The 57,978-nt window shown below is 33.3% G+C and overlaps 4 protein-coding genes across 4 annotated transcripts; all 4 read left to right on the top strand.

Moving 5' to 3' along the window:
* Nucleotides 1–10,014: 10,014 nt before the first annotated feature.
* LOTGIDRAFT_129717 (hypothetical protein) lies at nt 10,015–10,536 on the top strand (the record flags this gene model as incomplete). The annotated part of the gene is made up of 3 exons (XM_009064899.1): nt 10,015–10,083; nt 10,142–10,213; nt 10,438–10,536. Coding segments are annotated over 3 exons (240 nt in total), but the record flags the coding sequence as incomplete, so codon positions are not given.
* A 22,746-nt stretch (nt 10,537–33,282) lies between these two features.
* On the top strand, nt 33,283–44,722 carry LOTGIDRAFT_235545 (hypothetical protein; the record flags this gene model as incomplete). Its single annotated transcript, XM_009064900.1, has 16 exons — nt 33,283–33,346; nt 37,710–37,866; nt 38,121–38,704; nt 38,898–39,021; nt 39,431–39,507; nt 39,763–39,962; nt 40,356–40,472; nt 40,961–41,080; nt 41,298–41,423; nt 41,810–41,972; nt 42,368–42,455; nt 42,774–42,904; nt 43,245–43,403; nt 43,743–43,852; nt 44,168–44,272; nt 44,630–44,722. 16 exons carry the CDS (start codon nt 33,283–33,285, stop codon nt 44,720–44,722), a joined length of 2,418 nt encoding a protein of 805 aa, XP_009063148.1.
* Nucleotides 44,723–47,883: 3,161 nt separating this feature from the next.
* LOTGIDRAFT_235546 (hypothetical protein) lies at nt 47,884–49,296 on the top strand (the record flags this gene model as incomplete). Its single annotated transcript, XM_009064901.1, has 4 exons — nt 47,884–47,971; nt 48,205–48,312; nt 48,472–48,792; nt 49,124–49,296. The coding sequence occupies 4 exons, from the start codon at nt 47,884–47,886 to the stop codon at nt 49,219–49,221; spliced, it is 615 nt and encodes a 204-aa protein (XP_009063149.1). The 3' UTR covers nt 49,222–49,296.
* A 2,957-nt stretch (nt 49,297–52,253) lies between these two features.
* Nucleotides 52,254–52,778, top strand: LOTGIDRAFT_129683 (hypothetical protein; the record flags this gene model as incomplete). The annotated part of the gene is made up of 1 exon (XM_009064902.1): nt 52,254–52,778. The coding sequence occupies one exon, from the start codon at nt 52,254–52,256 to the stop codon at nt 52,776–52,778; it is 525 nt and encodes a 174-aa protein (XP_009063150.1).
* Between the last annotated feature and the right edge of the window lie 5,200 nt (nt 52,779–57,978).

A 57,978-nucleotide genomic window follows, 5' to 3' on the forward strand; every position in this document is an offset into this window, starting at 1 on the left:
TGGAACTATGAAAGGAATTCAAAGGAGGTTTTCAGTATGAACTTATGTGAATGTAAAGTTTGGACATGGAACTATAGATTGGATTCTAAAGAAGTTTTTTCATGAGAACTTTTGTGAATGCAAACGTGTGGTTTCGAACTATGGAAGGGATTCAAAAGGGTTTCCAAGCATTGTATGTGGGCTAATGAAGACACGCCATGCAGGTACAATGAGGGAAATTTTGCCAGGACAGCGTATGTGGATCGGAGACACATATTACTTCTATTTACATCACATTATGACCTTTTATTATCTGTGATTGAGAGCAATATTATAAAAGCCCTAGTCACTTTTTAAAATAATCTGGTATCAGGTTTGTCTGTAATCAATAAATATATATACTTTTTACATAAATGACATATTTACACTAAACAAAACAATTTTGTGATAGCTATCATTCAGAAATTGTTTCCATTTTTAAGTTTTTGCAAGTATAAATTCAACAAAGTGCTGTGTGGACTCCCTGAAGACAACAGGACTTGAGATTCCTATCATCCATTAAAATAATGAAAAGTTGAAATGATAAAAATTATTCGATAAAAACAATCTAATACAATCTAAACATTCATCCTGACCACAGAGATTTTAACATGGTTAGAATAAAGGCTTAGTAGGTTTGTCAAAGTGTTTTAGAATCTTTAGATGCTGTACTTGTTAAAACCCCTCTTGACAATACAAAATATTTCATCAGAACTGGGGTTTTTTTTGCTCATCTTTTTATAAACTAGTGTCCAAAAGAAACGATACCACCTGTTTGCAACGACATAAAAGAAAAACTAAACAATGCAGAAGTTTAGGATTGGTGTTATGCTTTTGAGAAATCCTTTCACAACATCTGTACAAAAATTTCATTTCAATAAAATCTGTACAACCAATATGACAAGCCTTTAAAGATGGGTGGGGTCGAAAAAAGAACATTTCGTTAGAGCACTGATCGCAGAAACAACGGGAAATGTCACACCACACGTCACAAAGTCAAGTCAGTAGCGGGTATGTCCACCGTGAGCATCAATACATGCCAGAACACGCCTACGGACTGATGCCGTCAAACGTCTGATGTCGTTGGGAGTGATGCGTTGCCATTCCTCGAGGAGACATCGTTCCAAGTCCTGGACGTTGACTGGAGGCACATGGCGATGTCGGATTTGCCGATCGAGGTGGTCCCATAAGTGCTCGATGGGATTCATGTCCGCGAACATGTACACAAAACCGCAAAACCTGTACGTTGGCGTTGGCAAGGAAGTTCTGTGTCAATCTTGCTGTGTGTGGCCTTGCATTGTCATGTTGGAAAAGGAGTCCACGAGGCTGTTGCTGAATAAAGGGCACCACAACAGGCCGTAGGATGTCATCAATATAACGCTGTGCATTCAGGTTTCCACGAATTACGACAAGCCTCGTTTTGACGTCACCACATTTGCCACCCCAAACCATTAACCCTCCACCTCCAAACGGCCGGACCTATTGGATACAGTTAGGCGCCAAACGTTCACCAAATCGTCGGTATACAAGCTGCCGTCCATCGTTTTTGAAGATGAGGAATCTGCTCTCATTAGAGAACATAACACGTGCCCAGACCCGCCGTTGCCAACGTCGAACTCGCCTAGCCCAGATCAGTCTGTTGTCCCGGTGTCGAGGCGTCAGGAGCGGTCCGCGGTAGGGATGACGTGGCTGGATACCATACTGCCGTAGTCTCCTGTAGACGGTCTGTCGACAGATCCTGTGTCCCAGTGCTGTAGCCGCCGTGGACGTCGCTGTTACGGCGCGGTTCCTCAGGTGCAATACCCGGATATAACGATCTTCAAGGGGCGTGGTTACTCATGGTCTTCCACTCCTGGGCCTGTCTGACGTCTGACCTGTCTGACGTAACCGCTGCATCAACCTGGTGATAGTGATGCGTGCGCAGCCCAACCTTCTGGCGACGTCGACGTATGTCGCTCCTTGTTGGACCATTCCAACGGCTCTCTCTCTCTCGATGTGTTCTTTTTGTTGCTGTGATATCAACTTGTCTGATCAGCCGTTTTATACAGTTTTTATGCACGTGCAGAACATGCTAGAGAGGGAAATGTAACTTTCACGAAATTTACGTTTTTTCCCGGAAGTGATCACGTGTTCCTGGTATTTTTATCGACTATGCTGTGTTTGGGATGTACAATACGAATTGGCATGTTTTCATATTAGACAATTCACTTAGTAAAAAACAATTTTGAAAATAAGTTGATATCGTTTCTTTTGGACACTAGTTTATATTTTGGATGTTCAGCTAGGTTGGGACAATAGAATGAAATTTAAAATTTTCGGCTAAGATTTAGCAATGTCATTGACGCTTCTTATTTTGCTGTGAGCATGTTTTGGATATAGCATCCAGCATCAAGACATCAGTCAATGAGAATAATTCATCATTGGCATATGAGTTATGAGAAGCATCATATTTGGTTCCATACTAAATCATAAGACCCTGACATGACATGCCATACCAACAACCCCTAGCCAACGACTGTGTAATAATATGTAATGCCAACAGCCCCTATCATAAAATGTCATGCAAACCACCCCTAATCAACAGCTCTGCAATAGCATGTCATCCAAAGCCTCTGGCATAATATGCCAAGCCATCAGTCATGTCTTTACATGTCATCCCAACAGCTGTCATAACATGTCATGAACACCTGTCAATGCATGCCATGCCAACAGCTCCGGTCATAACATGCCATTCCAATAGCTCCTGTCATAACATGCCATGCCAACAGCTCCTGTCATAACATGCCATGCCAACAGCTCCTGTCATAACATGCCATGCCAATAGCCAACGACCCCTGGCTATATAATATAAACAAAAAGTCTCTGTTCCATACAAAAGATAAAAATGTATTTATATAGCATTGCTTGGAGCTACCATTAACAATATCTGTGACGTTTATTTCATTTCCATTACATTAATCTGATGGAATACCATGGAGAAAACACTTCAAATAACACTGAAAGCGTTTAGTTCCTCAGAAATTACTACACTTGGCTACCTCTCAAACTTGATTGACTGAAGGCAAGTTGCCAAGGCAGCTGCCACCATAGATACATATTACACCAAATTAAATAGTACTGCTTAGAAGTGAAACTTTAGTGTTAAGAATGAATTTCAGTTTGGCAATAGTTCATATTGAATTAACCGAGCAATGTTGTGATAACACCTACTCTTACTATATATAGAAATTTATTGGATTTTAATTTTAAAAAAATGCGTATAACATTGAGTGGTGGTATACAACAGTTTACTGCATATATTTTGAAATATTGAAATCATCATCTTAATGAAGAGTTTGATGAGTGTAATCGTGATAATTATGAAAAACCGTTATAGAGACAGATTTAAAAGGATTACTTCCCCTATTGAGATGAATGGAAAAGCCAAAAATTGACCTTACAATATTTCCTATGGAAACAAAAGCTGTAAAAACTAATGCATATTTTCTACAAGGATGCTTTAAAATTTATTTGATAGTATCTCAGAAACACTTAACTCAGCATTGTTTAATAATACCTTAATCGATATATAATGCTTAGCTAAGGTATTAACTGTATTATTTGTAGTAAGCCTGCCCCTTTTGCCTTTTTTGATAACAAATAAAATACTGGAAGAGCAATATGCAAATTTAAAAATAAAACTTAAAATAAGAGCTAGTTCGCTTTTTCGTATAATTGTCAAAAGTGGAACAGATATCTTTTATGTCCCTTGGAAATTCAAAAATTAAGGATACAATTCTCTTCATTGTTCTTCATAAACTCGAAATTGATCGGACAGAAAATATAATTAAGTTCTCAATAACCAAAAGTTCAATTACACTACTAGACTACCATAACTTAAACAATTTTAACTTCACTTCTGAATAGTTTGATCAATAAACCTGATCATAAATAAAACAATTGACAAGCTGCTTTTAGTGAGGTCAGGTTTATTTTATCACATATTAATAGTCTGTCTATCTTGGCAGGATCATTCTAGTTGTGATAAGGGGTCATAGGTTATCATTTAAGGGTCATGAAGGTCAGGGATACAGGTGTAACCAGACGTCATGTTATCTTCAGATTTATTTTCAATGTGTGACACTAAACAACATATTTGGTGTCATGTGCAAGGTAATTTAGGTCTGCTCGTTCTTTTCAGAATATAGGGTATCGCCTAAAAAATTATGAGATATGCCATGATATAATTGAAAGGCTATATTTTTAATGTTCTGATTGGGCGATTGAAGACGCTATAAGCGCTATGAGATCAATACTCCTGAAACATTGTCTGCTATGATGACAGATTGATCAATTATATCATGATGTCTGCCATAAAAATTTGTAGTTGAGATTTTCAATTTCTAGGATATATATAAAACACTGTTAAAGAACTTTAGAAGTTAATAATTTATATCTGGCAGAAAAATGATCGATGAAAATCATGTAGATAAGAAATCTAATATGATAAATGAAAAAAAAAATCACCCTTGTTCTTGGAATTTATTATTACAATTTGGTATCTGATCTACTTCAAGAAAAGAATTTCATTTGAAAGGTTAACAAATGTTAAGAAAAACAATTTGGCAACACTGTGCATGTGCAGAAGAATAATTTGGCAACACTACATACTCTGTTAAATGGAAACTGCAACAGATGTATGCAAGGTTGGGAATGTTTGGAGTTTGAAATATCAACGTCATGCATTCATGAAAATGAGTTAAAGTTACCAAAATAAACTAAAAAATTTATAAAAATACCTATGTTTATACAATTAACAATGTTACTCAACCTATGTTTGTTTTGATTTTGTGTTTGGATAAATCTATCAAAAGTTCATTGTAGGCTATCTAAGAGAAATTGATGTATTGATATATGATATGCTACCTCCTTCACTGCTTCATTTCTATCTGCACAGTTATGAGAAAGTATCTGACATTTGTAAAAAAAAGTTGCAGAACAATATTGGACTCAATTGAAGAATTGCACCTTAAAGCTATATAATTGAATTATATAGTTTGCACGACTAGAATCTTGTCAGACCAACGATGATAGAAAATCTCCAGCCAGTAGTTTTGGGCTTATTTTCGTGTATGTACCTCAGAGATATCATACAACTGTTAAAGTTGGATTTGAGCACTATTGTCTTCTGCCAGTTGCTGCAAATGGCCAGATTGGAAGGTGTGACGTTTAAATACAAAAAGCCCTCCTGTAGTACTTTTCACATCAATCTTTTAACACTTCCATTGCTTTGCTTGGGACAAATCTCATTTGGTATTTTTAAGGTTAGGTATACTTCTATGCTATTGCACACCTGCTGAAAAAATAAACTGTTGGAACACTTTGTAAAATAAAACCAAGAAGTATAGTTCAAGATTGTCTTCCATTAGTTCAAATTACGTCTCCAAGGGCTAGTCTGACATTCCATTCATCAGTAAATGAAGGAAGAATTTACTTCATTATTATTTTCATTGGAAGTTATTCATCTTGAAAATACATCATCATCAGAAAGACCATAATAAAAGATTGGCCACGACCATAGCCTACCCTTCGACCTCCATTATAATGAAACCAAAGCCAGTGTAGTTATTGATCTCGAGCTCTTGCCTGACCAGAATGCTTCAGATTGACAGTTCTACGTGAGAATAAGGAGATTACACTACCATGTCACACAATTTAGAGAGCAAAGTTCTTCTATCATTGACATTCTAGCCTATCAATTCCTGATTATCCAGTTGTTAAAAGAACAAGTGCAGACGTGAATATTTATGATGTTGTCTGTTGTTTTTAATGAGCTTATCTGTTATCTTTTCATTACTTTGTTACAGAAGGTATTTGGGATCAGATAATATAACAAATCTACAAGAACACAGAGAAAACAGAACATGTCTTGTTTAAGGGATTGAAAAGAGATTTTCTTAACTTTTTAAACTTAGTGTATTCCCGACAGTGATAACATTGATTTGCATGATTCCAAAAACGACTGAAAATCGGAATGGTACAAATAGCTCTGTGTGTTCTTCATACTCATAAAATATTCATAGTTATCATCTTTCCAGTTCTTTCTCTGCCTAATTTTCAATTGATAAAACCTGCTGAAGAATTCCAAGATAATAAACGAATTTTGAATGGCCTATTGATTATTATCAAACACCATAATTATGTTTCTGTACAAAATGGATACTATTACTTCCATGATTACCTGTCTTCAAATGAGAAAATGATTACCTTGTTATTTTTCAATGATTATTATTTTCACGCAGTCGAGAAGCTAATAACAAGGGAATAAAAACAAGATATATGACAATAATCTAACTTTCTAATCTGGTATTTAAAGAGACCATGTCATCAACCAAAAAAATTACCATGATCAAGTTTTGGAAAAATAAGGTCAAGTACTGCCACTGTCAGAAAAGATCTGAAGATATCCAACTACCAAACAATTCAATTGATCTAGATCCAACAACCAACGACTACAACAACAACCATGACTACCACCAACTACTAAAACCAACTACTACGACTACAACCAACTACTACAACCAACTACCATGACCACCAACATTACCTAGTCTTTGAAGGGACAGATGTGCTATTTGGGTGTTCATTTGAGTCTTGAATATATGTAAATAGTCTTTAGAAGTACTAGAAAGTACAAAATTCACATAATATCTCGAACTAGGAATTTCTTTTCCTATTTCTGTAGATGTCTTTTCTATATATGGCAGTGTATCAAGAAAAGAGGACTGGTTTTTGTAACTGTCAAACACAGACAATTCTGGACAAACACAGATTTGAAGGCTCAAATTTCCATGGGTGAGCTGTGAACACTTTTACTGATTGGCTAAGCCAAAAAATTAGTTTCTGGGACTGAGGTATGATTGGTCAAAAAATTGGCGCATCTGTCCCTTTCAATATCAACATTTGCTGGAAGTGGACTTAAAGCAATTTCATGAACGAACCCAATATTGGTGGACCACCTTTCCATTTAATTAGATGATGCTATATTGACGTATCTTCCAGAAATTTGAATATGCCAATATTTTCCTGAAAATATGTATCAGGTATTCATACCTTAATCTTGCTTGGGAATGTCGCGTGAAATTTTTCGTGCTAACTCCCTATCGAACCAAAACTAAACTGAAAAGCTTTACATGGCAAGTCTGAAGGATAATGGTTTAAAATGAAGCAAATGCCTCACTTTAGAACTGACACCCGAACTTTAGATTGCCTTTTTTCAATTAGATACATCCAGACTCCCTTTTGCCTCATTTAAACTGGGATTGTACTACTGCCTTAACATCCTGCTTCAGTTCTTTAGTTGACAATCTTTCAATCTTATGTCTAGATCAACAGGTCCCTTTCTCTCAATCAATTTAATGATTTTCAACTGCAACATACATGCGTCATTTCATTTTTTTAAAAAGTTGTCTTAATCATAAACATAAACAACAGCTGTTGATAGAAATAAAAAAATTCAGAGATACAGCTGTGTTGTCAACAAATCAATAAGTATTAAGAGACTTATAGTGTGTTCAAATTGTTGTTACTGGCTTTAACAAGGTCACTACATAATATCTGGAGATTAGGTTAACAAAATTTCATGGATTCATGGAAGATCTTTCAGATTCCACAATCATATTAGAAATCCGATTTCAATTTAAAATCAAATTTATTTATATATTTTGTGGTTTGTTCAGATAAAAGTTCAAATACAAGGGACATGTCATTGATGTTTTGTTGTAAAGTGAGTTCATATCGGATATTCTGGAAAAAATACTACCATGCTGCATTGCCACCAGAATAGTTTTCTTGGGTATAAGAGTTGTTATTATTTGGTAGTAAAGAGTCCACCCCAAACTCTAATTTCAATTAACAAATGAGTAGAGGCAGCAACCACTAAAAAAGGGCAGGTTACGCCTTAAATGTTAGGTGTATTCAACTTTTATTAACCCTTTCGAAGTTTTTGCCAAGTTGGTTTTAGGGAAGCTCTTACATCATTTAAAATTTAAGAGATCTTTTCATTACCAGCATATATGTATAATTGATTTCCCTCAATTGAACAAAAAAAAGATATTTTATAAAGTTCAATTTCAACATTTTAGGTGCATTTTAGATTGAAAGCATTTCAGAGTGAGCACTTTTACACTTCTCCTCAATATTTCACATTATGAAAGTGCATTATTTAAGTTTTAGACATATAAGAGCAATATCAACATTCAAAGTACATTTTCAGATCAGATTTATCAGTGTGAGCACTTTTACTGACTTCCTGTATCCTCTTTAGAGTACAATATTAAATATTCTAGTTACTATTAGACTGAGTTAACTAAGCTTCTATTTTTGGTAATGGTTTAGTAATGAATTCTAGAGGGATATAAATTTATCTTTATTGTAACAAGTTATCCCCTGTATTGTAATATGATAGAACAGCTGACCATCAGTCTACTTCCTATATTAACATCAACCTAGAGCCCTGGCCATATATTTATGAAACGATCTTAGCAATAGGATGTCCTAGAATCAATGTTAGAAGATAAGAACCAGGACATTCTAGCGCTAAGATCCTTTTGAGAATACGTGGCCTGGTTCCCAGTCTGGGGTGTTTTCATCCCCTGTCAGTGTGGGACTAAGGTGTCAGGGTGTGGCCACATGCTGCAAATGTGGATGAATCAAATTTTTGGGTGTGAAAGGTCCATGTGATTGCTCCAGGGGTGTGAAGGCTGAAAAAGGTTGGGAACAATTGACCTAGAACATATTGCCCTGTACTTCTTGGTATCCTTAATCCAGGGAAAATTTCATATTACTGGTCTTCCTTAATAGATCTGAACAGGATCTTTATTTTCAATAGATGATAATAATGAGATCATTACATGTAAGAGATTATGACAAATAGGAGGCCTTTGCACAATACAAGGGAAGCTCTGTATATATAAGGGAGATCTTTGCATACTAGAAACCTGTTTGGGATTGTAAAGATGTTTTCTAAATTCAGTATGCGTATCAGGGACTATTCCAAATTTCAATCAGATGTCAGTGGTTCTAGCAATTGTACTAAAACTAAATGTTTTATGACGTCACCCCTGCAAATGTGATACTAGCAAATAGCATCATAAAACACTAAGTTTTAGTGGAATTTCGCAGATGTCTGATTGAAAATTGAAATGGTGCAAATTGGTGCTATCAGTGTCCCCTGATATGCATAAAAATTTATAAACCTCTTAACAGTTTCAATCAACAACAGGTCTTTCAAATAAGGATGTCCATATTGTATATTGTCATAATCAAAAAAAATGGTGTTGCTTTGAATCAATTTGTGGAAGGGGGCAAGTAGGGGCTACATTATTGTTAAGGGAGCATCACTGCAAAGCCAAGTCCCTCTATAGAAAAATGACACTGATCATTCTGTAGCTAGACTTACAATAAAAAAAACTTTCAAAACACGAAGTAGACCTAATAATCTGTAAATCATGTTTTCCACTGCAATTGATCTCTTCTACATATATATCTGTCTATAACATTCATTCAACAAATTTAATTTAGAATGAACACAACACTTATATTTGTACTAAAAAGACTCAATTATCTTACAATTGAATGGCGGACTGTATTCAGGACAATACATACAGAACATAGACTCCTAGCTCTGTTGTTTGCAGCATGTTTTGTCAACAATTAAAGCTCATTTCATGTTTATGTGTGAAGCGAGTAAGAGACCATCACAAATTTTCTTAAGTCTACAGCAAATTGATCATTCAAATAATCAAAATCTTTTAATTTGAATTTTCATTGTGTGGAATTTAAGTGCATGCAAACCAGACCATTTCATGTAATGAGACCAATGTTCATGATGATTCTATCTAAGACCATTTACAGCCTAATCAGTAGAATGAGAGTTGCAATTCACAACTCAGTAGAATGAGAGTTGCAATTCACAACTCAGTAGAATGAGAGTTGCAATTCACAACTCAGTAGAATAAGAGTTGCAATTCACAACTCAGTAGAATAAGAGTTGCCAGTTGCAATTCACAACTCAGTAGAATGAGAGTTGCAATCCACAACTCAGTAGAATGAGAGTTGCCAGTTGCAATTCACAACTCAGTAGAATGAGAGTTGCAATCCACAACTCAGTAGAATAAGAGTTGCCAGTTGCAATTCACAACTCAGTAGAATGAGAGTTGCAATTCACAACTCAGTAGAATGTGAGTTGCCAGTTGCAATTCACAACTCAGTAGAATGAGAGTTGCAATTCACAACTCAGTAGAATGTGAGTTGCCAGTTGCAATTCACAACTCAGTAGAATGAGAGTTGCAATTCACAACTCAGTAGAATGAGAGTTGCCAGTTGCAATTCACAATTCAGTAGAATGTGAGTTGCCAGTTGCAATTCACAACTCAGTAGAATGAGAGTTGCAATTCACAACTCAGTAGAATGAGAGTTGCCAGTTGCAATTCACAACTCAGTAGAATGAGAGTTGCAATTCACAACTCCGTAGAATGATAGTTGCGTTTGACACTAAAAAATGCTTTTCTTCTTTGCAACCAACTGTTGATGGTGTGAGGGCCACATCATACACATTAAAATACCTGAAATTCCATTACGTTAGGTTGCTAGGTAGGGGTTTGCCTACTACTGTGCTATATGGAATGCATCAATGGATTAGTCTCTTTGATTGATGAGAATTGTCAGAAATATTAAATTGAGTATGGTGGACCTAAATAGCATCTGTATCCATTTGAACCTTTCCTAAAAACTTGACCAATATTACTTTAAAACCTGTTTGGAAAAAGCTAAATGTCAACATCTGCTGAATACTTTATACCTTGCCTAAAGGCTTGTTCAATATCATAAAATTCTATTTGAAAAAATTTGCTCAAATACTTAATTGTGAATCATAATGTCTTTCTAACCTTGACTAAGAGCTTGGCTAACATTATTACTCAATAGAATATTACATATTTTATAAAAATGCATCTTGTATCAAATTCTCAAAATATATTTCTAACCTTGCCTTAAGATTTTAGAATAGACCTCATTAGTAGAGTGATATTTTGCTAACTTGACAGCAAGTTGTGAAAATGTCTAATATTATTATTATTAACATTAAACTTACATCCTATAAAACATCATAACACTAATATCAAGTGTTTACATTTGTTACAGTGGATAAAACCCTGTCAAAACCAATGAAATATAACCTTTCAGAAAAAACACATAAGCTATATGAAATGAAACACTTTTTTCAGTTAATACAACAAGGTACAAAAGTCACTGAATTTAAATTAACTTTATATCCATTAGATACTTAAATTTTTGTCACACTTAATCTTAAAGGGACAGGTTTGCCATCCGTTTGACCAATTGTACCTTAGTCTCGGAAACATGCATGTTTTAGCTAAGCAAATCAGTGATTGTCTTCACAGTTCATCATCAAAATTTGAAAATAACTAAATTAAATTGAGTTTTACATCCTTATTTTCTGCACCATGTGGGCTAATGAAAACGGGCAACGCCATGCAGGTGCAATAAGGGAAATTTTGCCAGGGCAGCGGCATTAGCCTGCTCTTTTTCGATTTCCAACTGTTGAGGGATCTTTAAGCCTTCAAATCTGTGTGTACAGAATTATTTGCATTTGAAAGTTTAAGGTTCTTGCAGTTGGTAAGAGCATTGGTTTTTAACATCATTTGCTTAGTCATATAGAACAAATAATGGTTGCGGGTGCTAATCTTGGTCAGTGTGTTAATTTCAGATGACCCTGAATAAGACATCACTCATAATTCCAGTAGAGTCAGCTGTAAAAGGATACGAATAACCTAGGAAAAATCAGTGCCGAGGTTTAGCCATGGATTAGCTGGTGGAGAGGATCCTATAACCTAAGTTGTTATCTTTCTAAAATATAGTTGTTTCTTTGAAAGAAAACAAAGACAGGAGTCCTATCACAGTCAGATGTGACTGGACAAAAAAATAAACAATTGTTAATTTTCCTGGCAGGCTGATTGGAAAAACATCAGCAAAATAAAAAAACCTATTTTGTCCACTGGCCTTCATCTACAGACTTGGCCACAATTATATCTAAGATTTCAACCTAAATTACTTTTAAAGTTAAAACATGAAAAAGATCTTGTGGAATATTAAGTGGTTTAAATTAAGAGCTGTCTGAAGTATGGTTACTCAGATTACAAAGTTTATATTTTTTATACAAGGTTAAATTTCTTTAATGAATAATAGATTTTTAAAATTAGCATTAATTTCTGCTAAAGAAGAGGTGAAGGTCAAAATAATCCACATGCTGTTATGAAAAGCACAAAAATGTTTTTAAGTAACCAAGGTTTAAGTCAAACATATTATAGCTTTACACTTTTTTAGTCATTTCACTTGACTATAACTACAAAAACTTAAGACCTAAGAGGATTATATAGAAGTTTTTTAAGCTTTTTATGTGTATTGTGAACACTGATAGCATCGATTTTCACAATTTTCTCAATAACAACCTTATTGCAAATATATCACTAGTATCTTTCAGTGATGTCATTTAATGCTAGGACAGTTGCAATCATAGAACACTTAGTTTTAGTGGAATTGCAAGAGACATCTGACTGAAAATTGGAGCAAATCTATGCCATCAATATTCCCCACATACTTAATAAGTTCAGAAAATTTCTTCACAATATAAGTGTCACCTTAAGATCTCAAAATCCAAACATAAAGGTCTTGAAAATCACCCCTTTCAATGACATGATAAATAATATTATTAAACTCATTTAATAAATACTACTATTAAAAAGCAATTACAGTAACAAGTTCTCTTTATATCAATACTCTTCAGCTATTTAAAGTTATTGAATCAAGATGGCTACCTACAGGCTATGATTATTAATGATATACAAAAATAAAGTATTCAATCAATTCATTGTCTTATTCAAGCCAGACTACAATGGGGTATTATCAGTTTAAAATATTGTTTAGTATCTATTAGGTCAGATAAAGACTTCTTTCTTCTGCCCCGCCTACTATTTTCAAGTCTATTTCTTTTCATTGAGCATCTTAATGAATGCTGCAAACTGGTTATAATTCAAAATCACAGTCAACAAGATTGTTGGAAACCTTACATGAAGTCAATTGCTCGATCATGACAAACAAATGGTGGTTGTGAGATCTAATCTCGGTCAGCATGTGAATATCTGGAGAATCTTCAATAAGTCATCTTTCCAGTTGACTTAGCTGTGATGGGTACCAAAGAAGAATAAGCTAAGAGGTTTGCCCAAGGACCAGCTGGTAAAAAGGATCTTAAATGAACTTAGGTGGTTATGGTTGTAAGAAATAGTTGTTTCTATCATTCTTTCTTAGTATACATTTCTAAGTGTTTCATTCCATATTTCTACAACAAGTTTCTACTCTCATGTCAAATTATCAATGGACAACATACTTATTTCAATTGTGTCTTAACTAATTTTGACCCCATTAATCACGGGTAATTAATTTTAACCATCAATAGAAACATGTTAAAAGACAATACCAATCAATGTTTCTAAATGAAAATACCAGAAACTTGGGTATACAAAGCCTTCCTGGAACAGGGCGTTTCATTGGCTTAATATTCAAGCGTCCTTGAAGATCGAGGATTCATCATTGAATCTTGTCTCAAAGCTCCATATTATTCAATATCTGAATATGAAAACATATCTTTCAATGATGAAGTATTGCTATAAGGAGTTGAAGTGATTAAATACATTAGTAATATCTCACTTCTCATCATGTTAGTACCTATCAATCATCCTGTATTGTATTTACATCTTTACCATCTGCTGGCCAAAACATACACTCAAACCACTTCTACAGTTCAAGTTAACTTGAAAAATAAAATATCAGAGAGGCATCAGGTGTTCCAGAAAATATCTGTAAAAAGTGCCTCTTATTATTTATCAATAATACTGTATTGACATCTTTACCATCTGCTGGCCAAAACATACTCTCAAACCACTTCTACAGTTCAAGTTAACTTGAAAATAAAATATCAGAGAGGCATCAAGTGTTCCAGAAAATATCTGTAAAAAGTGCCTCTTATTATTTATCAATAATACTGTATTGGCATCTTTACCATCTGCTGGCCAAAACATACTCAAACCACTTCTAATTGACTTAGTTGTTCCAGAAAATATCTGTAAAAACTGCCTCTTCTGCCGTTAAGTTTTAGCTGAGATTAAATAACACAAAGGCATTAGGTGTTCCAAAAAATATTTATGAAACGTAATTCTTCAGAAGTCAAGTTAACCTGACTAGTGTAAAAAAAATTCCAAAAATATCAGAGAAAAGTGCCTCTTCAGAAATTAGGTTAAGTTGTTAAGAAATATCACAGAGACATTAGGTGTTCTGGTAAAATAAAGAAGTCAAGTTAAGCTGTCAAGAAAAATCAAAGTGGCACCAGGTGTTCCAGAAATTTCTATTGTATGTTATCTTTATACAATATCATACTTAATATTATGCAGAGGTCAGTATAGTACAGTTATAAGAGCCCTAGCTATTTGTTATATAGGTACAGGTAAATAGTGAAATCTGATCTATTAGGAATGTATGGAGTTATTTTCTATATTGACCTCTACAGTATGATAGGAGATAAGCTACATTAGCAACCAATGAATGGTAAAAATCATAGACATAGTCTGCTGGAATTACCAGATTGGTTGGTGATGCTATATTTGACTCCTCTCAGAGCTCATCTTGAGCTGTCAACACATGTTTCTGATATGTAATCCATCATCAAAACAACTAGTTGAAGATGGAGTTATCAATGTACCTAGCATGAAATGTAGTTTCATATCCTACATTTTTGTTCCTGATGCTATAGAATTGAGGCCAATGTATAAGCAAAGAAAATGCAGTCATTATCATATCCTCCAAATATTTCTTGGGAATTGACACTTGGGTGTTTTGCAGAAATGGAAAAATCAGAGGACAGAAGATGAATAGAAAAAGTATTTAAAAATAATGGTTGTATTCTCTTCTTCTATTTCTCATCTATGTGGCTGTGCCAATGGGGGTACAATGGTTTGCCCTTGTAGAAAATGGATTTTGCCCCCAATTGTACCCCAGTTCAGTTTCATATATATATTTTTTTGCCACAAAATTATGTGTAAGAATGCACCAAAACAATTTTTCATACATTTTCTCAAGTAAGGACCCACTGAGACACTCCATGGGAGGCTTGTGACTATGTGCTCCATAGAACTGTTGCATTCTGAATCTTCCCCCTATTTGTCCCTGAGTCTTGGCGAACTGGTGCTACAGATGTTAATGAACTGGCATGTCAACAATATTTAGTTCAATCTTGGTTCTAAAGTTTGTCCACTTAGAATAGATGTCAAGAGAATCAACATACCTTTCATTTGATATATTTATGATAATAAAGATGGCTTCCTTTTGACTTAAACTTGGCAAAAAGAGGAAGAAACATCAGGTAATAACAAGAAGAAGGAAACCACAATAAAAATGTATTGTTTTCTTTGTTCACTAGTAGTAATTCTAACAATCAAGACTCCTACTAAACTATCTACAAACATCACAATAAACAAAAAACACCAACATAATGACTTGTTAGAAACATAAAAATTCAAAATATAGTGTACATAACTGTCATAACTCCAGGTAGTTACAGAAATTGATTTTTCTCTTAAAGACGCTATCCCAGAAAAACTAAGAATATTATATAATGAATTTTTAATTTTGATTGATGTAGGCTACAATGGATTGCCCATCTTATTCTGGTCCTTAAAGAAAACCCCTCAATGTGCAGAACAGTGAATTTTGAACACTTACAAATTTTGTTAACATGCAAATCCTAATTTTCATACAGACTCACAAAGGACTCATAATTATATTTATAGTGAAGAAAAGATATCAATTAGCCTGGATATTTCATAAGAAGTGTTGATAATGTGCAATATCAAGATCTTAAACACATAATATCTTTAATGGAAAGCTGATTGCGGGGTCACGCTGCTTAAAAATAGAATTTGTTTTATCAAGGTGTCAAGGTTTGCCATACTTTTGACCAATCGTATCTTAGTCTCAGGAACAAAAATTTTAAACTAAGCTGGTCACTATAAGTGTCGAAATTTGAGCCTTCAAATCCATGTGTATGCAGAATTATACGTGTTTGAAAGTCTTTTCTTGATCTTAAGACTCTGTCATAGAAAGAAAAGACATATAAGCTTATAGTAATACAATGTGGAATTCTTAGTTTGACCTATTTTGAATGAATTTCAAGTACCATTTTCGTACATTTCTAGTATTTCTTAAGACTATTGACATATATTCAAGACTCAAATAAACCCTGAAAATTTGTTCAGCTTTGGGTGAATGTTCTGATGAAGTATAAATCATAATCTGTTCAAAATGAAGTGTAAACGTTATCAAGCTGTAGATTGTTTCTGCAAGTAATCAATTTCACAAGGTCAAGGTTGTTGCCAATACTCATTTTAAATATCAAGGTAGGTGTAAAACTTCGCTGCTGGCGTGCTGGTGTTAATGTCAATAACAGTGTTTTGAGTCAGAAAGAGTATCATCAACAAAGGAATTCTCACATATAAAGATTGTGTATCTCTGCAAAATGATTTTCAAGGTTTTAAAAACATAAATAAGACATTATTTGGGCTGGTTCCAAGTTTCCAATTCCAAAAAATTTCAAAGTTTTGTGTCAGAATTCTATCTTATGACACGCTTCCTGGCAATTCATCTATATAACACAAGATTATATAATATCTGTTGTATCTTTCATACTTGCATGTTTTAATTTTTATTAACTTGGCTTGATTTTGGAAAAAGGAGATAAAACATAAGCTTCTGTTTTTTAAAGTTTTATTATTTGACTCTGAATACTCACTGTTAAGGCATACACAAGCAAAAACATTACAGCTCTGACATTTTGGTTTGAGCTATTGAATTTTGATTACCTGATTTGAGACTACAACTTAATACAATGTAAACTTTTGAGCTCTGAAATTACATTACTGTTTAATAGTTTGCTAAACACATTTCATAATATAAGACTTAAAAATAAGACTTGAAGAGTAATACCACAGTTTTTTGAGAGCCTGAAGGCTACAAAGGTTCTGCAATATTGTATGCTGCCCAAGGAATGTGATGCCAAGATGATAAAGCCAGTAGCAAACTGGCATGAGCACTCTTTGAGAACACCTGATGCCTCATCATCCCTATTAACATCTGGTGTTTTAGATGAGCAAGCATGCCTGTGTCAGTAGTGAAACCTGTTACAGAATTTATCACCATAGTGTTCATATATAACTATTAATTACATGTATAAAATTTTCATCTATTACTAAAGGATATCCTGTTAACAGTTTATATAAATCGTCTTTTTCTTATAGTTGATCTCAACTAGTGATATATTCAATATCCTTCACACAATCCTATATTCTAAGTTAACAATGACATGAAAACTTTATTAAACTGCTGATATATACAACAAGACATCAGATCTATATCAAATATCGAAATCATGACAACTTCAATTCTTTTTAAAAAAGATCATTTAATGATGGCAGTCTCTGATTATTGACATCATTTTCTTTTAATCCACATAGCTAATATTATGAGCTGTTGCTGTCAGTAAGAGAATTGGAATCGGTACATGATGCCAATTTGGTTGGATACCTTCAACAAAAGGTGGCAGTAGGTCTAAGTCATCTTTTCACATTATTCCAGTTAACTCAGCTGTAAATAGATAGGGCTAATCTAAGCCAACAAGTTTGAAAAATAGCTTAAGTTGGTATGCTTGTAAAAAAAAAAATTAGTTGTTTCTTTTCAACCATACTACCGAGCTCCCATATTTTAAAAACTTATCTGAACCAAACTTAAACCAATTCAAAAATGATGAACAATTGATATACAAAACACTTGAGATAAACTACTTGAAAACCTCAGATTGGGAAGATCTAGGTCAGGAAAACAATGAAATTGAAGTAAATCTGTGAATGTGAGATCTACCAGCTTGTGTCTATAGTGAAGTAATAATGTCAATATTTAGTATAGAAACGTCACTAAGTTAAATAAAATCAGTTGTTCTAATTGGTGATAGATAAAGCTATGTAGATATCATGTTATATTTATCAACAAATTTTATATTAGTATAACTTATAAACTACCTAGTGTTTATTTATCATTAACTTTATATAATAAATATACTATTATATTTGTGTGGTACTTTATATTTATAAGATAATATATCTTCTAGACTTATAATAGTATATTTTATAATATACCTTGTGTATAATTATTAATGTTATACAATAAACACTGACATCTTGTGTCAAATCATATCACACCAACATCCTGTGAAATCAAACACAAGCATAGTGTGTCAAATTATCAAACACCAACATAGTGTGTGAAAGATGATGTGTCAAATCATAACATAGTTTGTCAAATCATCAAACAAAGATTGCGTGTCAAATCATCAAAACCAACATGATGTGTCAAATCATGATGATGCAGAATGTCATGTTTCCATTACCCTCAAACTGTTGAAACCTGTAGATCCAAACCAGTTCCCGAAAGAAATGTGGGGTATCAATTTTTGTACCTTCTTCTATCATGAACTATTTCAAAATGGTGGACTGGTGGTATTGACGTCTGTAGCATCTAAAAAAAAAATCTTCACCATCAATTATGCATACCCCTATGTTTGGCAAGCCCTCATTGGGTACAAAACATTGCATTATACCAGCTAAAAATACAGTATATCCATCAAAAATTGAAGGGCATGAAATAGAACATGAAATAGAAACACACATGTTGGTGTTTACCAGAATATTTAACAGTTTTCGATTCAATCACAGCAGGTTTCTAACTAAATGAATATCAAAGCAAGTAGAATGGAAGAGAAAGACCATTCATCATCCATTTGACATAAATCAATATATTGTAATACGCTTCCAACTAATCTCTACAAGAAATACATATTAAGCTAGAAAATACTCCATGAGATAGAGCTTAGTGTATTGAAGATAAAGCCAGTAACAATTGGTAAACTGACAGTACCTACCCTAACAGTAATCTCTAAGTCAAGGCTTTTCCACACCTATCATGAAAATTCACTTGTGCATGGAAATATAATATCTCCTTGAGGTAAATGCTAATAATCTGATTCCAAATTACAGTGCTTTAGAGCGTAAGCCCAGCATCTAGTGGACTGCAGCACAGTGAGCTAGGGAACTAGAATGCTAACATCGACCATATGGTTATAGGTTCCAATCTCTTTCGGCATGAGAAAGTCTGGCGATCTTGAATAAGTCATTTTTTCTCATTTCTACACTCAGCTCAGCTGTAAATGGGTAACAGATTCATGGTATGTGGTTTAGCCAAGGATCAGCTGGTAGAATAGATCACTGAAAACCTGAGTCCTTCCTTGTAAAATAAGTCATTTCTTTCAATATTTCCTTTTTTAACTTTCATGGAAACCTTATGGGCAAATCTCCTTGTCATTAGCTTCAACCTAGCTGTAAATAGGCACAAACAATCCTGGAAAGGTCAATGTCAAAAGGTTTGATCAAAGATCAGCTGGTGTACTTGTAAGATTGGGTTTGCTAAACCAGCAATGGGACCTGAAACCTATCAGAGGATCCAAACAAAATAGGTTTTGTAGCAGGTATTAAGAAGGTCTGTGATAAATATGATGGTTATTAGATCTATCAATCAGATTTAATTAGATTAGAAATAATATTAATATAGTCTGACAAGATATTGATATTATAGCAACTTTATACCATATTGATACTTAGACTAATTATAACTTTATTTATAGAGAGCTCTTTTCCAAATACAATAGATTCCTATGTTGTTTGTTTGATTGAGATGAAAGAAGCAAAACTTTTTTGACTACACACACTTAGGTTCCTTGACTTTTGAGAAATATGTGGGCGCATGATGCGGTAGCCTATTGAAAAAAATTGCATTTTAAAAGAACTGATAGCAAGTCTAAAATTTGATACAAGGTTTGAGTTTCACTGAGCAGTTTTGTTTCTTGGTCTACTAGATCCTGTCCTATTCGGCTTGCTTTTGGATATGATCTACATGACTTCCAGATCAACAAGGCAACAACTAGTTAGTGAAGCAAAGATGTTTATGCATCTTACAGAACAATAGAGAACCTCCATACTATGTCCATAACACTTATAAGTAGTTTAGGATGTAGTGAACCAAAGAATAATTTAGGTAGTTCTGGTTGAAATAGTTTCAGTGTCTTTTTATGGTACCTCACAAATAATGGACTGCTTGTTAGTATGTTTATAAAATCCCAGGATATGCATATATATCTTGCTTGACTATACATCTGATTTTATACGAACATATCTGAAAATCTTAAATTCTTTTATGATTTTAACTTGGCCATTGTCACTGTGAATTGATTTTTATTTTAGATTAATGATCGGAACTGAAGTATTGGTTTTATTCATTGTTCACCTAGGGAATAGTTGATGGTAGGAAACAGGTTTTTCTTATTGATTAGAGTTGAATGTTATTAGAGTGAATCAAAGAAAAATTAATTAATTATAGAAGGAAGACTATAAGTGCTTAACTTAAACATAATTTAAATGATTTAATATATTAAAGTACAGGTATACTATGCATCCTCACCAGTCAATATGAAAAATCTATGGTTTTCTTTTTGAGCCAAATTTGCCTTTTTCAATAAAGAGTTTCTAGTTATTTCTTTGGGTGAGACAAAAAATTTATGTCCTTTTTGCTATTACTGGTTGTGTATGTCCCAAGATTTATCTACAATTGGATAGTGAAAAGTGGTAGAAGATTCCTGTCGCCCTTCATTGCACACTTCTAAATAATACCCAGCTAAATGAGCCTAATGGCTCAGTGTACATGGCACTTTCTCAGCTTGGACTTCCCACTTCCAATCTCTACCTAGCTGAAATATAATTTCAGATTCTGTATTTCCTGCTGTCCATTGTTTGTTATGAGAATTGTGGGGTTAAATTAACATAGCAACAATGTTCAGCTGTTTACAGGAAATATTGGTACACTGAAGCTCTGTGTGTGGGGTTACAGTTCCAAGCATGATTAAATTTACAGCTAGAACTTTATTACAAAAGCATTTGAATTATTGGCTATGTCTTAATAAAAGTTTCCTTGCTATTGGTTTTGTTTATATTGAAAAGTAGAATATATAACTCCATTTCACTTCATTTGATCAAAACATAATGAATTTCAGCCATACAGTTTAATAAGGTCAGACACTAATTAAATGAGAAATATATTGAAGGAAGCTTTGTTAATTAATAACCTTAATTAACTCTGTATTTACTACACTAGTAAGGTTCAGATCTGGTTTATATTCTATTATACCAACTAGAATGGTGCCAGAAAGACTACTTTTTAAAAACATAGAGAAAGTTGTACTTAAAACAACACGTTACAGTACATTTGGCACATTTGTATTCTTTCAGGTGCATTAAGTGTTGTGAGAATAAAAAATCTCTAGAGCATGGGTACCAGATCACAAAGACTTGTAAATCAGGTTTGCTTGATGGAATTTAAAAACTGGAACAAAATATGCATTGCACTAGGTCTTTGGTTGTTTTTTTTTGCTTTCCCTAATTGAGTTGTTGTTAAATAGACACCAACAAGTCAGTCAAACAGTTCGAATTTCTAAACTCTGAATTAGCCATTTCACTTTCTTCAACAGAATGGTCTAGACTCTAGATGCATAGTAGGATCTGTATCTAGATCAGTAAACTATCTATATCTGGTTCCAGTTAGACCTTGGTGACATTTTGGACTGATGGTCAGATGGTGACAGAGCTGTAACTTTGTGTCTTGAAATGCAATAAGCACTAAATCCTAAAATCCTATGATTGATCTAATAAAAGACGCTTCAAGATTGGTTACATTATACCCACATAATTTAACAAAATCATTAGCATCTATCACTACTGCCTATAATAGTTACTGCAATGACTGCATCTTAAAAGATTGACAATTTGGTTTTAAAAGATCTGGGGTCTGAACCATTCCTGAAGCTGATGATCATGATATAATCAGATGCAGTAGAGCTGGGGTGGTGAGGGGTAGCTTAGACTCCTTTATTTTAAAATATAATATGCACAAGACTCAGTAACAAGATTTGTAAGATGGAAAACATGGGTGTCAAAAGATCTGAAATCTTTCCATCTGATCATCAACTCTGACTCTCCGGGGTGACTTGGCTTCCCCATTTATCAAACTCATGTAGCACCCACTATGTGTCCCTACCCTAATCAAAAATACATTGTAACCTTCAAGATATTTTATAGGCTCCACTGCGTCTGTATAAAATATGATGTTCCTGTAAACAAGTCTGTTGTTTAAATTGATCAGCCATCACAGACGTGATAGACTCAGTAAATGATAAAAGATTAAAACAATATATACTGAATGAATTTGTGCCAATCTTGGTGTCTCTTGGGACTTCCATCCTAGTCAGTAAATATTCTATCGTGATTATATTTTTTTCTATTGTACATGATTTATCAGAGAACATTGCGATACTAACCATCAACAGTCATCATCATTGCAAGATGATTAAGAGACTAACATTATTTCAAGTTGGCGTCATAATCTTTTTGACGGGTGCATAAGGCTAGTATCCATGGAAATAGTTTAACAATTTCACATAAGGGTGTCAAATATGAGTGTCATTGCAAGTTTGATTAATAGATTTAAATTATTTTACATTAGCATCTTGATCTGGCCATCCACTGAACTTGGCGATGACCAAAATCTCATACCATGAAATCTAGAATTTGTTTACCCAAGGGAGCAAACAATATTGGTGCCACATGTGAAGCAGGATTTGCTTACTCCTTCTGGAACAACACTTGGCATCAATCTCTAATGGTTATCAGTTGCACATGTGCAGCATGCTTTACACTTTCAAGAGTATCAAGGAACTACATAACTCATGATTACATTCCAGAATTTGGTTAACTGTAGAATTGTTAGCTTTTGAACTTTGAACTTATTGAACCTTCTTTTAGATTTGTATTGGGAACAGTATAAGTTGTGTATGTGGGTTTTTTCCATATGTTTATGTGTTTTGTGTTTATGTGTTTTCTATATGATATATTATGAGACCAGAAGAATAGATCTGATGTTTAATGTACCAGCTAGAACGGTAGCCATATTGATTTTACAATTAAAACCTTCAAGATTATGTGAGAAAGTTTGTTTTATTTCAACAACAGTTGTTAATTTTCTCATCACATGTTTCAACTTCAACAACATTTTGTTTTATTTATATCATGGCAAATCTCTATATATTGTTTAGAAGATTCTATGCATATCTTTACCCAATTCCTCACTAAGTCAGTGATGCAGGTCAGAGGGGATGACCTAGAAAATGTGTTGAGTAATGATAAGTGTATGAGGCATGCTGACGTCCATTTATTAATATCTTAATGGTCAGAATCAGGCAAAAAGGTTGAGCTAAGTTCAAGTATTTTTGGATTTTGATGGCATCAAATACAGGATTTCTTTCACTAAGATGCTACAACTGTGCCAGTAGTTGGGATAGGTCATCAAACCAAGGTCCATGTGCTACAGTATGTGCAGGTTACTCTTTCACTTGGACATCGAAAAAACCTAGCTTCATGTCTTAGTCTGAGCATAATTATCTTCATTGCACACTGCATGATGTTGCTCAACACCATAAGCATAATAAATGGAAAGAAAATAGGATGTGGACCATTCAGTTTCACATACTGAGAAAAAGATGTTCTTAATTGATTATGAACACTTGATTCAAAACCATCACCTGATTCCACTCTGCATTTGGACTATCAACAGGGATCACTTTAGGCAAATCATAAATAGCTGAGATATTCTTTATAGGAAATGCAAAAAAAGGCCTGATTACATTTCTTTACTGTATCAACTAATATTAACATGGCTTCTTTAAATATAAACTGTATCAAGGTATATTTTCTATGTCAATATATAAATCTCAATTTTAATGTTCTTTATTTATAGTTAAAAATCAAATTTGTTTAAAGAGGCACTTGAGACTTAAAGATTTTGACCTATATTCAACTAATGAATAATTGCGCTATAAGAATTTGATCAATTTTATAGAATTGTTTGACTCTCAAGAGATCTTGTGAATGCCAGAAGATGCTTCAAAACTCACAGATTGTTGAGAATCTCAAAGGATGTTAAGCAAGTTTCTAAAATCCTATCTTAAAAGAATTCAGAATCTTTTTCCAGTAAGCAATCAGAAAAGTCTTTTTCAATACATGTGTGTGTATGTATTGAATGTCATGGGCTGTTATGAATGTCAAGTAATTTTGTGAATCTTAATTCTAAAAGTGATGATGATCTTGCTCTAGTAATGTTATGGATCTCTTCCGATTCTAGAAACTCATCAGATGTTGTGTATCACATATGGATGGTGTGAATGTCAAAGGATGTCCCATATTTGTTGGGATATTGAGAATGTCATGACATGATTTTGCTTATAGTCTGTTTTGAATCACTTTAGATGTTGTTAAGATCGTGAGGTTTTATGAATGTCATGGAGTCCTATGAATGTCATGTAATGTGTTAATGTCTGAATGTCATGGGATGTTGTGAATGAGATGCTATGAATGTCATGCAATGCCTTTAGATGCTTTAAATCCTTTCACAAATGGCAAAACTTCCAGCAAGAGGTCATCATTACAAAAGATGTTGTGTTGGTGAACGTTATGGGATGTTGTGACTGGGATGTTGTCGTTGTTGTGAATGTAATGCTGTGAATGTTATGCAATGCTTTAAGATGCTGTAAATTTTATCACAAATGGCAAAACTTCCAGAGGTCTTCATTACAAAATTAAGATGAAGAAAACTCTGATTTACAAAGTCTATTTTAAATAATAAATAAAAGTCAACAAAATTCAAAATGTTTATTTTCCACTCTGTACGTACAGTTCACCAAATAATTCTGTATTTCATAAGTATACTGCTCTATATGTATATTATAAGTATATATTATCATATTACTTTATTGATGTTTGTATTGTCTCAAGTTTCCCATTTAGAAAAAACTTAATCCTGTTGTCATATGTATACTATAATTATGTATAATTCATTGTATATGGTAGGATTTGATTTATATTGACTGTGGTTCCTAAACTTTTTAAACTCTCTGTATCCTCTGGCAAATTTTGATGCTGCTGTAAACTCCTCTTCCACTACAAGCGTGGTTAAAAGAATCAATATCTGAATTCAAACCATCAATTAATTGCTCAGCAATGACAACAACCAATTGGGTATTTTATGACCACAGTGCGAACCAGAGAGTTGAACTGACCTCAATGACATACAAAGTACTAACTTAGAGGGTGCCCATGGTCTAGTCAAAATAAAGTGCATTTCACTGCTGTGGTTCTGAGTTGAACTAATATGGTAGATGAACCCCTTCAACCTTATATTATTCAAATATGTAATTTTTCATACAATATCTGAATCTTCTTCACAATATCTGAATTTCCCCAACAATATCTGAATTCTCCTGACAATTTTCTTCACACTGTCTGAATTTCCTTACAAATGTCTTGTCAGATTTGTTCATTTTGTTGACTATCAGAGACGTGGTTATGACTTGACAAAGCACTTTGTATCATTGGTCTGCAAACATCCATTAATGATATTAAACTGTGTATTAAAGTATCAAACATTGATTGACAAGTAAGTACTTATTTAATATGTCAAAAGCTTGTCAAGTATTTTTGACAACTTAGTTTCCTGTGTACAGCATTGGAAAATCATTAGCAGGATTATGAAGAAGTATTTAATGGACTTGTGTGGTAGTTTGTGTTGATATAGTGAAAGTTCAACATGTAACAATAGTGAATGCCTAGGAAGCTAGACCTTAGATAGAATGCTATCATAGAAATGGTTAATGGCATCATTAAAAGAATCTTTAATCAACACAATTTACTGACATGAGCTATTGATTTCTTTTCCTTTTATCTTTTTAATGTGAGTTTGAGATTTTCTTTCAATTATCTTTTTGTCTGATACAATTCTAATAGTCCATTAAATGTAACTAAAACTAAAGAAATGGACGACTGGTTTTTATTGAATGAATCGAAATTTGTCAACAAGTTATTAAAATATTTTATAGTCTATTCTGATTTTCCCAGATTTTTTTTTCTTTTGCAGACAATATTTGAAGGCTAAAATCTTTCAATTCAAAGAGGGACAATAATCTGGACTATTTATTTCTGAACTGCATCCATTGGAACTATATATTCTGTGGATTTTGGGGCCATTAACTGTTTTAGTTCGAATTGTTAACCAGAGATCTTTACAAATGTGATAAGCACTACTTGGAGAACAAAATAAAAAATGTCATACCTTCGTAGTATATTTTTCTTAAACCATAAATTTGAAGCCCTACACTTGTAATCTAATCATATATGATGAATTGCAATTGATGAAACAAAAATGAAAATGAAGTCATACCTGTACAGTGACTGTCATATTTTCTTTACCAAAAATGGAATTTGGAAATTTACGACATCCAAGTGTCTAATAAGAATCGGGTTTCGACTTCAAAGATCTATGTAAGTCTAATGCTTCTCTACATGTATTTAAATGACTATGTTAGGTTTTATTTGTGTCTTTTTGGTAATCGATATTCTAATTTGAAACTTGTGTCATATGCTATAAACAAACTGTATGCTTGAATGACATTGACAAGGGCAAACTGTTTAATTTCCCGCCAAAATGACACACGTGGCCAATTAACGCCGAAGTCAGACGGGAGTTATTCAGTTCATTTGAAGTTAGAGACGACCTCGTAGTATGGAAGAAATATTAACTTCCTGGAGGGCTCTTTGAACTTATCAGAAACAATTTTCAAGGCCCAGCAGCATTTAAGATTTAAATGTATCAAACATGAAGCTAATTTCTCTACATCACGCATTTCGAGGCGTCATGGCGTGTCAATTTAGTAGCAGACGACAAATAAATAAAAAGGAATATCGATTCGTAAAATTCACCATAAGACATCTTTAAACCAATCTTTTTTATTTTAAATAGGTTTGAATATGGGGGTTAAAATGGCAAAACATCTGTCAGTTATGCGGATAAAATATCAGATATCCTTTTGGAATTTATGCAGCAGATAATAATCGAGTCTTAAAGCATTTTCCACCCAAATAGATTAAGGACAGACACACGTCATGGTGTCATCAATCTTGACGGAAGAGGTCAGAATTACGCATTACCAAGCTGACCACAATAGAAGCACCGTCGGGATCTATCGATCCGGAATAGACAGAGAGAAACAAAGAAGACATTTGAGTATACTAACCATTTATTTCAAGTTGACTAAATAATTTTGAACAGGTTCTATTTACAGATACCGACCTTCTCTATTCTGGTGTGGAGAAATTAACACATTACGAGGCTTGAGTAGCAGACGATACGTGAATAGCCATACACCAAAGTGTGAACTTGTAAATAATTCCCTCACTACGATCGAATTTCTCTTAAGGGTGTATCCTATACACACTGTTTTCTATTAACTACAAACGAATTCAGTCCAAAACGAAGTCCTACATCCATTGAGCGAATCACTAGATCAAATATTACATAGGCCCAATATCACATTACGCGCTTTTTTTCAATTAATGAAACTGATAATATCGACACCAGTGAGAAACTTATCTAACAATTTTCACTCGAAATTAGTTTAGTTTCTCAAATCTTATCGTCTAAACACTGAAGTTCAAGAATCTCATTCTAGTCTAAACATCTGCTCTCCATTATGGCACTGGCCGTTTCTGGCCATTCCAGAATTCCTTCATATACTGTACACTATCTTCTTCTGTATATAATCCACCGTTATAGCCGAGTTAATAGTCCATTAGAAACTTATAGAAACTCTCCTCGATATCGCAATGAGTTGAAAGGGGTGGGGGGATGCAAAACAAAGCACTGGGGGAGAAGATTGGCATTAAGGAATCAAGGAATCGGGGATTTTTTTTTTCTCTCTAGATTTTTACATTAAAAACATAACTCTTTTAGAAAAAAAAATCTTTCGAACAACCCCAAATATCCCCAGGTTTGAGACTGAAGTGCTACGACGTACATGCAATTCTATGACATCGAGGTAATAGGGGGAAGTGGGGGTAGGGCGGAACATAGGGATGCGCTTAGTCTTAGACTACGTAAGATTAAGCGCTAAGTATAAAAGGTAAGTACCATAATATATAAACAGTTAACATTACAATAAGGAATTATAAAAATAAATAATGAAAAATGAAAGGTTAAATGAGGAAAAGGAATTAAGTGATAAAAACATACCTGGGTAACTAGCAAAGGGTATCTGGGCTAATATAGAGCAGGCACAGACACAATCGGGATCGAAGGATGTTTTGAATAAAAGTAGGAGAGGATAGAGCGATCGAGTAGAGTCAGTGGCGCGGCACCCAATATGATCTGGACACATGCGCTGAAGACATATCGATTTCTTGTGTATTCCTACGCCAAAATAAAATCTATATTTCTGGAATCTGAGATTGCCAGCCTATAGAATTTTACAGAGAGACCATATTCAAACTTTCCTAAATGTGGACACCATTTTATTTTCTCACATAACATTTTGTCAGCGAAAAACATAATATTTCATCAAGAACTATATTCAGGTCAAAGTTCATAACGGGATCACATGACTGGCAGTGAATGTGGATGAAAGATAACGATATACTCTGAATTCATAAACGAAATCGACCTTCAATACTCTCATATGTCATGTCATTCGAGTAACTTGGTATGGATTTTGCCGAGGTATACAATTCAAATATCGAAGACATCAGATCAAGTGAATTTCCAAGTCTTGGAGGTAATGTTCCAACTTGTATATATCAATTACTCAACGATAGTTGTATATGAGCGCTGACCTAATTAACGGTAAATCCCGTTTTACTAGCAGACGATATTTTGGACCAACCAATGAAAGAGTGCATATGTATTTACAAGTCTAAAAGCGTTTGGCACAGCCATGGGTTAAAAGTTCTGTTGTTTAACTTACAACTTTTACGTTTTTCCAACAAACATGTACTAATAACAACAATACATTTATCTGCATTTGATGAAAATGAACATGAAAAGTTGAAAAACTCAAATCAAAACATCCAGATCGAGAAATGACCTTGACTGCATGACTTCAAGGTCAAACAAACATTATAAACTATATAATATGCAGTATATATCCGTGTGTATTTTGGTATGAGTGTAGTGCACGATTTAATTCTTGCGGAAGCATATTAAGCTTTTCACTCATACATAAATCCAGGTTCTACCGGTAGAGTACTATTCTTTTCCAATAATTCAAAAAAGTTCAACAATATACCTGTTTCAGATACGATTAATTCAAATTTGCTATTGCTAACTATTTTTACACTAGCGTATACTTGTTTTATCATATGGGCACACATTCTGAACATATTGGTTACTAGTAACCCCTAAAGATATCTAAGGTTTAATTCTCCCCAAAAACATCTTCAAAAAATTGATTTGATATGGTGCATTCTGACGCATTTATTTAGGGGCGAAAACGTTTAAGTTGATGGGTATACCATATGCATATAAATGTAGCACGACAGTACAAAGAGTGGGAACCAGTGCTGTATATAATTAATCATAATTTGAAATGAGTCTGTGAGTTGTTCTCAACACTACTCAGTTTAATTAACCAAGATTTGAAATGAGTCTGTGAGTTGTTCTCAACACTACTCAGTTTAATGAACCAAGATTTGAAATGAGTCTGTGAGTTGCTCTCAACACTACTCAGTTTAATGAACCAAGATTTGAAATGAGTCTGTGAGTTGTTCTGAACACTACTCAGTTTAATTAATCAAGATTTGAAATGAGTCTGAGTTGTTCTCAACACTACTCAGTTTAATTAAGCAAGATTTGAAATGAGTCTGTGAGTTGTTCTGAACACTACTCAGTTTAATTAACCAAGGTTTGAAATTAGTCAGTGAGTTGTTCTCATCACTACTCAGTTGTTCTGAACACTACTCAGTTTAATTAACCAAGGTTTGAAATTAGTCAGTGAGTTGTTCTCATAACTTCTCAGTTCTGAACACTACTCAGTTTAATTAAGCAAGATTTGAAATGAGTCTGTGAGTTGTTCTGAACACTACTCAGTTTAATTAACCAAGGTTTGAAATTAGTCAGTGAGTTGTTCTCATCAGTACTCAGTTGTTCTGAACACTACTCAGTTTAATTAACCAAGGTTTGAAATTAGTCAGTGAGTTTTTCTCATCACTACTCAGTTGTTCTGAACACTACTCAGTTTAATTAACCAAGGTTTGAAATTAGTCAGTGAGTTGTTCTCATAACTTCTCAGTTCTGAACACTACTCAGTTTAATTAAGCAAGATTTGAAATTAGTTAGTGAGTTATTATTAGTGGCAAATTGATAATATAGGTGTCCCCAATACACATTAAAGATTTAGAAAACCTCTTTATAATCCCTTTAAGTTAAACTTTCTCTGGGTGGATTGATTTCATGCCCCTAGCTTCAACTGTTAAATCAAACTAATGGTAGATAAAAATAATTGTTTCATCATATGGTTTCCAATAGTTGTTGTACTTTGATTTTGTATTATGCGTTCACACTTTTTATAGTAACCTTCATACATTATGAATATCTATAGAGGGGGAATATAATTATATCTTTATGTTGACCAATACACTTGAACTGGACACCAACATTCAACTTTGACCTGACTCTAATCTATATTGTCACTTATCAATGAACAAACAGATGAAGAACATGGAATGAAAACACACTAAAACTCCGTGGACACACTAGAGCAATGTTTGTATTGAGATAAGCACAGCATGCTAAGACTGTCTAAATAAGGGGTAATTTTCTCATAAACACAGAAAGTCTCCTAGAATTCACTCTGTCAATACCATCACATGCACTTAATCTTCAGTAAAATCATTACCTTCTTTGGGTAAACAATGGTCTTTCATCTTTATACATCAAGTGAACTGATTTCATGTAATAGTTGATCAAGTTTGTATACAATTTGGCTTAAAACTTAAAGGGATATCATCGTCTGAACACTTTTCAGAATTGCAATCTGACATCTGGATCAACTACAATTTAAGGAATAATTAACATAGTTTCTCCTAACCTTTTATTTAATATTTGGCAAACCCTACACTTGATTTTCTTTTTTGAATGGGTAGCTTAAACTGAGCTCTATCAAGAAGAACACCAAGATGACTTCATTTCTTAAGTTTGAGGTCAAGTCAAATATTTGCATATACATAGCCAATATGAATTGCAGCTTTTTATGTCAGTACATTTGGAAGAAAGCTGATTTTTTCAAATGATAATTTTGAAACAATTAAGAACATCTTTGATGAAATGCTCAAAATAGAAGCAACAAGTATTCTCAGGACACATTCCAACTTGTTAGAAATCATTTTTTTAATACCTTTAAAACTCCATCATTATGATTATGTCACAAAAACAGCACCTTAGTTATTTGAGCTACACCCCTCTTCTAAATCAGGAAATTGGAAACTTGATTAAACTTAAAGCTTAAGTTTCTTATTTAAACACAAAAGTGTTAAATACTTAATCTGTTTATCTTGGCCAGGCTTAGAGTTTGGAGGAAACCATAACAGTTTATGTATGGTCATTCTAGTCATTTGTCTTGTTTGATTTAATGATAATGTTAATAGCACCTCGAAAGGATTAAACGTGAGAATGAATATTCGTATCTTATTAACATGGAAAATAACCGGTACAAATTTGCTCCTTCTCATATCAGTCAGTGATGATGCATATTATTGTAACATTATCTATTATGTCTGCTAAATACAATTTCCTTTTTCTCGTGGCTCATTAAGACAATGGACAATTTATGAGACTATAAAACTAATGTCTGGAACTAGCTTTACCTCATCTTCACAATGTCAAGTTATTATAAACTTCGTACTTATATCTAATAGTCACCTTTTTTGTATTATGGAAGTTTGTAAATGAAGTGATTTGATTGGATTGTGTGTTAGAGAATTCAGCTAATCAGAGGCCTCGATGGTAATTCTACAGCCTTTCTGTCAAAGGCTCTGTATTGGTTGGCATGTATTCCGTGAATCATGCAGTGGCGGCACCACAACGCCCAATTGTACCCCCACTTTATTTTCAACAAATCTAAATGTCTACCTTTTTTCTCCAAAATACATGTGAGAATGCACAAAATCAATTCATTTTTTCTAAAATTTTCATCAGAGATCCCTCTCAGATGCTCTATGAAAGGCTTGCAGCTATGTCGCCACCACGGAGTAGCTGAAAGTTGTAATAGCTTGACACTGTAAAGATGGCTTTACACCTTTCTTCATTGTTCCATTCACCCATTTCAGGTCCAAATTATATGTGTCCAAGTTTAAACCTATATACTCTATTATCTCTGATCACCTGATAGCAAAGTGTGATTGTGTTGTTAACCTTGCTTTAGAGAGTCTCTGATCCCCTGATAGCAAAGTGTGATTGTGTTGTTAACCTTGCTTTAAAAAGTCTCTGGTCTCCTGATAGCAAAGTGTGATTGTGTTGTTAACCCTGCTTTAGAAAGTCTCTGGTCTCCTGATAGCAAAGTGTGATTGTGTTGTTAACCCTGCTTTAGAAAGTCTCTGGTCTCCTGATAGCAAAGTGTGATTGTGTTGTTAACCTTGCTTTAAAAAGTCTCTGGTCTCCTGATAGCAAAGTGTGATTGTGTTGTTAACCCTGCTTTAGAAAGTCTCTGGTCTCCTGATAGCAAAGTGTGATTGTGTTGTTAACCTTGCTTTAGAAAGTCTCTGATCACTCTGTTTAACCCTGCTTGAGTTAGTTTCTGATCACCTGCTTGAGAGAGTCTACAAGGCTCAATGCATTCAAACTTGCGCGTGTCACATTTTCATCGTAAAAAATTATTAATTAATATAAAAGCATAAATGATGATTATTGATGACTTGGCTGAAAGAAATATTGATTGGATAGTGGTCTTTAATCTGAAATAATTGTAGTCTTAACCATTCTACGTAAGCCTTTTGTGCTCTTTTCAAAAAGACATTATGGTCTATACGAGGCGTATTAACTAAGTAAACATTAACAATAATCGTTCTGTCTGACGGAAAGCTATTTCCGATAATTTGAAAGAAAAGTAGAAAGTCTGTGATATTTATCATAATGTCTCCGTTTGGTGATCCATCTTTTAAGTACACTATAGTGTCTTCCGAGAAGGTTAAGTCAGGTACCAATATAGGAATCAAGTAGACAGACAACCATGATTAATGGCGCTAAGTGTTGTCCGGAAACAGTCCTGACAAGAATTAGTCCAAGTGTTTATAATTACAATAACAGTTGGTGATTAGATTAAGGAAAAGTCTTAGTAAATACTGTTGATGTCAGTAAGCTGATGTTTTCTACCTCCAAAGTGAAGAGCTGATAATTAACCATCTGGAGCAGCTTATATTTTGATCCTTCCTTGTAGAACACCACATAAATGATAGACACAATTGAGTATAGCACAAAAGCATTTGACATGGAGTGAAATTGTAAATTGACGTTTGAATAATTTGTCAAATTAGAATTTTTAATTCAAAGGCAATGGGTTTTATACATGGACCTGGTAGGGAAGATATCTATGGGTAAAATATTTTTGGACCTCTCTTAAATATGCTGTAGTCTTTGAATGTATTACTGTCTTCATTAGCCCACATGATTCAGAAAAGTAGGACGTAAAACTCCATTCATTTCATTTCAATTTGTATATACTAGTACTGATGCCTCCTGTATGAAAATGAATTAAACTAGGTCATTTATATTCTGTTAATTTTAGAACAGATGTGAATTTAGGTTGGCTGAAACATTCAAAATATCCAGAGCTTTCAGATAAGATATTTTCTCACCTGTGAACAAGATCTGTGATGGTTTAAAACAAATTTTCAGTGGTGATAGTTCTTATTAATTGTAATATTGTCAAATTTTACATACCACAATGATATTGTTGGAAATGCTGAATATTACATGCTACTGCTTTACATGACGTCATTTGCTGCTTGGTTACGTTGAGCAAATGGTGGCTGAGGGTTCCGATCTCGATCGTTGTGAAAGTCTTATCATCTTAATCCTTAAGCGACATTTAGGGGTAGAGATCACATTAAATAACGGAACACAATTTTATGGTATAATACTCCTTTTTATTACACACGATGTTTCAACAATCTACATTGTCATCTTCAATGTAGATTGTTGAAACGTCGTGTGTAATAAAACTAAGGAGTATTATACCATAAAATTGTGTTCCGTTATTTAATCTTATCATTATCTTGAATAAGTCATTTTCATTCATAATTCTGGTCAACCCAGCTACGGAATAGACATTTAAAACTAAGTCTTTAAACAGCATTCAGAAAACATAACATATTTGACTGTAGCAAGCTTCTTTTTAATTATCCAGTGGAAATGCAGTTATAATTGTTATTTCAGTTTATAACAGATGGAATAACAAGATAATAATAAATAATTATATTGATCAGCTGTCTTTCTTTACCTGTAATACACTTTCTTTCAAGTTAGAAATCAAAAGGAAACCTGTTGTCAATATACATAATCACATATACCTGGAAAAACAGCACAGGTTAGTTATTATAATCAAAGTGTGCATTATATAGAAATATTCTTGAAGTAAAAACTCTTGCAGACTTGATAATAACCCTGATAAAATCAAATTTATTAAAAGAATATTAATGTTGAAGTGTATTTAAATTGGTTACTGATTTAAAGATTTGTTTCATGCATGTGCTGTGTATTTTTATATGGTGTATGGAATAATATCATGGAGGTTTTTTGTCAGAATCATCATAACTTTAAGATAATCTTGTACAGATAATTTACAGTGGGTTCCCTTATTTTAATTTATGAAAATTGAAATGGCAATACTTATATGAATAGAAAGTAGATGTGTTCTAATGACTTGGAAAAATACCAGTTTGTCTCGTATGTCCATAATTAATTTATAATTAGCTAAATTAGAAGAGAATTACCAGCAAAATTTCAATGAGTGACCGATGCTTAATTTGACACAAAAATATAAGGAAAACCATCTTTAAGAACACAGCGTGGTTGATATTGTTGTATTCAAGATGTCGGTCATGAATTGATTTGGTTGTATCTCATGATGTTGACCTATATAATAGTGGCGGGTGTAGCACATGAAGCAGAACATGCTTACTCTTTTCGGAACACCTGATGGGCTAGCCCACTATCACTCCTGATTTTGCCTTTCTTTGGGCAAGATTTTTGATGGAATTGTCATGCTTGTACAGATTTTATTAGCAGGAGAGATGAACACTTTAGTTATGATTTCAGTTGGTTGGTAGATGACAAGTTAACGTCTGCTTCCAGGTAAAACTGATATTGAATACTTGGTTGTTGTGATAGTTGACAGTATGATCAATTGCAAGGTTTGATAATGGAGAAATCTTCAGGTCTGGTCAAACTTCCTGACAAGAACAAGACTTGGTACTTAATGCTTAAATTATATTTAAAAGCACTGATCAGTTGTAGAAATTGCTATTGAAACTCTCATAGTGAAGTTGGCCTATTTTCGTTGCGTTGATAGTAACATCATCAAGTTTTCCTTAGATTTAATAATTTAATTATCTGTTCGTAAAAACCATTATCCCTTCATAAAAACCATAATTCATTCATAAAAACCATTATCTCATGAAATAAATGGACTTGGCTTTTAATGTAATTGTGTTATTATATTATGGTCTGTTTTTAATAAATTATACAACAGATTTTCTGATTATCAACCATCTGGTTTCTATAAGACATAAATCATTTGTCAATATTTTTTTTAGAAATAAGAAATATAGCATAAATAGCATAGCATAGCATGAGTAATAAAATTGATCCTGCTTTGATATGTTCAGATAAAGCACAGAGCGTTAAATAAGATTTGTGAGTAAGAAATGAAGCATTCAAGATCAATAAGGAACTCAACCAAATGATGAACACTTGAACCAGTTCATGATTGGCAGGTGTTAAACTTGAACTTAGTGCAAAGTGAATCAATTGAACACCTTACTGATTGTCAGTTATTAAGTTTGTAGTCTTGTTTATTCAATGAGCCTAGGGAATTAAACTTTAGGCTTTAAAAAAGTTTTGAAGTCACAAATAGCCTTTTATTAAGTTTTGGTATTAGGGGGTGAGAGCTGATGCCAGGCCGACTCTCGAAAACACTGGCACAGGCATCAGAATTTTTCTTTTTTCTTACATTGAGCAGGACTTGAACCACTGCACCTGGTATTTATAAAAATTAATGGTTCTGAATTCAACTTTCGATAGTCAAATGTAACATCTTTAATAAAAGAAAAACAACATGCACCCAGTTGTTCCCCCATTAAATCAATCTGCCACTAATTTGTTGCGAGAGGCTGGCATCGCCAATGTATGCATATCTGGCAAAGAATTGAATAGATTTCTCTTGTTCTGATCTGTAACCATTGTAAAATAGGGAATTCAGTCCATAAATTTATTGATTTGAATAGAAAATAATTATCAAATTATCCTTGAACATTTTAAGAAATGGAAAGTTGTTGATGTCACTCAGCATGCTGTCCTGAAAAATCCCCTAAATTATTATTTGTTTGTTTGTCATAAATTTTTTTTTTGATATGTTAATTTGCACTATTTTGCGTTATTGTTAGACATTTTAAACAATAATACCTGGCAATTTTCCTAGTAGAGCAGTGCAAATTTTATTAGTCAAGATCCAAAATAAAGTAGGCCACATATACTTCTGTTTTCATTTATAGAAAATACAAATGGTCTAACATTGTTCAGCTAATAGAATAGCCATGATAGTGTTTTGATCATAATTGAATTTGTTAGGATTAATTTTAGGTCTGTATTAATGAGCGTCTGGAATGTTGATCAGGTTTTCTGGAATTTATTTCATTATATAGTCATAGCAGATATTCTTTTTTAAGTCAATGTTCTATTATATTAGATCTTGGAATTGATTTTACTTATCCTTAGGAGTGGACTGAGTAGGTTTGGACCATCAGATAAACAGGTTTTCTAGGGCTGGACTCTCCCTGCAATTTTCGTATAAGACTTTGGAATTTACCAATGAATTTGTAGAGACAATATCAAATGGGGCCCTTGTATTATGTCCAGTGGTCTAAACCCTCAATACCCTTCTGCTTACTGTGCAGCTTCAATGCTTTGATCGTGATATTGAATAATAGTGAAAACAAAAATTTTGAAAGGCCAAAAACGAAGACATCCATATTTTCAATAATAATTTCAATTGCAGGGGTTCTTCCTACCACCTAGTTCTGGACAAATCCCCATTGCTTTTGATCATTCTTAAAGAAATCCTTTTTTAGATAGATTGAATGGATTATAATTAAGATCACTCTACAAACCAAAATTACTGAAAACCAAAGTACTCTTTCATCAAGACTGTTATTAATTCCAAAAATATCTGCAAGTTACCTTACTCTGCATAATATAATTCTAAGTAATGTCACAAACCTCTTACAATTTCTTGATCCCGTCTGATCTCCAATGGTCAAAATAAATTTATTTTTCTTTTAAAGAGGAAGTGTATCTAGATCATGCAGCCACAACTCTTTATAGTAAAAGACAGATACAAGCCTATCAAGAGGATCTATTGAGCCATGTTTATGGTAATCCACATAGTCGTTGTCCCAGCAGTCAACTTACAGCTGATTCTATTGAACAGATACGATTCAGGTTAGTAAACATTTCAAGAGGCTGGGATGGAAAAAACTTCTCATCGTTTTCCCTGTTTGCTACAGACTGTGCACTTTAAAAACATTAGGCTAAGGCTGCTGCCTTTTTATTTTCCCTCATTGCACACTACATGGCATTGCTTGTCTTCATTAGCCTAATTAGTTGCAGAAATGGAGGACGAAAAAGTCTATTCATTTGATTTTGAATATGATCGTAAGAAGCAATAAAGTGGGATATCATTATTATTTTTTCAGAATTCTCAGATTTTTCAATACCAATTCTAAAGAATACAGTGTAATTTTCACATCAGGGTGTACAGGTGCCTTAAAACTTGTAGCAGAAACATTCCAATTTCATAGTGCTCATAGTAACTCTACAGACAATGACAGACGCCTTGAAAACTGTGTAAAGGTAGACAACTCTAATCACTCAGACTCAGACCTCAATAATGGATATTTCTGCTATTTATTAGACAACCATACATCTGCTCAAGGAATGAGAGAACTTGCTGCCAAAAGAACAAAAAATATTCAGTGCCTTGATACCCCAGACCTTTCCAAATGTTTGATCTGTGATTTCAATGTGGTGAATGAGAATTCCAATAATTTGTTTGTGTTTCCTGCTCAATCAAACTTTTCTGGTGAAAAATTCCCTCTTCAGTGGATTGAGGACTTCCATAATGGCCGAATGAAATGCCAAGAGAGAATTCCTGGTCAATGGTTTGTGTTATTAGATGCAGCTTCCTATGTCAGTACCTCATATTTAAATCTAGGCTTACATAAACCAGACTTTATAACTTTATCCTTCTATAAAATATTTGGATTCCCTACAGGACTTGGTAAGAAATCATATTACATTTATTTTAACTCAACTGTTTTACAGATTGAACTCTCTGTTATATATACATATATGCAGATACAGTCTTGACAAATCAGACTATGCTATCTTAACCTCGTTCTAATGTTTGTGGTTGAAATGCAACTAGTTCAGTTTCAACCACTCCTAACCTCCAGTGATTGATTATGTTTAAGGTGCTCTGCTGGTGAAAAATGACAGTAGTTATATTTTACATAAAGAATATTTTGGTGGAGGTACAGTAGCTGTGAGTTCTGCTCAACACAGGTTCCATATTTTCAGAGAAAATATTTCTGAAAGGTAACGTTATTCTGGAAGATAATTACCGGTACTCACATTGGTCAAGGGAAGAGGTTCTGGTGAACATGCAACAGAAGAGGGTCAGGTCCCTGATAAGCTGTATTTTCTAGCGTATAAACCAATTAAAGCACTGTATTTACAAACTTCAATGACAGAAAATTGGCAAATAATGTCAAGGTATTGGAAATAATAAATAGCTTAGGATTGTGAAGATGGGTAATGTCAAATCCGTCCAAATTCCATACTCTGACACATGGTAGTCTTGATCACAACTGTCTGACAATATACGTATATATAACTGGATGATCAGGAGACATATAACCTGTTGATTATTCAGAGGGTATAGGCTATTAAAATGCCACAATTAACTGGTTAAGGGTCACAGTTCTATTTCATTTTCTATACACAGATTTGAAGATGGAACACTGCCATTTTTAGACATAATAGCTTTAAGACATGGATTTGATGCAATAGAACAGTTTGGAGGTAGATATTATTATTTTAGATTGTATACATTTTTTGGTACATCATAGATCTTACTATGCATAAGGTTACAGCAAATTTGTGTTAAAGACTCAGCCCAAAAGTTTGAAATAGTATGCATGCAAGGTCAATTTGTTTTTCTTGCACACTGTAGGACATGCTTGTCTCCATACAGCCCAGTGAAGAACACAGTGCAGAAAAGTGTATAACTTCAATTAATTTCATCTGCACTATCTTTGACTTTCCATTGTCCTTCAGGAGGAATCCATAATGTATCCCACCATACATTTACCATTGCTCAGTATTTACACCATCATCTATGTCAACTGTATCATTATAATGATACACCATTAGTAGTTATTTATGGTAATGGTAATTTTAGTGATATTAATACTCAAGGTGCTATTGTGAACTTTAACTTGAAAAGATGTAATAGTGAATTTATTGGTTTTGCAGAGGTAAGAATAAGCATCTATAGCAATTATTAAAGTTTGGTGGAGTCTCTAAAGGAACTGTGTTAACTAAATGAATGTATGAAGTCAGAATCTATCTTAGGACAGATTGAGATAGATTTTAAACAGTAATGCATATTGAAAGGGAGAAAGTTCTCGTTTATTCTCGGACTGTCAGCAAAGATTTTCTGAAAAGAGCAGTCTGATCTGTTAAATCACCCCTTATAAAACAAATTTTAGAAATCTTTTCACGTTTTTTTAGAATGTGCTTAATATTAAGTAATTTGCATATTGCCCCTTGAAGGGATATGGTCCCTTAATATAGCTCTCTAAGATTATAAAAAAGACTTTTACAGAATGGAATTTTCCTTCAGAAAAAAATTATTGGTATGCTTACAGGTGGACAAACTAGCACAATTACATAAGATACATCTTCGTACTGGTTGTTTCTGTAATGTGGGAGCCTGTCAAAAATATCTTGATATAACATTACAACAATTACAAGATAATTTTAAGGTACCAGTAGATATCCTATCATAGCATCATGAAATAGTCCCAACTGTCATTCATTATGGCCTTGCCTACTGAAGTCTGAATTTTTTATTATTTTCATCTTGGGCTCCCTGACTGATTATCTGTACCCATTTACAGCTAGATTGACTAAATGGCAGATAATAATCTACTGAGATTAGAACCTACAACCACCATTTATATGACATAACCAAGCAAGTGATTTCATGCAAATATTCTTACAATCTAGACAACTGATGGATGATGATCATACCAGCATAAACAAGCAGAAAGCATATCTATCTAGAAAATGCTTGAAGGAGAGGCCAAAAATGAGAGGTGTCTCTCATTGTGAGTCCGAATATTGGGAGCTACCAGAGGCATTCAAATGACCTGAGATGAGGGCTTAATGTTCCCTTCAAAATAACCTTTTACAGGCATGAGGGGAGGGACATGGCCCCCTAAATATCCTACTTATAAGTATACTTTTTTAGGAAGGTCATGTTTGCGGTGATGATAAAGATCTTATTAATGGTTTACCAACAGGATCAGTTAGAATATCATTTGGATACATGTCAACATTGGAAGATGCTCAAAAAAGTCTCCAGTTCTTGGTAGATTGTTTTCTTGAAGGTTCCTATCCACTTCAAAAACTCTTTAAAAAACCAAAACTCAAATTGCAGCAGAATCAAACTATGAATGAAGAATCAAAACCCATATTACAGAAGAATCAAACTACAGATGAAGAATCAAAACTCAAACTGCAGAAGAATCAAACTATAAAAGAAGAATCAAAATATGAAACTCAAAATATCCTGAAAATCTCAACAGACTCAAAATAACCCTCAAAAGCAGACGACAGAAAAAAATGATGATGTCATCAAAAAATGTGATGAAAAGACTAGACTGTTGACTAACATATTTCTATATCCGATCAAATCTTGTGGTGCGTTTGAGGTAGGTTACATATTTAAATAGATAATGATTCTCTGCACTTTATACAAGAGATATTTTCAACCTTAGAAATCTTATACATTGCCATTGCATCTTTACACAATGTGATTTTTTGTGACAACTGCTCTGCTCCTCAGATAGTCTACTATGGTGAAAAAGAGATTTGATATCTGATACAAAATGCAAACGAGATATTATTATTCTGTTCAAACTATCAAAAAAATAATCCAATCAAATCAACTGATTATGCCCAAGATGTCAAAATCACATGATGTAAATGTTGTCAAAATGAATTCTTCATCTGATTAAAATAGTAGTCAATCATGTTAACTGCCATATTGAATGTGTTCTTCTGACGTCAGCTGAAAAGAAGGATTTTGGTGTTGTAGGTTAGTGAATGGGAGATAACTAGTAAAGGTTTACTCTATGATAGACATTGGATGATAGTCAGTGAAGCTGGGGTTACTATAAGTCAGAAACGGGAACCAAGATTATGTCTAATTAAACCATTCATTGATTTACACAATAACTCAATCTATCTTCAATACCCAGGTGAGATTTCAAAATTAAATGAGAAGGAGAAAAGAAAAATTTAAACTTTTTTACAGGGTCCTGTCTGCCAGCTGGTCCTTGTCCAAACCCTATTGGCAATGATCTTTCTTGGATTATCCTTAGGCTATCCAATTGCTGCTCGGTTGGTTGGTATTAAGATGAAAAATGACTAGATTTTCACGTTTGGAACCAATGACCACCATTTGTTCAATGTAAGCTAGAAAATGACCTCAAGAATGATGTCTTTGGGTATTATTGTTGATGCTATTTTGATTTAAAATATACAGGAAAACAAACTTTAAAAAGAAGCTATTAGTGAAAATGTTACTATATTACATATATAGGAGACATCATGTTGTAACAAGCATGACCTTCATGATCTCTACCCTTTTCAGAAATGCCAGAACTATGTTTGTCATTAGATTGTAACCAAGGAAACAGTTTTACTGGAGAGATTTGTACTAATAAAGTTTGCGGTGATAAGTAAATGGCAGTTAAATATTCTATTTCAAAAATCTGTATCAATCTTGTCCCCTCAAATATCATATTTTCGAATTTTGTTTTGTCTTTATTAAGGATTGTCTTGATTAGAAATCCAGCAAATGTCATGAAAGAACTAGTCTTGCAACAATCTGAAATAGATATCCTGCTTGCAAAGCCTTGCATACTTAGACATTTTGCCTTGCTTTCACCCATAATGGTGAATTACAAAAAAAATATTTGAGTTTTTGCCTGTAACTTTCGCTTGTATTTTTTTGTCACTCCAAAATTTTGCTGAGCTCTAAAACTACTGTATTGTAGAGTTGAGATGTATGATTTTGGTGATGAAGCTGGTGATTGGATCAGTTTAGCTATAAATAGATCAGGTTGTCGTCTGCTTCAACATAAAGCAGATCATTTTAGAAAATGTAAATTGAAGGATTCATCATCAGGTAAGAAAACAGACTATTTCTATGTAATGGACATCTGAAATATCATTGTATTGTATCATTAGAATCTAAAGGGTATATAAAACGAATGATGGTTGTGGGTTCTCATTGTGGACAGTGTTTGAAAACAACTTAGCAGTGAATGGGAACAGACATTCTTGGAAAAGGACAAAGCCAAAAGGTTTGGTAAAGATGAATAATTTGTTCCTATTTACTTACTTAAATTGTTCAAGCTTTTTTCGGTGAAGGCAAATATTGAGAATTGTGTATCCCCATAACTTGTTCTTTTTTGAATGTTGAGAGTCAAGATGTATCCATCTGACTACTCTGTTGGAAATTTCAGATGCAGTTTCCTCTACAGAGTTATCATTAGCTAATGAATCTCAGTTTCTGTTAATCAGTAGACAAAGTATAAAGGCTTTATTGAAAAAAATGTCTGAAGAAAATAGTTTGAATTCTGAAAATGGAAAGGAAGATAATGAACAACCATTGACTATGCCAGGTAAGATTATCTTATTACTAAAATAGTCAACAAACTATCGAAATATACCAAACTCTTAACTTTAAATTGGGCCCTACAGGTTTTTAACAATATCCCATTAAATGGTTGGTGCAAATCAGCCACAAGAATGCTTATCCATCCTCTGATAGAGGTCTTGGAGGCTTGTTGCCTGGTGGAGGATCAAAATTATATAGAATGGTTTATGGGGATTTGCTACAATATTATGCTTCTTTTATATATGCTATCTTACTAGGTTTCATATATATCATAATAAAATATTGTTTATCATTGTCTGGTAAACTAGTTGATATATGAATATCAATAGTTTATACCTTTCAGATGAAGAGAATATCATGAAGAGATTCAGAGCTAATTTTGTTATTGGTGGTGGTTTGTGTTTTGAAGAAGATAACTGGTCTGATATTTCTTTAGGCAATAATCAAATGAAGGTAATTCAATATGTAAAAACTTCATTCTAAACCAGCATGTCATAGAATTGGATGAGTTCGTTTCAGTTGTATGTTACCCATGGAATTCGATAATTAATAAAAATGCTCCATTGTAAGTCTCTTGAACCAATTTCTTCAACGTTTATTTCATTAAAATGCAAATCTTAATGTTTCATTTTGTGTGTTTTTGGGTGTTTCCACATGCTATCCATAATCTGAAGAAATGGTTATACATCTTACGTTCTGGGTCATGCAATATTAAACCAATTAAATGCTCTGCATTATAACTAGCAAAGTATACAATTTTTATTCTAGAGTCAAGGTGGATGTAGTCGATGTCAAATGATTTGTTTAGATCAGAATACTGGAAATAGAAGTAAGGAACCATTAAAAACATTAGCTGTATGGAGGGGAAGAATGGTAAAATTTAAGTCATGTAATAAGGAGCTACAGCAATATTTGTTTTCTTTATTTCTAGTGTCTTGATGAAATTCATGGGGAAACTGAGAATTTTTGTTTACATGATTATGTTAATCAGAAATTTTGTCTATCAAAAATAAATAATTTTACAAGAGGTTGCTAAATCTTAAGTAGTACAAAAACATGATTTTAGTAATGTAACTTGATTTTGATACAGTTTATCAAAGCTATTGAACATTATTAAGATAGTGAATGTTTGCAGTATTTTTTAATAATCAATATTAGCTGACAATTAGTCACTTACTTATTATCTTGCTCCTCTTAATATTATAATTGTAAAATTTTTTTTTGCAAAAGGTACCATTTGGTATACATCTTAGAATGAAGATATTATCAGAAAATAGAAATATGGTGTATGTTGGTGATGAAGTAAAAACATCCAGTCACTGAGATTTTCAATTCTTTTTCAATACAAAATGGGTTATTATATCATATTATATTACAATGTAACTTAAGTAATCAAAATGCATGGTGATATATAATGTTGTGATATATTTTGATGATGATCAGTAAATATTGTGATATCTTTTGATGATGATCAGTAAATATTGTGATATCTTTTGATGATGATCAGTAAATATTGTGATATCTTTTGATGATGATCAGTAAATATTGTGATATCTTTTGATGATGATCAGTAAATATTGCAATATATTTTGATGATGATCAGTAATATTGTGAAATATTTTGATGATGATCAGTAAATATTGTGATATCTTTTGATGATGATCAGTAAATATTGCGATTTCTTTTGATGGTCAAGAAATGTTATTTCATTTGATGATCAATACATAGTGTTATATCTTTTGATGATCGGTCAATGAATATTATGATATCTTTTGATGATCAAAGAAAGTTGTGATATCTTTGATTATCAGTAAATATTGGTATATCTTTTGATGATCGGTAAATATTGGTATATCTTTTGATGATCAGTAAATATTGGTATATCTTTTGATGATCGGTAAATATTGGTATATCTTTTGATGATCGTAAATATTGGTATATCTTTTGATGATGAATGATATTGCAATATTTTCTATGATACAATAATATTATGATATCTTTTGATGATCAACAATATATAATATTATATTTCAACAACCAATATTTGTTGATGATACATAAATATTGATTGATCTTTTGATGATCAACACAAATATAAATATATATATCTCATTGTTATTGTTATTTATGATGAATTTTATTTATTGTTATAATCTTACCGTAAAAATGTGGACTTTGCATTACTATAAATTAATATATTTATATTTCAATCAATGATGTTACATTCTATGCTGTGCACTTTTATCTAAAACATCTTATCTATGATGAGGGTATTATTACATTTGCATTGTACACCTCATCCTGTTAAGGACCAAGAGATGCCACTAAATGTTGAAGCGCTGTAAAAGTGCCATAGGCTCAAACACCCCCTGGAAGGTCTTAGAAAAATTATTTTGTTATGTGCATTCTGACATATTCTTATAAATGGAGTGGGGGTACAAACTTTTCTTTTTTCTTTTCCTATTTGAAGCCTCTACAACAAGTTGATGCTCGCGGATGCTGCAGTCAAGTTTAAGTTTGAGCGCTTTCGAAAAATTAGAATTTGGCCCGTTAGCGAGAATTCGAGAAATAATTTCACATTGAGCGCTTCACAGTTCTTGCCCTTGTCTCTGATTTTAGAGAATGTTGCCATATTATGAATTTAAAATCGTCAATGCCCGATACTTTTTAAATCGAAATGACTCTAGACATACTGGAAATAAAGACAGGGAAGAGTTCCATTGGTTGTAGCAAAGATGACTTCTATTATGACGCCATAATAAGGTTGGCGTCATAACTAAGTATTTCTGAGAAGTATTTAGACGTGTAGCATTAGCTGTCTACAAGTTTTCATTTGAAAAACCTATCAAAACCGTTTAACTTCATTTAACTGGTAAGTAATTTTAAACGAGATTGTTGGTTGCAGTGTCACTGCTTAACTTGGATGTCTTTAAGGGCTTTTTTGTCTAAACTTTGCGGAACCAAACAACTTATATCATCCTTCACGAAAAATATTAGTAGAAAAGTGGAACTTAAACTTACTGAAGTATGGTAATTTGATGCATTTCAAACTACCCAACATTTATTTTTCTGAACCCCCAAAGCCAGCGGCCCAAACTAAGTACAGTGTTAGAACAGTTTGTCGGGGCTTTATAGTGTAAGTACACCTAACGACAGATTGCAATTCATTTAATGTATTTCAAATTGCTCAAAATGTCAAAAACTAATTGGAAGTAGAACTTTGTTATGGTCCGAATCCCAAGAAAGCTGCGCCTTAGGTCAAATACTTAGGGCTTGATAGTCAATAAGCACGCCTTGAACCACAGATTGTGATATATTCTACTTCAATATCTTCCTATATTAGTCGCGAAAACAGCATCAAAAGACCGTGTTGATTAAGTTTTTCGAAGACATGGCAGCTTTAAATTAAAGCCCCTTTCCCTTTTCTACAATTTTGATCTGATATTGGTGAAACTTAGCATAATTACGTATAAGAAATTCACAATTTTGGAACATTTACGTAATCGCAAAGAGACCCAGTTCGGTTTTAATTGTTCATTTTAGATATGAAAATATGATTGTATTTTATACGATTACTCGTTATCAAAATTATCTTTCCTTTGAAACGAAACTTCATAATAAAGGCAATGATTTAGGCCTAGTTATTAAAAAAACAAAATTGAAAAGAAATTACTTCGGCGTATCTGTTAATACTAAAGGTTAAACTTACAGCGTTCATATATTTGAAATTCCAAGTTGGGGTACTCGTAAACCGTGGGACGTTCATTGTAAAGAGGTCCAAGAAATAATATGCATCAAAATTTTGGTAAAGTAGAACTTTCAAAAGAATAAAGTTGGATGGAAATTGGCAAGGGAATTTGACAGAACAATCGCAACAATTAATAACGTCTTTGGATTATGACGTCATAATAGTATGTCGTTAGACATTTCGTTGAAATATCTGGAAACAAGACGTTTAAAGTCAGTTTTCTGCAATTTTTCAATAATTTTGTGCATTCTGTGTGACACAGTGTTGATTTGTTTTAGGAATTTGGTAAGTTGAGAGATTTTGGTCTTTTACGTCTATCCTTTGTTGTTGTTGATGTTTAAGGAAAAAACTTCTGTACAAAAATGAGATATTTCTTACTCTTCCATGGGCTCAATGTAAGACCTATGTAAACTAAAGAGTTTATTCATTATTTAAGTTATTTGCCTGGAACCGGCTGCAATATTTTAAAGAATTATATCAAGAACAAAATATCAAGTACAATTTTCTTAAATCAATAACATTTTCAAAATTAGCATTCTCATCTTTCTGGTGATAAGGGTGGTTGAAAATTAACATGTTACCATTCAATTCAACGAAAGGAAATGGCACAGCAAGTGTTCACTATTGCATAGCTAGAATGTTAAAATGGAAATTCGTAGTATTTTAACAGAGACCTATATAAGTAAAAAGTATTATCATATTTATATTTTTAGGGACTACATAAAAATTAGTAATGATGGAGAACTTACATTTAACGAAAGAGTATGTTTCGGTCAATGATATTGGGAATGCTCTTGAAAATGTGGATACTTCTAAACTCCAAGGTACATATATTAACTTTTTTGTGTATATATAGTCTGCCTACGGACCCGTCGATGACTGTCTGCTATAAAGGTTTGCATGGACATTCATGCATAGGAAGGTCATGTAAAGTGACGAATTCGACAAACTAAGTTAGTCTCAGGTTTTACACAACAGGTTGAAAGCTTTGTCAAAAAGTTTATTTTCCTTCTGTTGAGTGATCTAACACATTGTTTGTTTATATTTTTAACAACAGTTGCAAAGAAGATTGATATAACAGCCAAAAAGAAGGCTCACGAAGGAAAGAGAGCTCATGCTAAAAATAATGGGGATGTTGGAAAAACAATGTCGGCTAGACCTAAAGGTAAAATTCAAAACTTTGATCAATCTAAAGCATCTTTTGGTGTTCTGTAATGAACTTTCATTATAGAATTACTTTTTAATTCGACAAATGTTTCTCACCATTCCATTCCACTCCAGCCTTTAAAAGTATTTCGTAACAACGTCGTATTTATTATTTCAGACAAAACCTCGAAGAGAACAAAACGACATGATGCAGCAATCAACAACCTTGTTCAACAAGGATGGTCAGTTATTAACAAAAGCAAGCATCAGATAACAGTAGTAAAAATTCCCGAACCGACACCAATTGACGGCAACTCCACAGCATCTAATCGTGGAGGTGTGAAGACAGGAGAATGTGTTGGAAGATCTTGTGTTTCCAGAAAAAGCAGAAAAGACAAATTCGAGGCTCAAAGTAGAAGCAAGATTCTTCACAAAGCCACATCTTTTGAAAAGAGAATCAAGGAAACTCAAGCGGGGAGTGGAAATGGAGGAGTTGCCAGTAAGTTGACTTGTATTGTCAATTTTCACAATTGGTTTTTACGACTTGAATAACACCTCGAATCTAGAGCAGAACAGTAGAACGTAAAACTACATTTCTAAGGACAGCACTGCTTCTTGATCATCATTAGGGTTTTTATTTTAGCGAGCCATAAGGTGTCTGCTCTTACGAACACCTAATGTCACCGGGTTTGTCAACTCGCCATCCTTTCAGAGAGCCCAGAAAGCTCAGATAGCTAACATTTATAACCTTTTGTGATAATTATTAACGTATATTGTCATGTTAAATATAATTTAGTTTCCTTGTTAACGAAGTCTTTCTTTTTTAACAGGTGTTTCTCATCAAAAGAAATCTTTATTAAGAAGATTCGTTCTAGGATCAAGAAAATTAATGGGTAGATTTGTTACATGTGGAAAGCTGGAAGAATAGAATTTGAATACTAGTGTGACTAGGCCTATTTATAATGCTTTATTAAAAATGTATAATATTGGCAATTATGAAAATATACATTTACAATCTCTTTTATTTATTTATGTATTCATTCATACGACAAATCATAATGGAGTGAACGTTCTATTCTACAATGAACTCTTTTATCGGGAGGGGCAAAAATAATTGTAGACTATCAAAACCAAAACTGTGTTGGCAGCGTGGCAAATGGATATATGAAGTTACATGTACCATTCCTTTTCAATTTTCCCGCACGAAAATCTCACGAAATTCAAAGAAAATGACAATTCAACCGATAAAAGCTACCATTATGCTTAATTCCTCGAGTTCTATGTTCCAATTTTTATCATGTTACGCAGATGTAATTAACAATCAAAAGATCTTTAATTCATATAAGCTCCACAAAAACATACACCCGGAAAAAACACTCATTACCATCACAGGTCCGTAGCCAGACATGATTGTCCGCAGAGACAAGTAATATATCCAGAGGGATAATGATCTATGTCTAATTAGTCGAATTAGTCGGTTATCAAAATTTTTTCAGGGTGACAATCCATTTTTCGGTAGCTAGAGGCCTGTCCAATCAAAAGCACTTTATGTAGAATCCAAGGTAGTCGCTGATGACTCAGGGAGTAAGATGACACATTCAGATTTCTCAGTGCTGCAGGTTGATGAGACTGGCATGAAGAAACGAGCGTTTCACATTCAAGATATCTCATGTCCGTAGCCATATTCGGAGGGGCAAGAAATATATCCGATGGTGCAATGGAGTGTGGTGTTCAGATGCAGTGATGATAATGGTTGGAGAACAGAATTTTTTCGGGGGGTGGGGGGAATCACCCCCTTGCTCTTCTGTGACTAAGGGTCTGAAATACAAGTTGGAAATCGAAGTAAGCTAATGCAGCAATCCTATAAATACATTTCACCTACCGCATGCAGGGCGTGTCCATCTCCGTACGCGGACACTGGAGAATAAAGTAAGATGTTAATCTCAAATTCTTTTCAGTTCAGTATGCAGAATACAACTAGTAGTACATTTTGATAGATTATTTTTCAAGAATTGTGGTTAATGTAAGGATTTATTACAAAATAAAACGGATAATAGTACAACAAAAATGAAATTATATATTAGCAATTACATATGTCATTAATAATTATTCCAAATAAACAATATCTTTAATCAATCAAGAGAAAAAAAGACCGATGTCCTTAAGAATTTCGGGTCATTTTTTGACATATTGTATTCATTGAAAGTCATGGCCCATCACGAACTACTGTTGAAAACCAATTAATTTTGACAATCGTATTCGTCATTTTTCAACTAAAAGATAATGGATTCATTTGTATATTTTAATAGCCATGAAAATCTGCCCATCCCTTTTTCGCCTTTTAAATGTCAAATTGTCATATTTTAAAAGTAGTTAAAAGTCGGACACGGGTTCCTAAAATGCAGAATGTGGAATTCGAACGGTATTGTTTCCAGTAGGCATATCTGAATTGTAGATTTTAACTTGAGCAGCTCTTTGTTTCATGAATTTAACAGCTAAACATGTGGTGATCACCAACAACAAAACAACAGCAACAATAAGTACGATCACCATCACCATGATTTCTGTTGACTGTAAACATTGTTGAGGATCAGCATTTTGTTGGCTCTTTTTGTCTGAGAAAAGAAAACCGTTATCATTTGATAAAAAGATGACCTGAAAATTTATCTATCTAATTCAATCTGATTGAAATTAGATTACAATTTTTGTTCACAGAAATGTTTCGTCTCTGATGAAATCTAACAACAGCCCCGTTTATAGACGTTGTTTTCAACCAATCAAAGCGTGTCATGTAAATGTTTCGTTATCAAGAAACAGTTTTCACATAACAACCTTTGATTGGCTGAAAATACTGTTACTAGAATGCAAATGTGGTAGAAAGGTTGTTGACAATGGTGACCAAAAATATCAGAAAAAAAACAAACAAACGAAACTGTAATCAGAAATCAGTCTTTATTTTTTTCTAATTTCATATCAGAACAAAACAGAGAATCCTTTAACTCAATTTCTCAATAAAGTAATTGTTCCACCTAGGCCTGTACATTTGGGAGAATCAAACCCTCCCTTCCCCGAAATTGAAGAGTTTTATATAAGATTTCAATTTTTTTTGTTTTATGAATCGATCTGGAAGATTTCTATTGTTTTTATTTATGAATCGTTCTGGAAGATTTCAATTGTTTTTGTTTATGAATCGATCTGGAAGATTTCTATTGTTTTTGTTTATGAATCGTTCTGGAAGATTTCTATTGCTTTTGTTTATGAATCGATCTGGAAGATTTCAATTGTTTTTGTTTATGAATCGTTATGGAAGATTTCAATTGTTTTTGTTTATGAATCAATCTGGAAGATTTCTATTGTTTTTGTTTATGAATCGTTTTGGAAGATTTCTATTGCTTTTGTTTATGAATCGTTCTGGAAGATTTCTTTTGTTTTTGTTTATGAATCGATCTGGAAGATTTCTATTGCTTTTGTTTATGAATCGTTCTGGAAGATTTCTATTGTTTTTACTTATGAATCGTTATGGAAGATTTCAATTGTTTTTGTTTATGAATCGATCTGGAAGATTTCTATTGTTTTTGTTTATGAATCGTTTTGGAAGATTTCTATTGTTTTTGTTTATGAATTGTTTTTGTTTATGAATCGTTTTGGAAGATTTCCATTGTTTTTGTTTATGAATCGTTTTGGAAGATTTCTATTGTTTTTGTTTATGAATCGTTTTTTTGAAGATTTCTATTGTTTTTGTTTATGAATCGATCTGGAAGATTTCTATTGCTTTTGTTTATGAATTGTTCTGGAAGATTTCTATTGTTTTTGTTTATGAATCGATCTGGAAGATTTCTATTGATTTTGTTTATGAATCGTTATGGAAGATTTCTATTGTTTTTGTTTATGAATCGATCTGGAAGATTTCTATTGTTTTTGTTTATGAATCGTTCTGGAAGATTTCTATTGTTTTAATTTATGAATCGTTCTGGAAGATTTCAATTGTTTTTGTATATGAATCGTTTTGGAAGATTTCTATTGTTTTTGTTTATGAATCGTTTTGGAAGATTTCTATTGTTTTTGTTTATGAATCGATTTGGAAGATTTCTATTGTTTTTGTTTATGAATCGTTATGGAAGATTTCTATTGTTTTTGTTTATGAATCGATCTGGAAGATTTCTATTGTTTTTGTTTATGAATGGTTCTGGAAGATTTCTATTGTTTTTGTTTATGAATCGTTCTGGAAGATTTCTGTTGTTTTTATTTATGAATCGTTCTGGAAGATTCCAATTGTTTTTGTTTATGAATCGTTTTGGAAGATTTCTATTGTTTTTGTTTATGAATCGTTTTGGAAGATTTCTATTGTTTTTGTTTATGAATCGTTTTGGAAGATTTCTATTGTTTTTGTTTATGAATCGATCTAGAAGTTTTCTATTGTTTTTGTTTATGAATTGTTTTTGTTTATTAATCGTTCTGGAAGATTTCAATTGTTTTTGTTTATGAATCGTTCTGGAAAATTTCAATTGTTTTTGTTTATGAATCGTTATGGAAGATTTATACTGTTTATGTTTATGAATTGTTATGGAAGATTTCAATTGTTTTTGTTTATGAATCGTTCTGGAAAATTTCAATTGTTTTTGTTTATGAATCGTTATGGAAGATTTCTATTGTTTTTGTTTATGAATCATTATTTAAGATTTATACTGTTTTTGTTTATGAATCGATCTGGAAGATTTCAATTCTTTTTGTTTATGAATCGTTATGGAAAATTTCTGTTGTTTTTGTTTATGAATCGTTATTTAAGATTTATACTGTTTTTGTTTATGAATCGTTATGGAAGATTTATATTGTTTTTGTTTATGAATCGATCTGGAAGATTTCTATTGTTTTTGTGTATGAATCGTTATGGAAGATTTCTATTGTTTTTGTTTATGAATCATTCTGGAATATCTGTGCTCGACATTAGAATGGTACAAATTAAATAGCTGTTATAATAATTACCTGATTTGTTGTGGGGTAGTCGCAGTTTTTCATTAGATCTGGGATCCAGGACTGTTAATGTTTCGTGTAAAATAACCTCATTATCTGAAGCAGCTCTTCTCTTTCTACCAGGATTCTCTGATGGAGTTGGTTGTACTGGAGCAGGTGGTGCTGGTGTTGGACAGCTTCCCTGAAATAAAGATAATACTTGTCACAATTATATTGATAGATGTGGAATCTGGATTGTGGATGTCGAATTCTTATATTATTATCCTCTTTACTCATACAGTTTGTTAAATCCATTATTTTCAAGCCTCTGATAAAACCGCCATGGACACAAAATGTTGCAATTCTCTCTAGTGTAGTTATTGGTAACTTGCAACATTTATATCTAATTAACAAACTTGCTAATCTTGAAAGATTGGAGTTTATTGATTTAAAGTTCTTACCGGCTCACAAGATGTATCAGCAGCTTCACAAACTTTCACCTTGGCTTCAAATTTGACTTGTGGTGATCCTCGAAGTCTAAATGCCATAAAGTTGATAATGATAGCTGGTATTGCAGGGTCTGATGAAATATCTCCGGTCACAAGAGCTTCACCAATATCTGTCAAACAGCTGAAATAACAAATACAGACCTAGATTGATGTCGAAGGCTCTAGATAAATTCACGATCTAATTTGAACCAGAGTTGAACTTATCTTATTTTTTAGATTTTAGATACAGCATCATTTCGTTTTGTAGTTGAAAGATAACAATAAATAAACCAAGTACTAACGATCCGAACCGCAAAATGAAACTCGAAATCCAAAACAAGATGTTGACAAGACATTAGTAGCAGCTATTGACCTTTCATGAAAAGAAGTTTGGCCAAGGACTTAGCAGTTGTTATCCTTGAAAAATATAGTTGTTTCTTTCTTTTCTTCCATATGAGGAATGAGGAAGTGTGTCTTACCCGTTAAATATTAAAGTTTCCGTAACCATATCCGGTGCGGCCATACCATTATTTGTTGTAAGGTCGGTTATCTTAAGTTTAGTGTATTCTGAAATTAACAATCCATTTATAGTATATCAAACCTAAATCCATACGATTATTATTGACGGGAACGAAAATTTTTATCATAAATTCCTGTCAACAGACTGGAGTTCCCATTGACAATATAACTGTTTCTGAAAGTTAACCCCTACTTCCAAATCTTAAACATTTCTGAAATTCTTTTTTTATCATTAAAGGGACAACAAGTTAAAGGGAACTGTGTGTTTTCAACTTCCCAGAAGAATATGTAATAGTATCTGCCAAAGGCCAAAATAACAGGACGATAAAAATCACTTACTTCCGGTATCGGCTAAAGGTATGTAGATCCTTAATTCATCACCAAGGTTAACTGGTACTGGCATGGGATTTCCGTTTTTACCTTGTAATTGGAATGATACAGGTTGATATTGGGTCAGAGCTGTTTCTTCTGTTAAATTAGACCTGTAATATAATATTGATGAAAAAATATAACATTTATTTTAACATATATAGATTCTGATCATAGCTGATGGGTTGATTTCAGAGTATGCGTCCCTGATGTGACAAGTCATAAATTGCCGAGTGATAGAAATCAATTGAAGATAATATATTGACATAACATGACGAGTGATATATAAGGACGACATAACATGACGAGTGATATATAAGGACGACATAACATGACGAGTGATATATAAGGACTACATCACATGGTAAGAAATATAAAATGTAATGACTATGTAAAATGAAGAGATATATCATGACGATATATATGAAGATATAATTTTAGTAACATTACAAGTATCATTTCACATCGAATGAAAATAACTGGAAATGATAATGACGAGTGATATTCACGGCTAATTATAATATATAATGACAATATACTTATTATATTTAAAGAAGATGTCAGATGTCTATATTTGTATTTGCATAAGATAAATGTATAATAACTGAATTAAATACACATCGACGATGCTAATAAATGAACGAAGATGATGATGATGATGATGAGGATGATTACCATGTTTGATAACGTCTGAAAATGAAGCTAGTAGACTAGTGATGATGATGTTTACACACGACAGTGGTATGAGGATAATGCTGCTGAGGATAATGTTGTTGATGATGCTATTGGTGTTTGTTTTACGTATCAACGATGTAAGCACGGTGATAATGAATTTACACCTCTACCAACATATAATTACATTACATTCTGGTACCCATTTAATCAATGATGATATTGAGAGATTAATATTGGCGAAGTGTATTCTGTACCTTTCGTGCTTCTTAGGAATACACATTTTCAAAGGCTTTATTCTGAATTAGTGATTTTGATTGAAATTAAATTCTGGGTACGAGAATGAATGATACAGACATAAACTATATATATATAAAGTTTCAAAAAGCAATTCATGCAGCTGCTTTGAAATACATTTCTAACCGTTGATCTACTGAAACTGTTCCAATGTTGTTGTTCAAATTGCTTTGTCCAGATCCGTCAATTACACATTCAGCTGTTAATTTCATATCAGTTCCTCTTTCAATATTTGCATTGAATCGTACTGCAGCTGATGTTTGGTAGGATGTATCACCAACCTAAAAAAGAGTTTGTATAATTATACTTTAATCTCATTTGATACCTGGTTTCCAGGTGGTGGTTTCCAATGTTTGACAGTTACCCGATATGTGAGTTACATTTGATGGTCATAACTTACACTATCATTATCAATATAAAACTTTACGATATTCTGCTAATTATTTGCGATTTAATCTGAAAATGGTCAATAATATACCGCCACGAACACTGCCATTTATTTTAAAACATTAAATGGTATATAATAATTATGCATGACCAGTTGGCAGCACGAGAAAAGTAGGTGTCAAAACATTTTTTGGTATGAAAAATAGAAATGGAACATAATTAGGATGAACTGCTTGAGCTACCATATCATATTAGGCAGTAAGGAATGGTGTTAAGTCTTACATTAGGTTGGTCGTTTGTAGTTATAACACCACACTGTTGATAAGTAAATGTAGCTGTGTACATGCCATTAGCCTCAGTAAAAGCACACTCTGGGGTATTTCGATTATCCAAGATGAAGATGTCACCACTGAAGGTGGGTATGGGCATATAATTAATGGTTATCTGATCACCACTACACTCAACTTGTTCTGTAATTAAAAAGATACAGATGATCTAAAAGATTTGTACTCCCTCCCCACCCCATTTATATTTTAAGAGCCTCTGGTACCCCTTCGCCTACCAAAAGCAAAGTGAAAGGGGTAAATGTCTGATCCGAATATTTGAAGTCTACCAAGCAGAAACCCTCGCTGATATCATATGAGGGTATAAGTACCTAAGGTTTGATGGAAACTATGAGTTTAAAGCTGTTAAATCCTTTGGGGGAAGGACTTCAATGTGATAGAAGGTTACGGACAGAGAGAGGATCCTGCTCTCCAAAAGGCTGTGCCGAGTTATTGCAATTGTAAGATGACGTCAACAACGCTTGAACAAGATCAGATCAATGAAGAAAAAAGATGGAAAACGTAACCGATGACTTACTTCTTGGATTTTCACACTGGCTTCCATAGAAGGCTTCTGAACACATACACATGTAGGTATCTGCTGTCGGCTCAAAACACTGACCTCCATTCAAGCATGGTGGATCACATAATGTTGCAGGAGAAGCTACTTTAGCTGAAAATAGTATTCTTTAATGAGATCGATGCAAGACAGATGGATTATCAGCGCATGAACAAAAGAAATATATTGAATGGTTTTCAGGAAGAGGAAATCTGTAACAAATAAGAGAATATTACAACTTGCATAGTCCAATTTTTCAACAACAAGTCATATGTCACCTTTCAACAGCTTTTGAATAGCTTTCTTAAGTTTAAACAACAGGCTCATGCGGAAATTTCCAAAGGTTAAGGTTCTACTCTAGGGCGTTACACAAACAACCACTTTAGTTCCCAAAGCAATCGCTGGTTATAGCTCTTATGGCATATATGCAACGGGGTTTTTCAGCTCGGTATCCACTCAGAGTCGATGCCTTTCTATGCCAATAAAATAAAATTATGCCTACCAAGTTCAAGACCACAATCTTTGTTGGTATGAGAAGGCGAACCACCAGCATCAGTGGGACAGACACAACTTCCACTAACATCATCACAAGTACCTGTCACACAGGTTTGAGATGTTCTTCTACAATCAAAATCAGCTGACGCCTTGATATACCCTAGATATAATTTAATTATATAAAAGATAATTCAAGTATATTATTATATCAATTCATACACACCCAACTGTATTTTTCTTTGTGGTTCATCTAGATATATCCCAATTTGTAACTAAGCGTCTTTCACCTAAGCATCAATGTTACACGAATGCGCACGTACCAATTAAATACCCAGGTGGCCCAGTGCTTAATATACAGATCGAAGATCAGATAAATCGATAAAATCAAATTATGTGTGAATGTGGTCTTGGACATTTACGCTTTTCTTTCCCCATGGCTCCTGTAATTCCATACCATTGGCCATATCATTGCTCCAATATCGCAAATACAATTTAAGCTTAATTTTTTTACAGATTATAATGCCATAATCTGGCCATGGGACCACAGACGTCGAGGGAAAACTTTGAATCGATTTCAAGAGACACATACGTAGACTAGAGAATATAATTTTGAATGAATAAGCAAT

This window comes from Lottia gigantea, assembly GCF_000327385.1.
Source record: "Lottia gigantea unplaced genomic scaffold LOTGIsca_66, whole genome shotgun sequence".
NCBI lineage: Eukaryota > Metazoa > Mollusca > Gastropoda > Lottiidae > Lottia > Lottia gigantea.